Source organism: Pungitius pungitius, chromosome 20 (genome assembly GCF_949316345.1).
Source record: "Pungitius pungitius chromosome 20, fPunPun2.1, whole genome shotgun sequence".
Lineage (NCBI taxonomy): Eukaryota > Metazoa > Chordata > Actinopteri > Perciformes > Gasterosteidae > Pungitius > Pungitius pungitius.
The window spans coordinates 1876731-1943565 of NC_084919.1; the positions used below are offsets into that span (position 1 = coordinate 1876731).

At 50.6% G+C, this 66835-nt stretch overlaps 6 protein-coding genes across 15 annotated transcripts in view; 2 read left to right on the forward strand and 4 right to left on the reverse strand.

Annotated features, from left to right (window-relative positions):
• Nucleotides 1–10767: 10767 nt before the first annotated feature.
• Nucleotides 10768–14061, reverse strand: LOC119194658 (uncharacterized). Its single transcript, XM_037448914.2, has 2 exons — nt 13910–14061; nt 10768–12827 (listed from the first exon to the last, which is right to left on the reverse strand). Exon 2 carries the CDS (start codon nt 12774–12776, stop codon nt 11604–11606), a length of 1173 nt encoding a protein of 390 aa, XP_037304811.2. The 5' UTR covers nt 12777–12827; nt 13910–14061; the 3' UTR covers nt 10768–11603.
• Nucleotides 14062–14699: 638 nt separating this feature from the next.
• phip (pleckstrin homology domain interacting protein) lies at nt 14700–35247 on the reverse strand. The gene is made up of 40 exons (XM_037448913.2): nt 34965–35247; nt 34736–34794; nt 34597–34626; nt 34372–34431; nt 32078–32228; nt 31866–31964; nt 31568–31728; nt 29223–29444; nt 28928–29028; nt 28607–28677; nt 28233–28333; nt 28093–28133; nt 27460–27558; nt 27085–27241; nt 26848–26982; nt 25869–25997; nt 25527–25752; nt 25310–25450; nt 25048–25231; nt 24818–24920; nt 24599–24733; nt 24287–24384; nt 23985–24192; nt 23532–23639; nt 23337–23444; nt 22585–22709; nt 22087–22169; nt 21874–21985; nt 21190–21251; nt 20918–21073; nt 20507–20627; nt 20274–20399; nt 20048–20123; nt 19900–19959; nt 19633–19788; nt 19376–19528; nt 19056–19276; nt 18745–18965; nt 18510–18662; nt 14700–18424 (listed from the first exon to the last, which is right to left on the reverse strand). The coding sequence occupies exons 1-40, from the start codon at nt 35002–35004 to the stop codon at nt 17670–17672; spliced, it is 5547 nt and encodes a 1848-aa protein (XP_037304810.2). The 5' UTR covers nt 35005–35247; the 3' UTR covers nt 14700–17669.
• A 2959-nt stretch (nt 35248–38206) lies between these two features.
• Nucleotides 38207–43073, reverse strand: hmgn3 (high mobility group nucleosomal binding domain 3). 7 transcript variants are annotated; one of them, XM_037449980.2, is made up of 7 exons: nt 42906–43072; nt 41082–41132; nt 40823–40852; nt 39341–39391; nt 38994–39092; nt 38678–38777; nt 38207–38411 (listed from the first exon to the last, which is right to left on the reverse strand). In XM_037449980.2, exons 1-7 carry the CDS (start codon nt 42918–42920, stop codon nt 38404–38406), a joined length of 354 nt encoding a protein of 117 aa, XP_037305877.1. In that variant the 5' UTR covers nt 42921–43072; the 3' UTR covers nt 38207–38403. The 7 variants fall into 7 exon arrangements, with proteins under 7 accessions (XP_037305877.1, XP_037305879.1, XP_037305878.1 ...); XM_037449982.2 differs by lacking the exon at nt 38678–38777 and having other exon boundaries at nt 38994–39089; nt 42906–43073; XM_037449981.2 differs by lacking the exon at nt 38678–38777 and having other exon boundaries at nt 42906–43069.
• Nucleotides 43074–45847: 2774 nt separating this feature from the next.
• Nucleotides 45848–51266, forward strand: enpp5 (ectonucleotide pyrophosphatase/phosphodiesterase 5). Of its 3 annotated transcripts, none has more exons than XM_037449010.2 (4): nt 45848–46124; nt 47066–47970; nt 48132–48308; nt 49008–51266. In XM_037449010.2, the coding sequence occupies exons 2-4, from the start codon at nt 47091–47093 to the stop codon at nt 49415–49417; spliced, it is 1467 nt and encodes a 488-aa protein (XP_037304907.1). In that variant the 5' UTR covers nt 45848–46124; nt 47066–47090; the 3' UTR covers nt 49418–51266. The 3 variants fall into 3 exon arrangements, with proteins under 3 accessions (XP_037304907.1, XP_037304908.1, XP_037304905.1); XM_037449011.2 differs by having other exon boundaries at nt 45848–46048; XM_037449008.2 differs by lacking the exon at nt 45848–46124 and adding an exon at nt 46156–46934.
• A 483-nt stretch (nt 51267–51749) lies between these two features.
• clic5b (chloride intracellular channel 5b) lies at nt 51750–59007 on the forward strand. Of its 2 annotated transcripts, none has more exons than XM_037449012.2 (6): nt 51750–52417; nt 57377–57486; nt 57577–57702; nt 58050–58156; nt 58417–58598; nt 58764–59007. In XM_037449012.2, the coding sequence occupies exons 1-6, from the start codon at nt 51869–51871 to the stop codon at nt 58926–58928; spliced, it is 1239 nt and encodes a 412-aa protein (XP_037304909.2). In that variant the 5' UTR covers nt 51750–51868; the 3' UTR covers nt 58929–59007. The 2 variants fall into 2 exon arrangements, with proteins under 2 accessions (XP_037304909.2, XP_037304910.2); XM_037449013.2 differs by lacking the exon at nt 51750–52417 and adding an exon at nt 55429–55694.
• Nucleotides 59008–66302: 7295 nt separating this feature from the next.
• runx2b (RUNX family transcription factor 2b) overlaps nt 66303–66835 on the reverse strand; it is a 1208-nt gene continuing 675 nt past the window's right edge. The window contains exon 2 of the mRNA XM_062559765.1: nt 66303–66806. Coding sequence (XP_062415749.1) covers nt 66303–66806 — 504 coding nt within the window. The remainder of the gene's footprint in view (nt 66807–66835) is intronic.

The following is a 66835-nucleotide window of genomic DNA, read 5'->3' on the forward strand; positions in this document are numbered from 1 at the left end:
TGTAATATACTGGAGGGATTTAAATGACCTTTGTAGTTGTACATATATTAGGATTTACCGCCCTGCGAGGAAGCTGTCAGTTGTTTAATCTTTGCTTAATCAGGCTGTGTAATTGAGATTAAGATCTGTTCTGTGCACAGAGAATAAGAAACAATAAAGAATGTGTCGATTACAACGTTGTCACATCCCTGTTCTTTAATAACGGTGTTAACTTTGTCTGGAAGTTACAGAAGAAAGTTGCAAAAGTAACGGACAAAACAGGAAACATTTAACCACATAGAGCGAACTTACAGCCAGAACTAATGAATTCAAATCAACAAAATGAGAGGTCAAGAGATTTGATAAGAACTGCAGAATTGTTCATTTTACTTTTAGTGAAGTTCTTCTTTGATTTAAAACCAAAATCAGCCTTAACCATGAAGTGGAATCCATTATTTCCATGTTTTTTCTTTGAGAGCCTCGCTGACCTTCCATGTCGTGTTTTGTGCTCCCCGAACAGAACCAACAGAGGCCGCGTGACCTCGACCCTCGTGTGCCTGCGTGTAAAATAACACCCACGTCCCCCCCCCCCCCCCCCCCCCTCTCTGCGCGCACCTTGTGTCTGTGTTTGGGTTTCAGGAATTCAAATGAATGTTTTATTGAACGTGTGTCAGGTGTGACCTTCACTATTGTCATCAATTTTTTTTTTTTATTTAAAAGCTTTCGGAGAAAAAGCCACCAAAGGTTTCAGAGGCTGTCAGACTGCAACGCCGCCGCCGCCTCCTGCAGGACGCCACCTCGTCGCGCCTCCTTCTTCGCGCCTCCTTCTTCGCATGAAACATTTAGCAGCGCGAACGACCATCGCTCGCGTGCATATTTGAAGAGGCTTTTTTAAAACCCGCTGGCTGCGGCCTGCGGGCCCGGCGCCGAGGCCCGAGAACGGAACCGGGGTGGGAAACGACCACAGCGGACACCGGCAAGGACGGAACCAGAGCCGCGCTGATTGGAGTCCCGACAACGGGCCCCGGTGGAGCTGCACGGGTCGCAGCGTGTCCTCCTTCCGCGGAGAGCGCCTGGATCAACCCTGGGATCAGCACACACCGGCGTCCTCCTGGTGGAACTCTGGAGAAGATCATTGTAGGAACAAGAGGAACAGACCAGCTGCGACGTGCAACTGACGGCTGCTTTGAAGGAGCTGCGCTTCCTGCCGCTGTTTAGTGCGGGTTTTGGTTAGAATATCAGAGATCAAACCCGTCTCCACAGCAGGAAGCTCTTTTGATGTTCACGTTTAATAATGAACAGAGTTCTCCCCCCCCCCCCCACCCCCCCACAGGCGGATCATTATTTCTACCCTACTTTGAACCCCCCCCCCCCCCCCCCCCTGTAACAATGTAACAATGCCACAGTCTGATCTTGGACTGTCATGCATACGTCATACTTCGTCCTCTTTCTTTACATCCCTTTTCAAGAAGGAATCTCATTAAACAGGATGTTGTGCAGCATCCCCCCCCTCCCCCCACCCGGCTGATTCCTAATTGGGCTTTGGGCTACACACACTTGCCCTCGCTCACATTGATTTCACCCTTTGCGGCGTCAGGCTTAAGCACCACATTTTTCACAGCCTACATATTCAATTAATGTCGAGGGGAGGTTCCATTCCCCCCCTCCAAGTTGCCGGTGGTGGAGACGCCTCCTGACGGCTCGGTAATGGGAAGCGTTTAAGCCTTCTGGCTTTTAATTTCATGACGTTCAGGATTGAAATAATTCTGTAATGCGGGACTTTTAGCAACAGCGGTGATGCAACGCAGTGGAAACAAAGGAGCGATTACAGGTGGCGGGTTCATGTCGAATTACAGTGAAACGCAGTATTAGTTATTCAGGAGATTTAATTACTAATAACAGCTTTGATCAAATTCATTAAAAGACCGGTGATCCGATCCGATGCAGCACAACGTCTTTGTTTGGGTTGATTCTTCTTTATTGTCTCTTAGTGGAGCGAGGATTTCACTATCAAACCACACACACACACACACGCACACACACACACACACACACGCACACACACACACACGCACAGAGCAGATGCATCAGTGGAGAGTCAAAGTCAGGTCAGGGGACAAATTGCTCCCTTTGCACTGCGGCTCGAGGCAGATTAATAAATAAAAGAAGAAAAACCCTTTCCATCGCTGATTGTCCACTTAATGAAGTGACGTCATATTCATCTCGCCACTTTTTGATTGATGAGGTGAATCTTCTGCCCATGCAAGGCCTCTGCACACCTTCGTGCTAAAAAAAACAGCAATCCGCCGCCACAGAAGTCAAACAAGGATTCGCATAATGGCTGTGTGTGTGTGTGTGTGTGTGTGTGTGTGTGTGTGTGTGTGTGTGTGTGTGTGTGTCTTAAAAAAAAACGAGCCTCTGGCTGATTAAAACAATCAGTTTGAATATCTGTAGCCTCCTCTGAAGCATTGTGAGCAGAGGGGGGGGGGGGCATTGCTGACAAAAAGGTTGCACGGGGGGACAGACTATTAAACGTGCTCATCAGCGGGGGTCACGTGACGAGTCCTGCCCTCCCATTGGAACGCTGGATTCACTCCCTGCGAGTGGGATTCGAACCTTCTCCAGGGGTCCGTCGCGGTGCTTGATGCTCTGCGCGGTCCGTGGTAATGACGTCACAGGCAGGAAGGGGCACAGCTCGGAATACAAAGCGAGGGGATTCGGGAGGACTCCTTTCATGTTTTAGGTTCCGCTCTTAATCACATGACAAGAAATGAATATCGTGGTTTTAAAAGGGGGGTGGGGGGGGGGGGGGGGACGTACAGACATCCTTTGAGATTCAAGAAGCCCATCTGTCATTTCTTCCTCGTCTCCAACAGTTCTCGCGTGTCCTCCATTGCCTTCATTGACGGGCACATTAACGGCAGCAGGTCTTTTTTTAGAGAGACGTCACACACGGAGGATTTTTCAGCCGAAGCATCTATTTTAAATGAGAACACAAGGATGAGACGCAGCTCTGATCATTAAGGATTATTATACATAATCAAGTTTACACTATAGGGGAATATTGTGGACTAAATATAATTATGAATGCAAACGGGACCAATCAAGGATTTGTAGAAGTGGTCATGAATAAAATAAGGTGAATGTGAAGATTCCTTAATGAAACATGCAGCACATTGACGACGTGTTGAACTTCCTGCAGCACAGTTAGTTCCTGATTGTCGATGTTCCTGATTGTCGATGTAACAAGTCTCCCATTTCCCTCCAAATACAAACGTCTTGTAGCTGCGAGCCCCACTGCTCCCATAAATTACAGTGACTCTTCACTGGGGGGGGGGCTTCTTACCCCGATTAGACGCCATTGATTTACACCTTTGTGGGGGATCGACCTGAATATCAACTCCTTTTTGTTTTCTTTCCTCCACTATATTGTTCAAGAAATCAATACGCGGCTCCCTGGGCGAGGAGGCATTATAGGGAGGAGAGAGGAGCCATGGTTACTGCACCCAGCCCCCCCCCCCACCCCTCTACCTGCCCCTGTGTTCCCGTGCAGTCGTCACACTTCCTGTCACGCCGCGGATTCCCTTCGTGGGAACCGGCCGAGCGAACTGGAATCGCCCTGCGGCCCTCGACCCATCGGCGAGCATGCCGGGGAGGTGGGGGGGGGGGGGGGCAACAAGTTACTGTTCTCCTCGCACCGGCTGCACGACGATCATCATCATTCCAGTGTCGTCCCTCTCTGCAGCAAAGGTCAGCCCGATGAGGACGTGTCCACGCTGCCATGCAGGATGAAGATCGCACCTGTACCGGTGACCCCCAGGGCATGTGTGTGTGTGCGTGTGTGTGTGCGTGTGTGTGTGCGTGTGTGCGTGTGTGTGTGCGTGTGTGTGTGCGTGTGTGTGTGTGTGTTCATATGAGTCTGCTGTTGTCGGGGGAATGGACCCACAGGAGTATCTGAAATGTCAGCCGTTCATACCCCATTTAGAAACTCTTCTTGCTGTGAAACCGCGACACCACAGCAGGGTTCTTTGTAGAACCTCTAATTCTAGGTACATCTCCACATATTTGGGTTCTACGTGGATCCCTCTGAAGGGGTTACAGGAGGAGTTTTCCTATGAGAGAGATGGTGGTTCATTTATTTCTCAGACTTTATGCTGAATAAATCGACATGAGAGGAACACAGAAGAGTGAATGGAAACGGGAGGAGAAAGGGAAGCTTCATGTTAAATATAAAACACGCAGATTCAGATGGAGTTACATAAGGAGGATGCATGGTAACACAAACAAACGCTCAGACGTTTAGTTAGTCCACAAGTTGAAACGTGTCTGTGTGTGTGTGTGTGTGTGTGTGTTGTCGTCTGGTTGCTGTGTAATCAGTGACTTCTGCAGTGTCAGATTGATGCATTATTCAATTCTAATTTCTCCAAAGCGAACGCTGAGAAAGAATTCAGCCTTTTAGATGTGATGTTCATCAACATGACAACGGAAACAGTACACATTCTATAAATAGAAAACACTTTCAAAGGCACTGCTGTGTGTCTGCACACACACACACACACACACATTCATTCTCAGCGGAGGCGGCGAGGAAGAGACGAGGTTCAGGAAAATATTGTCATTGGGGCTAAAATAAATGAGCACTGATGCAAGGGGGGTGTTTGATTCACACACCTCCACTCCACCCTCACTTTGTGTCTTCAGGGTCTTTACCTTTGATGATTAAGGGGACAAAATACATACACACACATGCGCTCTTAATCACGTCACTCTGTTTTAGTTGAGGAAGTCGATCAATTACAGGAGCTTCCATATGTGTCACCGGTTAAACCTTTTCACAACGGAAGCGGTATCTGCAGTCTTTGTGTCTCATTCATAACCTGTGAGTCAACAGCAGCATCATGAGGAAACAGGAAAACACGGCATCACCTGCATCTTGCGAACACGTCTCGTGTACTTTCACCTTTCCGCCTCAGTCGTGTAAAAAGCTCAGCACCAGTCCATGGCCTCGATCTCTGTTCCCTCTGAAATGCTGAAATGAGGTCTGAAACTCACTCGATTAAAAAAACAACTTCCAAGGATGACTACGTCCACCCGTGTGGTTAGACGGACTTCTCACATTAAACAGAACACAGGGACGTCGAACTCTGGGTACAGCGGTTGGCAGACAGTTACAGACATCTTGCACCATTTCCTGCACCACTTCCTGCACCACATCCTGCACCACATCCTGCACCACATCCTGCACCACATCCACCGGTCAACGTGCCAATTCGGACCTTAAAATGGTTCCTTTACGGAACTGAACAGTTCACACAACAGTTTTTTGTGCTCTGACATACAAATCGGAAGTGAAAGTTTGCTTTAAGTCGAGTATGGAAGAGCGACTACCATCGCTCTGCTGAGAGCCCCCCCCTCCCCCTCCCCCCCTTCCCCTGCACCACACTCAAAAGCTTCCTCATTGTGAGTAGTGTACGAGAGCAGCATCCTGTTTCCACACTCTGCGTGCACAAACCCCTGCGTAGGCGACGCGGCTGAGGCTGATGCGCTCAAACACCTCTGCACTCGGAAGTCGGGTTCAAGGACGGAGGCGACGTGGCGTCTCTATAATTTAGTTGCCCCGAGCAAATGTTTGGAGGGCTTAAAAGCCCTTCGGGGGGGGGGGGGGGGGGGGACAGAGAACAAACAGCCTTTATAGTCGGGAGAGGTTTGTTGGTCTCTCAACCAAGACCTGAGCTTTTCTAGAAGATCCAGCTGGGTTCAGCCATCCGTGGGCGGTTTTTTACACGGAAAGCAGTGGCTCGCACCGTGTGGTGGGCGGGCTTCTGTCGGTGTGTTTGGGAGCGCGGCGGCTGTCTATTCAACCGACACACACCTCCACATCTACTATCCACATCGCCGGGGGAAAACGGCCAGAATTAGAGCACCGGTTCTAAATCGTCTCATGTGATTCTACTCGATCCGTCCGATGGCTGCGCCCCAGTGAGCGTCGTGACTCACCCAGTTGGATGGAGTCATCCTTGGCTTTCCCTGGGCATCGTCTCCACGTCAGCATCACATGCTCAGGGAAGTATTCAGAGGACTTCATGCAAATGTGGACGACCTCCTTGTGCACAAAAAAAAACCGTAAGACGGCTCAGCAAAGGCCACGGAGATCGTTTGGTTGACTTTGATGCAAAATGTCAGCAAACGTTCCCCCCGTCATTCAGAAGCCGTAACTCCACAAAGACGCAACGTGCAGGATGTCTACCAGGAAGGCTCCAGGAGGAGATACATCTTCAGTACCTCCTTGTTCTGTCAAAAAAACGGACATTTGCTCAGTGTGCGATGTGACATTCGGGCCCAAATGTTGTGTAGTCTGGGATGTTTGGTTCATTGTAGGATGCTGTCGGGAGACTTTTGGTGAGATGAGAAGCCGGGTGCAGCTGAGAAGTGGTCACGTGACACGGGACAAAGCGGCCATGTTTTCACCGAGCTTCAGTTGTTGGGTTGCATCACACTCGCCACACAATCTCACTCTCCTAACTCAAAGCAGACGAGGTGTTTAAGGTGCACTCGGGGAAGGAAAGCAGGGCTCAGTGATATTACCGAAATGACTCCTCCAGATGATATGAATCACTAGATATTACACTGAGCACCACTTCATACAATTGGAACAAGTGAGAACCCACTTACCAGTAACGTCCCCTCTATCGGGGGCAAAGCTTCGGGTAACTACCAAAGTAATCCCCTTTATAACATTTTAAAATCCCTGGATGCCTTTTGGACCAGAGTTGAGCTTCTTTGATTCACTGAACAATGAGCGCTACCTGAGCACATCCATTAGCCACCTCCAAACCAACACTGCTGATTCCAGAGCCATTAAAGTCATCTTCACTTGGCACAGAGCATTAAGTGCATTAAGTGAACATGTGGAAGTCCGGCTGTTTATTTCATACCTTTCATAAGGATGTTATTGATTGACTGATGGCAACAGAGTTCCTGAGGAATTAATCAGGAAATTGCATTTAAATGCTGGACGACATATGGTTATGTGCAGGGATAACTTGTCAAACTGTCCCATCTGTTCAGTAATACAATATGCGCTGCAGCCAGTCAGCTGTAGAACTCAATGGTTTAGATAAAAAAGAAACGCTGAATCCCTTTAAATACATCAGTAGAGTTTGTGTGTTGCACCCTGCGGTGAAAAGAAGGCCGCTTTATCTCCACTTCATTGCTCTGTAAATGGTGCAAAGTCTTCCTGTGTGTGATCGCTGCTTTACCCAGTGCCGTCTGCAGGGGCCTTCGCTTGGATGGGGTCAACAGCTCCATGGCGGCCATGTGCTTCCAGGGCTTTGGACCCAAAGCTGATAATCCACTCCCATCTTTCACTCTCTTTTTTTTTTTCTGGCTCCATTTTTGTGTCCCTGAGGCTCCTTCGACGTGACCCCGCAGATGTCCTCCAGTTTGCTCTGCACCCCCTGTGTGTGGATCATGTTAGAACCATGAGCCCATGAACACAGGCAGAGTTAGCAGAGTGATTCAGGCTGATATCCGATGGCTTCGATTCGTCTTTCCGAGGTGAAGAGAAAAGTGGTGGCTGCAGTGGGGCGACCCATCTTCTTACACAGCACCTGAGGTAACGTGAAGGGCTGTGCCCTTTGTTGTTGTCATGCTGGCCAGTACTTATGATTGTGACATATGGAAAATGTTCTGTAGGAAGAAGGCTGTGAGATTTACCAATTGGCCCTGTAATTAAAAAAGGGATTCTAAGCCAGAAAGCATATGGCTGCACAGAGTGGCCCGAGGTGATGAACGCAAACCGCCCTTAAGATCAAAGGTGTAAAGGTGTCTCGTGGGTCACATGCCATCTAAATTGATCAGTAATGTTCCATAATACACTGAAATGAATCTAGCAGGAAGAAAACTCCTCAGCTGACAAATTACTATTCAATTCAAATGATTTTCATTGTACTCCTATGCGACAAAAGGAATTAGACGGTTCTTTTTAATCCACCTGTAACTCCACCTGTGTCTCCTAGATATAATAAATATATGTATGATTATAAGAACCAAGTCATATATTGGTGACTGAAAATAAATTTCGCCTCATTTGTGAACACAAATATTTACACAAATCTCCAAAGGAGTTGATTTCCGAGAACAGGGGGACATTTAATGAGGCAAGAAGCGCACCCGGCATCTGAAATCCCTTTGGCTATATTCTAAAGAATAAACAAACCAAACATCCCGCTGGCTTGTGTGCTACATATGTGGGATATCTGAGGCAAACGATGCCAGTAGATGTCGGCCCGGACTCGGCTCTAATGAGACCCGGGGAGCGAGCGAGTGCAGATGTGGTCACATGTCCCGTGCCCCGGAGCGAGGCCGCGGGCGGCACTCACCGCGGGCCAGCTGCAGCCGCGGAGAGCGCATCACCGTCCCTGGCTAAAGCCGCGCGGCTGAAAACCAGAGGGCAGGGGTCCTCGCTGTCCCTCGGGTCCCCGTGCTGGCAGCAACTCAGTCGGCTCTGGTCCCTCAGTCTCTCAGTCCCCCACCTGCTAGTGATACCAGACATGCTAACAGGCCGCTAGTGATCTCTAACATGCTAACAGGCGACAAGTGATTCTGACATGCTAACAGGCCGCTTGTGATTCTGAGATGCTAACAGGCCGCTAGTGATCTCTGACATGCTAACAGGCCGCTAGTAATTCTGACATGCTAACAGGCCGCTTGTGATTCTGACATGCTAACAGACCTCTCGTGATTCTGACATGCTAACAGGCCTCTAGTGATCTCTGACATGCTAACAGGCCTCTAGTGATCTCTGACATGCTAACAGGCCGCTAGTGATCTCTGACATGCTAACAGGCCGCTAGTAATTCTGACATGCTAACAGGCCGCTTGTGATTCTGACATGCTAACAGACCTCTAGTGATTCTGACATGCTAACAGGCCTCTAGTGATCTCTGACATGCTAACAGGCCGCTAGTGATCTCTGACATGCTAACAGGCCGCTAGTGATCTCTGACATGCTAACAGGCCGCTTGTGATTCTGACATGCTAACAGACCTCTAGTGATTCTGACATGCTAACAGGCCTCTAGTGATCTCTGACATGCTAACAGGCCTCTAGTGATCTCTGACATGCTAACAGGCTGCTAGTGATCTCTGACATGCTAACAGGCCGCTAGTGATCTCTGACATGCTAACTGGCCGTTAGTAATCCTGACATGCTAATAGGCCGCTTGTGATTCTGACATGCTAACAAACCTCTAGTGATTCTGACATGCTAACAGGCCTCTAGTGATCTCTGACATGCTAACAGGCCGCTTGTGATTCTGACATGCTAACAGGCTGCTAGTGATCTCTGACATGCTAACAGGCCGCTCGTGATCTCTGACATGCTAACAGGCCGCTCGTGATCTCTGACATGCTAACAGGCCGCTAGTGATCTCTGACATGCTAACAGGCCGCTAGTGATCTCTGACATGATACGAAGAGATACATCATTGCAGGTTATATTCCTCCTGTTCACGGATGACTATTCAGAGGCACAGAAACAAAACACCCTGTGCAGTCATTACCCTGTGTGCCTGTATTTACAGTTATTTCCTTACTATGTTGCTCAAAGTATGAGTGTACAGATGCCTCATTGAAATACATCAAAAATTCACTCATTAACTCGGGACGCACAACGTAGCCGGTCCAACCTTTTGGCGTGTTGGCAAAAAAACAAGTTTAAAGGGGGTTTATTTTTAGAAGATATGCATGTATTCAGCTTTTAGGTTCCTTTAACAGACTGTATATTACAAATATGTGTTAATATTCATCTCCTCCTGCTTCCTTTTAATCTCAGCGTACCGCTCGATCTTTGCCAGTGAAAATATCCACGCTTATTCAGCCTGCGTGTGTGGTGTGTGCAGTGAACCGTTTTGACTGATTTCATCGTGACGTGCATCAAGAATAACATCACAGAAATAATCATCCTTCTCGTCTGGTTTGCTTACGTACTTCTTTAGAGGTAGCAGTATCAAATTGACACTGTGGTATCTATTTGTGCATGATGCACCAAGAAGAAGGACATTTCCTTTGCTCTTCAGTACCAAACTGGGCATCTTCCACCATCAGAAAGGGAGGGGGGGTAGGAACTGAGGCTGCAGTCCCACATGGCCGGTCCAGTGCTGGCCCAACCGTTAACTTTGCCTCGGCTAATGAAGGATGGACAAATCTGTCTAAAATGTTTTACATTAACACACAGCGTAATAAATGGTGGTTTGGGTTGGGGGGGGGGGGTGTTATTGGAGTACGAGGGCCTGCAGAGAACAGCTTGTGCGTGGTCGAGCTGAGCAGACGGAGAGGAGTGAGAAGCTGGCAGATGAGAGGAGGATGACGGAGTAACAGCTCTGAGATGAAGAGCTACATTGTGTTCCGTGAACTTTACAACCCCACAAGGAACACTGCAACAACAACATTAAGGATTTTTCAGTACCCTTTCAAATTTACCAAAACCCACCCAGCAGCACCTCCAGGGCTCACTAACACATTTCATTTAGCTTGTTTAACCTGTAAACGGACTGAAACGTGAGAATTAAAAGTACACGATGTAACTATTCTCAGTGACTTCCTGCAGCTGGTTGTCACGATGATTTTAGTTTTAATAGACTTCCTGTGTCAAATGACATGTGATTATGTTTATGTCACGTGATGCACTGTGTTCTGATGTACCTTCACAATGGATAACAAAATGATGCAGAATGTGTTCTGTCCGACTCTGGAGTGGTGAAATAATTCAAAATTTATGTTTCAATAAAATCAGCTTTTATTTCATTAAAAAGACTCCAAAACAAAACCCAGTACAGGCACAGTGCGAATAACAAATATAATATTCAATCACCTAATGAAACAGTTTGCTTGTTGAGTTCCCAGAGGTCTGACCATCCCAAGAAGCTCTATGGCATACATCCGGCTCCTTTGCCTCTCCGGCCTGGCTCCTCCTTACATCCGCAAGCCACGCCCCTTACCTGATATTCAACCACATGACCGTGATGACCTTATATGGACTTTTAACAGTCAGCTTCCTCCGCGCTCAGCTGTTGCGCAACACACGTAATGACTGAAAAGAAAAGCAATTTACGGCTCTTTGGAACGCTGTTACGATTCAATACTCTATTTATAGTGAGTACTAGTAGTAGAATAGGGTAAACTAAACAGGTAGCTAAACTGTAAAATCAACAATATATCACTGTAAGAGACGTGTGTACGATCACAAAGACTAAAAAAGATACAAAATTTTTGAATAAAACCGTAAAAAAATACAAAAGGTAAAAAACAAATAAATCAAAACAACAAGTAAACAAGTGGACTGGTATAAAAAGGGCAGACTGATTCAAGTCTTCCTTCCATGACTATTCCCGTCTCTTGCACATGTGCATCTTTGTCTATCACTTTTTGTTTGCACCGTCACGACAAAACAAATGTCCTCTATGTGCAACATATTTAGCATTAAATTGTTCTGAAAGAAACAAAATTACCCTTAAAAGGGAAAAGAAAATACTAATAAAAATTTCAAAAGATGATTTCCCCTGAATTATTCAACCGGTTGTGGTATAATTGTTGATCTTGTTGGTCAGGACGGATTCCTCCTCCTCATCTTCTGGGGCAGGTTCTGGACCAGTGTCCTTTCTGGCCGCATGTGTAGCAGTTCTCTCTGCTTCCTGGGTCATGTGATGGCCCGTACCCCCATTGGTAGCGAAACTCTGGCTGGGCGGGGGCCACTGGGTAAGGCTGATACGGGTCTGCAGGTGCTCCTGGCTGGGTGTTTGGGGCCTGTTGTGGCGCTTTGGCCTCTGTTGCTCTCTTCTGCATTTTGGCCTCTTGTTTCTTTTCATTGGCTTGGGCTACCTGCAATCTCAGCAGTTGTAGTGTCAGCATCCTTATTTCTTCTTCGCTGCTTGCTTTCTTCGCCCAGTGTCTTTGGTCATGATGAACGAGGTGCGCTCTCCACATGGCATCCTCCATGTCGCCCAGTCCCACCACTTCCTTTAGAGCGGCCTGCACCGGTTGCGGCAAACCTTCTTGCACCCTGCGACGCCAGAGCCAAGTGGTGCCTTCATCGCGGTCGTGTCTCCCTCCCGTGTGTTCGTGCCAGCCTTCCTCTGCTCTTTGCAGGTACAGATACATTTCCTCCCCCGCTTTTTTCTCCATCCCGATGAGGGCGGACGTGTCTAGTTTAGTAGGCCAGATGTCTCGTAGGGCCTGCCAGAACCTTCCTCGGTGGGAATTAAAAGAATCTGCGTCGGCTCTGTGGGCGGTGTCGGCCATGGCTTCTACTTGGGCGAGCTTAGCCGTCCCTTCGGCGCGGACCAGCAAGGCGCGCACTTCTCCGAGCGACAGTCGGTCGTTCGCCGTGAGCTCTTCCATCCGTCGAACCCAGAGGTTCGCACCCCTCTTAAGGGGTGGTAAAGAAGCTACCAGGGTCTCCAAGTCCCGGTGTCCCCATGGTACATAGCCTGTTTGGCCCGTGTTTCTCACCAGCAGGGGGGGATGCTGGTGAACAGAGCCCCTCTGACGGGAGGGGCTGTGTTCCCTGTACGACTGAGGGAGGGGGAGCTGTTGCGGGTGGCCATTGTTGGTTGTCATTGTTGGATCCACCGACGCAGAGACGGCGGCGTCTGGGTTTTGAGACGGGGTGTTCAGGTGGGCCGTGGGTCGTACCTCTGCTGACGTGACGGTTTTGGGGTCCTGCGCTTTCCAAAAATTGAGCACACGCTTTTTGTCCGCTTCCTCTTTGGAGGCTTTTGTTCTGCTTTGTGTGGACATCCCTCTCGCTCCCAGGAGGTCAGCTTCGGTCTGTCCCTTGTGTAAAGGTGGCTACTGAAGGGAAGAAAACAGTTATTTCCCATCCCTTTTCCTTCTTTCTCTGGCTTTGTCTGCTCATACATTAGGATCATTGCTCTAGCCATCACAAATGAATTAAACCAATTAAATACAATATCATTACCACTTTTCCTGTTTACTTTATTGAATATGTATATTATAGGTATAGTTAATTACCAGATGTTCCTTTTTTCTGGTTTATTTGTTGTTTCTTACTGGTTCAATGCAAGAATCCAACAAGCCTGACAAACCATGTTGGCGGCCAAAGAAGTCCAACGTCCGCAGGTGGCGGCCATCTTGGTAAGGGCAGCTCTCTCACTCATAACATTGTGTTGGTAGTGATACGTGTACTTTTTAAATTACCATAACTTGCTCAAGAGTAGTTATGAGACTGTATACATACTATGAATAATTATAACCATGGGTTTTAATACAAAAATGACATTAAACACAACATTACCCATACGTATGTAGTGTCATAACTACATTTCTGACGTTTATAACAAACCAGTTTAAAAATCGGTTGAAAATTATGAAAAGTTATTAAAAGTACATATACCACTACCAACACAATGTTATGGGTGAGCGAGCTGCCCGTAGCAAGATGGCCGTCATGTTTGGACGTTCTATACTCCGCCGTAAGACATCTATCCTTTATATATGTATATACAGTATATATCTGTGGCTTCTCCCTCGACTACGTCACGTTCAATCTGCACTTCCGCAGTAATACCTTCTTTGACCACACGCGCGCTATTAGTCTAACTTCCGGTCGGCTAAACATATTTACGACACCCCTCCCCCTCTTTGCCCTCCTCCCCCCGCCCCTCCCCCAACACCTGGCCTCGCTGGCCGTTGTTTGTAATGTTTTGGAGACAAAAACGCTAACAAGAAGCCACTTTTTATTTATGCCGTTCACGGTATTAATTGTATCCAATTAACAACTTTTATTCCGCTCCGTCACAGTTTGATTCTACACACTCGCGCCATTAACTTCACAGACGCGCACTTTATCACTTCCCGAGTAGCGGTTTTCTTTTCCGCGTATCGCCGGTAACGCCGTGTTGCACACTTACCGGATAAACGCGCGCAGCGGTTCCGCTTCTGGAGATGATGAGAAGCACCGGAGTCTCTCCCCTTTGCGTCCTCGGTTCGACCCGAGCGTAGCAGAAAGGAACCCGAAGGGTCCCGGTGAGAGGAGGCGCTTTCCTCTGTGCGCAGTGGCAGCCTGCAGCGCCCCCCGCTGGGGACTGTCGGGACTGTTTTGACACTATTAAGACTTTAACTTTAATCATTAAGACTTGGCTCTTTGACCCAGTACTTCATTTTTTCAACATATTGTTTATAACATATAAAGTAAAATACGTTTTCAGCGCACCACGCTGCTCCATGGGCCATCATCTCCCCTTCCTACCTCCTCTTACCTACTTTATTGTGACTTTTTCAGATTTATTTCAGAATATATTATAAACTTTTATATGCATTTTTTTAGATACTATATGATGACTTATTTTTAGACTTATTGTTATTTTGATTTTCAACAAACTACAGACTTTTTTTTTTTACATCCTTTTTTTTAACATACTGTGACTTCATGGCTAATTGTAATAAAGTATCCTATACTAATTACATATCGTTTTTTTTTATAGCTGGGATTTATATTAATAATAATTAATTTGGCCAACATAGTCTCCTATAAATAAATATCACCACGTACTATTTAATTGCTTTTTTGAAAAACTTTACTGTACTTTATTTGAAATGTGCTGCTGTGATGAGTCAGGGTTATAATCACTGTATCTGGGTCTTTTTGGGAGGAGGAAATAAGAACTACACCAACATGAGGAATTCAAACAGACAAGAAAAGTGGTTATGGAAACACAACTGTTTATTTACTTAAAATATCGGTATGAACTAACAGGACAGCAGAACTCCTCTACACATACATTCTAGCTTTATGCTTCTGTTTTGCAATAATTCCTTTATTTATAAAAAGTATCCAAACTAACAAAGACCTCTTCGATTCACGTGAAACACGCGCCCCTCCCTCGTCCTCAAAACGCCCCAAAAAGCTTCCTGACGGCTCTCACTCTCTTTCTCACACTCTCTCACACACACACACACACGCACGCACTCTCACACACACACGCACAGTGACCTTTAACCTCCAAACGGCACCACTCATACATACGCATGGACCCAAGCTAAATGTGTGTGTACGTGAAGCGCAGAGAGGGCTGATCTGAACTTCTCAATAAAGCTGCACCCCAGTTATGACCCCGTGACCCCCCCCCATAGCGACACACCAGTTCACGCTGATAAACATTTAAGGCCCCTTTTGAAACGAGGTTGCTCTTCTACCCGGAGGATTTGCTGAATAAAAAGGTATAAACGTCCGCAATGTTTATTAATAATTCAAAATGTGAACATCCAAACCGTTTTGGAACTTTACCGGTTTTCTGGTAAACATTGTTTGAGCTCATTTGTCGGGTTTCAGAAGGCCGAGTTTAAAACGTTGTGATAATCTGTGCAGATGGATTCATGATTATTTATCAGGCAAAAAAAAAACAAAAAACAATCCGTTATGTGCCCACAAAGAGTTTGTCAGCCCATAAAATACATCCTTAGCTTCCTTAATCTTTAACACAAAGCCCAACCACAGCATTTATTCTCATGCCAGCAGTCATTCGTGGGGGAGGACGGCGTCAGTGTGTTATGTTAATCTGGAATAAAACTCTTCATATACACAATATAAACAGATGTTTCTGTGAGGCAAAAGCCCGGCTTCCGTCGGCCCGGTCGAGTGAAGAAAAAAAAGAAAAGTATTAATCGTCTCCCGCGACGCAGTTTAAAACCACGTGGTCGCCAAAAGCCCGACCTGTCCGTCACACGAGGGAGAGCACACACACGCGCACACGCACGCACACACACACACACACACACACACACACACACACACACACACACAGGAGACGAAAAACAAACACATTCAAAAGCCATGTTCTACATCTTCAGTGCCCACAGACAGAATTTGGTATTGACATAAGGAAACGCAACAATAAAACACATGATATATGTATATGTTCAATAGTATGTGATAAGAAAGAAGCAACACCAGCAGGGGGTCAGATACACATATAAAGGTATAATATGTCTCATTTAAAAGGTCAGGCGTCATGAGTGATGCTTTCTGATTGAGTCGATCCTTCGTATTTGAGGAAAATGTTGCATGTTATACCTTTAAACTGCAGCCGCCCCTCATAAACCATTACAGGGAGAGTCAGATTGTGAATGTTTCAGTCTCGTCTTGGTTATAAAAAAAAAGGCGTAAAAGTCCAGTTCTCTGAAGCCAGAGATCAGCACAAGCAGCTGGTCCAAAAACAAGATTAAAAAGGCCCCAGAAATAGAAACCAAGGATTAAATATGCCGGAGAAGCCAAGGCACACAATGAGAAAGATGAATATGAGACACCCCATCCAGTTTGATCTGGCTCCGCCCCCTTTTCCCCCAGGCTCCACAAAGTGCTTGAACATGCGAGACGGAAATGTGTCTGGATGTGTGCGCTTATACGTGTGTGTGTGTGTGTGTGGTCACCATAGATACACATCAACATTTTAAAAGTCCATTTTCATAGTTAACAAATGTAAGATGCACTAACCGAGGGAGCAGACCTGTGTATCTCAAAGCTCCACGGCGTGTATAAACCGACGACAGGTTGGTTATAGGATAATATATCAACATGAATAATGGTTTTACAACAACAGTAAACACTTTTTTTCTTTTTTTAAACGCTATAAATACATTTCTTTGAGAGTCTTCACAACGATCAAACTGTATGCCACTGTTTGCACGCTGAAAGTGAGTGACACACTCACACACACACACACACACACACACACACACACACACACACTCACACACACACACACATAAAGGCACAAGGTATTGCTAATGTTGAGGACGCATCGAACTACGATCCATCGAGACGTAAATGAGCCGTTCTCTCCTCACAGTAATGACAAGCTTCGAAATCAGAACAAAGAGATGCTTTTTCCTTCCAATGAACATGCAAAAAGAGCGCACGCACGCACACACACACGCCCACACACACGCACGCCCACACACACACACGCCCCCGCACAGTAAACAAAACCTACAGATCTACCGTACCGACAGAGGTACACCATTTGGTATTTTAGACTTCCATAAACAGAGAGCCGATCATCACGTACAAATCTTAGAAAATTGGAGGCGAGCCGAGTGGAGGTGGGTTCTATAAAAAAAGAGCGGGATCATGAAGAGGTGTGTGTGGGGGGGGTGGAGGGGGTGGGCGCGGGGGGGCACAGACCGCCCCGGCCAAGGGAGATAAGACACATCCAGCTCTCCTCGCCAAGTTCACCAAACACTTCGACTGCTTTCTGCTCTTTTTGCTCCGTCAGCGTCGGGGGCGGGTGGTGGTGGTGGTGACGGTGGGGGGGGGGGGAGTGGTCTCACACAGCAGGGAATCACGGCACCACCAGCAAAGGAGTCCGTGAATTCCCGGGGGAGGGGGGCGGGTGGCTGGATGGGCGGGGGGTCCAACATGGACCAATAGGGCCGGAGGAGGTGGGACGGTTGAGCGTGCGTCGTTGCCGTAGCGACTGCCGGACCGAGAGGGAGGGAGGGGGTAGCCTTCGAGCATCTCTCCGTCGCCAGCGGCTCTGAAGAGCAGCGCGCAGATGGGCGCCGCCCCCCCCCCCCACACTACTTCCAACACGTAAGGGAGAAGAGAAACCTCATCCGGACTGCTTCTCCGTCGTCGTCGTCCTCCTCCTCGCGTCTGTCCCGTTGCCTTGGTTACCAGCCTATCAGGTTGGCTTTGGCCTTTTCCGTCAGCTTACGGACGCGTCCCTTGGACGAGGTGCCGAACGTGATCGACGAGTCCTCGAACAGCAGCTGCCTCTGCTCCTCCTCGGAGTCCTCCTCCACGTACCAGGCGGACCGTCGCCCCTGGTTACGCGTGCGCATCGACCCCCCCGCCTCGTCTCCTGCCTCCTCCCCATCCTCATCCTCCTCCTCCTCTTCCTCCTCCTCCGCAGACTCCCTCCGATTGGATCGCCCGGGAGCGGTCGGCGGAGGGGGCGTGACCTCCTCGGCAGCTCTCCTGCTGCTCCTCCTCCTCAGCGGCGGCGGCGAGGGCTCGGGCGACTCGGCGGGAGGCGGGGCTTCGATGGCCCTAACCGCTCGGGGCCGCCCGCGGCGCCGAGGCGTCGACGCCGCGCCAGAGTCCGACTGCACGGACGTTTCCTGCGCAGACGAAGTCCCGCCCTCGTCGCCCGTCGATTGGTCGAGCTCTTCGTCGGGGGTGGAGCTCCTGCGGGTGGCGCTCCCTCTCCTTGCCTCCTCCCGCTCCTGGTTGCTCTTCCTGCCTCTCTTCTTGCCGGCGGGGCGGCCTCGCGGTCTGGACGGGCTCCCCGGGGTCGCGGCCTCTGGAGGACTCACCGGCAGCTCCGCCCTGGATCTACGGCCCCTCCTCCCCACTCCCAGGGTCAGGTGACTACCGTGGCCATTCAGGTGCACTGTGCTCTGAGAGGGGGGGCTGGCAGGCGAGCCTGAAGGGGGAGGACAAAAGAAAAGTAAGAATACATATATGAAAGCAGGCGGGTGACATTTAAACATGCATCTCAGAATGCGTACCTGGTGTGAGTCGCACGGGGGTCCGGAGTTTCCTCCGGGTGCTTCCGCCGCCGCCGCTGCCCTCTGCGGCGGCGGGAGAGGGCGTCGCCTTCTCGGGGCCCGGCGTCGATGAGGCCGCCACGGCGTTGTGAGCCCTCAGGGAGCGAGTGGACTCTGAAGATGACGCACGGAGGCGTTAACGCTCCACACGCCGCATTACGCTCAAATAAAAAAAAACAACAACAACAAATCTCACCCGCCGGGGCCTGGTGCGAGGAGGAGGACGGCGAGTGGGTGGAGTGGCGGGCGGCGCTGCGCGTGCGGCCGGCGGTCGGCGCGTCGGCCTTTCCGTTGAGCAGCTGAGGGGGCGTTTTGACCGGAACGCTCTGCCTCAGGGAGGAGGTCCGGGAGGGCGGCGCCGGCGATGCCTCCCTTTTCCCGCTCACCCGGGAGGAGACGCGCCTCTTTCTCTCTGGACTGAAAAAAAAAAAAAAGAGGTGGAGGGAATTCCAAAAGGTCACACACCTAACACAAAGAATACGAGCCCCGGATAAAACGGTCTCTTACCTGGAGGCGGTGCTGCTCGCGGGGGATTCGCTGCTCCTCCTCCTCCTCCTCTTCATGGCGTGCCGCGTCTGCCTGTCGGCGGCGGCGGCGTGGCGCGCCTGCCTGTCCGTCCCCTGCCGGGTCAGCTTCTCCGTCAGGCCGTGGATGGCCTTGTAGTCGGACAGGATGGAGCCCACGTGCTCCTCGAACAGGGCGGAGAGCCGCAGACTCATGCTGTAGATCTAAAGGGGGGGGGGGGGGATTAGGGGGTTAGGGGAGGTCCGTGAACTCAATGCACCGTGGTTTTACAGAGTGTGTGTGTGTGTGTGTGTGTATCTCACCCGGGACTTCTTACTGGGCGTGTAAGCTTTGGAGTTGCTGAAGATGAGTCGGACGTCCCTGCACAGCGGGATGGGAGACTGGTACTTCCCGTCCTCGAGCGCCTTGAGGACGGTGCCGAAGTCCATCGGCGAGTCGACTATCTGCAGGTAGTCCTGAGAGGGGGTGGGGGGGGCACAGGGAGGTTCGGGCTACGTCAGGTACAGCTTTCAGAAGACGGGGGGGGGAGTGACCCGAGTCTCGGATGAGGTCAGCTCACCGGGTATTCCTGTAGGTCCACGGGCTCTCTGAAGGGCTCCGAGTCTTCGCACTGGAAGATGAGGTCCAGCAGATCCTTGCAGCGCCCCCGCCAGGCATGAGGGTCGTACGACGGGGGGCGGGTCCGCAGCTGCCGGCGCCGCGCGGGTCGCCGCCCCTGTGGCAAAAAAAAAAAAAAAAACAAAGTCGCGCCGTCGCGTCACGTCCTCGGGTCTCACAGCCCGAGACGCGTCTGATGCTCGAGGGGGGGGGGGGGGGCGTCTCCTACCTTGTGGTTTCGCGTGGACGTTCCGGGGGTGTTAGTGTCTTCGTCGTCCTCCTCCTCGTCCTCCACGAGAGAGCAAAAGGGTACGTTATACTAAAAAAAGTCATGTAAAAGAACTTCAGGCAGTAAAGAGAGAAATATGCAAACGCACCTCATCTTCAGAGTCAGAGAAGGTGGCCTTCTTCATGGTCTTATAGAGCGGCATGAGGTCCGTCATGTTTTGGTCCCTAGGAGAGAAAAAAGGAAGGAGAAATTTAAAATGGAAATGAAGTTATTGATAACTTTATCGTGGTGTCGCTTTGACATTTTGCTGAACACACACTCTCTCTCCCTTTTAATTCGTGCCGCACGGCGACACGCGGGCGCCCGGGACTCACTTGATGAACTGCAGCATGAGGTCAGACACAAACTTGGCGGTGGTGACGATGAAGGCTCCCGGCTCGTTGAACGCTTGGGCGTTGTGCTCCAGGTAGCGAAGCTCCCACATCAGAGAGGACAGGCGCCTGCGAAACAAAAGGCCCACGAGTCCAGTGTTTACTGAGGCCTGGTCGCACACACACACACAGACTCTGTCTCTCTTTGAGCTGGGGGGGGGGGGGCGGGGGCGTACCTGTAGAAGCGGTTCACCAGCCTCTCGCGGATGGTGCTGAGGTCAGTGACGTAGGCCACCACCGTGCAGTAGGTGGGGTAAGCCTGGAGGTCCACTGGAAAGGCGAACGGCGCCGCCACATCTGATGGGTGGATTAACAGAGGCGAGGGTTATTTCACTGTTGTTCACCCAGACCGCCGCTAGAGGGAGCCCCCGGGCCAGCTTCCTCCTCCCCCCCCCCCCCCTCCCCGGGCTGCAGCGAAACACTGTTCGCCCACGTGACATTACGTCACTTAAGGGGAATTGGAGCGTAAGCGGCTCGCTCCTTCCACTCAGCGCTGACTCGGGTAGCGAGGAGAAATGCGTCCTCGCCGCTTCGCCCTCCCACCCCCTGCGTTTTTTTTTTCCTCCCTCCGACAGATGACGCCGTACCGAGTGTGCACAGCTGGTCGATGGCCTTGATGATGCGCTCGCACTCGTCTGAGCGCGTGCGGCAGCCCCACTCCCCGTCCAGCGGGACGTACAGCAGCTCCTTCTGCTCCTCCTCCACCAGCGGGACGCTCGTGCCCAACTCGTCGGGGAACGTGGCTGCAAGGAAAAAAAATAAAAATACAAAACGACATCAGGAATGTTAGCAAATGTTGGGACGACGGCGTTTGAATCGGTTGAGACGCGGCCTGCGGCGTGCATCCAGAGGGGCCTACCGTCGTCAGGGATGGGCTCCATGTCCCAGGGGCTCATCTTCTCCGTGTCTCCATTATCCCAGCTGAAAATGGGAAACAAGGTTTAGAGGATGAGCCTCTTTGGATTTGATTTAAAAAAGGGACAACATGCTTATTAACGTCGCCCCAGTCGACGAGAGCCGAGCGACGCCAAAACAAAAAGGGCTGGCTTTCTAAATGTCAGATTTAAACCGTGGTCCGCGCTGCGCTTTCGTCAGGTTTCTCCTGAGCCTCGAGGTGTCTGAGCAGCTAAAGAGCTGCTGTGAGAGGAGGCGTTAGCGCAGGCTGCTATTTGGAGACAAAATCCTGTAAACACGCAAACCTTTTTAACAAAGGTCCGGTTGGAAAGTTCAGATCGCGGGATTCACTGAAAGGGACCAGAGAGCAAAGCTCGGGGAAGTAATTCCCTCAGAATATCCCAAAAAGACGCATGGGACAAGTATCACGATGTAATGTGGTAAATCAGTGTTGAAATCTTCATTAACATCCTCGATTATGAATCATTTCGGTGTTGTTTGTGTTCCGTTTCACACACACGTCACACTGCAGAGCACGGCTTGCTGCACGAGGTCACGCAGACGTATTGAGATGCGATCAAGAACTCATTGGACCACCATCACTAAAGCAAGCGCAGTGGCTTCATGGCGTGGAAGCGAGATCGCGTACCAGACGTTGTAGCACTGGAACAGGCTGTCGGGATACTGCGGCTGGAAGGGCTCCTGGCTCTCGATGGTCCCAAACCACCAGGCGTCATCGATGACCGACCGGAACCGGTCACCTACACACACACACACACACACACACACATCACGGTCACACACATCAGAGCTTCACACTTGACAGAGGGCCCTCTGCAGCAGCAGGAAAGAGCTCTCTGACCTATGCTCCACTGCCTCTTTCTGGCGTTGTCGAACTGCTGGCGCAGGACCAGGAAGTCGATGACGTCGGGCATGTCGTGGTACCTGCAGGAGGAGACGGGAACGAGCACACGTTAGCGAGACAGCGACGCTTAATCTGTTTAAAAGTGCATACAACACGTCGCAGCTGGAGGGGCAACATTCCTTACTTCATAATGCCTGCCAGGATGATGTTTTAATTCCTTTAGGCCGGTCTTTTGTCAGAATGAGATTTCATTTGGAACAGAAATGTTACCTTCCGTCTTAGAAGAAGAACCAAAAGGCTCTTTTGGGCCCTTTTTATCGCTTCATGGCGTTCATTGAAACATGTAATTAAAATAATTCAGGGGAGGAACATTTAACTAAGAGCCCCTGTTTCCACAGTCAATCATTCGTGGAGTGTTGGTGTTGTTTTCACTCAAAAATGCATCTTATTTCATCTTAATAGGTGCGCATGTGGGAGGCGGCGTGAAGCGCTTACTTCATGGAGAAGGATCCTCCGGTCAGCTTGCCGGTGTCGGGGTCCAGGAAGGAAAGCTTCAGGCAGCACAGCGTGGGCAAGCCCACCTCGTACTTGATGCCAACGATCTTCATCAGCTCCTGCTCCTGAGACGGCGCAAAACGCACGAGGACACGCGTGAGAGGGAAAAGTCACCTCGGTGGGCTCTATTAATAGATTCCCTCTCCAGTGAGAAGGCTGAGAGAGCTGCAGTCAAGTTCCTCCGGGCGGCTGAAGGGAAACCCCAGAGGCTTTCGCTCAGGTGTTTGTTCAGATCGCAAAAAGTACAAAAGACACGCGCCCTGAGCGATACGTGAATACAACGATGCAAGGTGCATTCAAGGCAATGTATCCCCCATAAGCTGTTACTTTGTAGCGTGGAAGTGTGTTGTGTTTGTCTTTATGTTTCATACACTGAGAATGAAATCGGCAGACATTCATACAGGAGGAAAATGGGATTTAAGTTCACGTGTGAAAGTGAAACCAGAAAGGTGGCGTCTGTATGTGTGTGTGTGTTGAATTCAACAGTGAAAGATGACATCATCGTAATCCTTGGACCTGTATTCACACGACGCGACACTTTGTGAGCCCTACCGCTCCGATCTCGTTACCCCTCCCTAGCAAACACCATTAAAAGAGAAATGATTGATTGAGAATTGATGCGTGGTTATTCATTCCTCGGGGGGGGGGGGGGGGGGGATCTGAGGAGCGTCCTAAAGGCGGCTTTGTCTCACCCGGAGCTCCATCTTGTGCCAGGGCTGCTTCTTGGGATTGATGCTGTAAATCTTCTTCTGTTTGGCCATCTCCACGTAGGCTTCATGGCCCTGTCTGAAGTAGTAGAGCTGCACACACACACACACTTTAATATCTTCATTAAGTGTATTTCTGACGAGAGTGTCGCCCATGGAGGGGGGGGGGGGGGGGGGTACCTCGTCTCCCATCTGTGGAATGTAAGGACACCTGCGGGGGACGGTGTCTGTGATCCAGGCGGCAGGAAGCCACTCCTCCAGAGTCATCCCTTGCTCCTGGAACTCTGCCTGTGAAGGATGGAGCAGGAGAGAAATATTCACCGACACACCTTTCATGTGATGGAGGTTGTGTACTATGTTGCATTTATTATCTTCTTTAAAATACATTTTAAAAAAAACAATGCACTCATGTACATTGGAAGCCTCGTTTTGTCTGAACATCTTATTAAAATAAACTACTGTAAAAAATGATTGCTTTAGTAGAGTAAAGCTCCAGTTTAATCTGGATATTAAATGGCTGATAATAACTGGTAATAACTTCAAACCACAGTAGCATCCCGCCTGAGGCCACGAGGAGGAGAAAATAATTAAATATAATTATATATATTTAATTTTATATAACTAAAGACAAACCTTCCTCTTCTCCTTTGGCTGCTTCTTCTTTGGTAACGCCTCGTCTTTGTCCGCCTTGTCCTTCTTCCTCTCCTTCTTCCCGTCCCTCTTCTTCTCCCCGTCTTCCTCCGAGCCGCTGCTCTTCTTCTTCACCCTCACACTCTTCTTGGGCGGCTCGAGGTTGATGCCGGCGTCCGCCGTCCAGTCGGAGTAGTCGCTGGAGTAGTCGCTGCGCGGGGGAGACGGGGGGGGAGAGGGTCTAGCGTCCGCTCGTGTTTCTCTTTGCTCGTTGTTGTTGTTGTTGTTGTTTTTGCCCGTCTTACCTCGAACTACTGTGGTCATCCGGCCAGGCCTCCTTTGGCCCCTCCTCCTTCTCCTCCTCCGAGGAATGACCGTTGATTTGCCGCACCTCCGCCTCCCCCTGGGGAACACACGTCGTTTCATGGTTAGCACCATGTAGAAACGCAGCGAATCAGTGGTGGTGGGGAATAGCTCCTCCCCTTTTACCCTTTTTTTCCCCCCCCTCAAGTTTACCAAGGTCACCAGTCATTGGATTTTGACAAAGATTTTAAAACCCCAACAGGGATCTCTGAGATGAGACAAAGTCCCACAACACATTCCAGACTCGTGTCCACCTCGGAGGTTTCCTCTTCGTCGTCGGCGGCCTCGGCGCTCTGGCGGCTCGTCTCCTCCATGGCGGCTCGCGTGTGGTAGCCGTGGTTACCCTGGCTCCGCCTCCCTTCGTCGACCGCCTCGGGCGTCGGGTGACCCTGGATGTCAAGTCTCTCGTTAAAACAAAGTCACGCTGAGGCGTCGGAGGCTTTCGAGAAACCAGAAAGTGTTCGTTCACTCACCCTGCTCTCCTTGGGGAGGGAGTGGATGGTACGTCGCCTCCTCTCTGACTGATAAATATTGATCTCCTCCTCCCCTTTAGCCTCGCGCCAGGTGATCTGTCTCCTACACACATACACACACACACACACACACACACACACAGTCCGTCCTGCGTTAATGCCCGTCTCCCCCGGTAACCAGAAAGCTTCCCCCCCCCCTCCCCCCCCCCCCCTCTCTCTCTCTGCGTTACCTGACGGAGGCGTCCTCCAGCTCGGGGACCAGCACCCTGCGGCTCCAGGCCACCAGGTCCCCCTCCGTGGCCATCTGGCTCAGCGGGGCGTTGCTGTGCATCTGGCGGACCCCCTCGATCTGCCCGCTGCGCCGCAGGCCCACGTTGGGCGGAGAGTGCACCTCGGTGGGGGAACCCACGGATCCTGATGGGAGGGGGGGGGAGGTAGGTTGGTAACGTCGCCCACAGCTCGGCGGTAGGGGACCTGCCGTCGAGGCCTTACCTCTGTTGGACCTGGCGTTTGCAGGAGCAGAAGGGTCGTTGGTTCCCCGTCGTTGGTCCTGCTCCTGCTGCAGCCTCTGAATCATCGTGTCCAGGGGACTGGAGCCGTCCACCGCCTGCTCGCTCACCACCTGGTTTAGGCCTGAGAGACACGTCGCATTTTAAAAAGCTTGAATCCAGTAAAGTCACGACTACATCATAACTGGAACATGTCATGCCTGAGGAAGTGACCCCCATCTGCGGGATGAGCTGCTCGTCCCTGCAGCCCTCCCTGCCGGGCACCAGCCGCTGGTATCTGGGCGGGTGGGGGTTCCCGTCCACGTCCACCAGGAAGGGGGGGGGCATCAGGTGCGGCGCCTGCTGGGTCTGCTCGTCCAGCACGTAGTTGTTGGCGTCTCGGATCAGCGGCCGGTAGTCGGTGTGGAAGAACATCTGGTCCGCTATCTGGAGCGACAAAGTACGTCCGTCAGTGATGGCAGAAGGGGGGGGGGGGGGGGGGGTTGACAGGTCTGTGTGTGAATATGTGAATATATATATATTTTTTTTAAAGATGCCGTCACCTTGTCATATTTGCTGCTGGAGCCGAAGCCGAAGATGAGCAGGTGTCCGTGGGAGTCGGTGGCGGCGAAATGCTGCCCGTCTGGACTGCACTTACAGTCAAACAGCGCCCCGTGGCCTTGGCCCTCGATCTGTTCCCACAGAGGTGGGGGGCGGGGGCGGGGAAAGAGATAAGTGCACACTGTAAATCACAGGCATAAGACACACTACAAGGAAAGTACAAGTCCTGAGCTACAACATGTCAGCTGATTAGCAGCCTGCTTCCTTTAGCGCTTCCGGGGGGTCTTCCTTTGTCCATCGATCACAAGGTTAACGCCATGAATTTCAGTTATCTTCCACAAAAGGTGTGTTTGATCTATGCCAGCTCGAGGTCGGCTGGCCCTGAAAGGCTGTTGAATTGGGCCGTTAAAAAGTGAGAGAAGGGCCGCCGTAGGAGCATCGCCGATGAAACGGCGTCGAAAAGAGGATCCGGCAAAGCAAGAATGAGCAGAGCGCGACGCAGCGCGCAGGACGCGTCACGACACGGTTACAGGTCACACGTGAAACCAGCTTGAACCGGTTTCAACACTTAATGTGGACATCAAACAGAAAAGTAAACACATGCTTCCTCCTCAACAAATTCATTGTTTAAAAGACACGTAACCGAGCGGTTTCCTTCGTCCTCTTAAAACAACAACATCGAGGCATCCGGCACCACCACTCGCTCCGTGTTATCAAACAACACCCCGAGGCCGGGTGACTCGCCCGTTTCTGAGAATGCGATCAACGCCGCTCCGCCGGTAACCATGGAGACACCAGCGGGAAATACAACGTGCGTCAAAACCGCCACATTGCAGGCACGTCAAATGGCAAAAAGGAGCGAATAGATAGTGAGAGAGCAGCGAGTGGGAGGGCTGCCTCTCTGGCGGCGGTCCCACTGGAGCCCGTGAAATGAGCGAGTGAAAAGGCCCAAATGGGCCCAACGGGGCCAACGGGGCTCACCATGTTGAAATAGGAGCGGATCTTGACTCCTCTGTGCAGGTCCCACACGATGCAGTTGCCGTCGTGCCCCGCCGAGAACAGGATCCTGGGGTCAAAGGGGTGTGGCTCCAGGACAAACACCTCGTCCTCGTGGCCCTGTCGTCAGCAAGATGAAATAAAAACATCAGCGTAAAGTGATTATAACAAATCATTACACTCCCTTAGTCAGTAATAGATAGAAAGTGTTTCCTCACGCACCATCAGGACGTGCACCAGGCCGCCGGTGGTGGAGTTCCACACCTTCAGCGTCAGGTTGTTGGCCGCAGTGATCACCGTGCCGTCGTGGCGGTCCCACGCTACCATGGTGACCTTCAGCTTGGTGACCTTGTCCTCCAGCGGAGGGGGGTTGTACTTCCTGAGAGAGCGGGAGATCAAGGTCGGCTTTTGTTGAATGTTGTGTGTAACCGCGTCGTTTCGTGCGCTGGTTCAGGTGATACGACTCACACGGTGTCGTCTCCACACACACACACACACACACAATAGGTCTCGGATTTCGTGGCCAACACGATGGATTTTTGTCAAATTTAGATCGACATCATCTCAACACAAGACTGAGCTCTGTGGAGCACATACCCGGGTAGTTTGGTCTGCATGTCCAGCAGAATGCTCCTCCAGCCCTGAGGCTGCAGCTGCCAGATGCGCGCTGTACCATCCCTGCTGCCGCTTACGAACCTACAACACACACACACACAGACACAAACGCACACACACACAGAAACAGGTTTGTCAACACGTGTTTATGAGCAGTTCATCTGTAAATATAACAATTGGTTCTATTTCAGCTCTCTGCACTACAATGGACTCTTTTGTCTCTCTGCACAGCTTGATAAGCTAATTGCGTGTGTGTGTGTGTGTGTGTGTGTGTGTGTCCCATCTCCTCCACCCTTCCTTCTTGCATAGACAGTCTACCTCCCTCACTGCTAAGATTACAGCAACCCAGGGGAATTACAGCTGAGCTTGTTTTTCTGCAAACTCCACATAGACACGCACACTTCCACACTCTGTGACTGCATGATCTGTGTGTCTGTGTGTGTGTCCCTGTGTGTGTGTGTGTGTTTTAGAGCAAGTATCAGAGAGTAAGTAAAAGGTCTGCTGACACAACCAAGTGGCATCACAATACTCAGACCTTACGTACAAACAAACAGCGCTGCGCACACAAAATTAACTTCACTTGTATGTAGCACACACACACACACACAGGCCTACCTGTCACTGCAATGGGAGAACTGGATGCTGTCAACTTTGTCCTAGGTGAGAAAAATGCAAGAGGAGAGTCAAAACCAAGCCCACGAGAAACACAACAAACAACAACGACAAAGCAATAAAAGAGCAGCGTGCGGACTCACCGTGTGGGACTCGAGTTCAGAGATCTTCTCCGGTTGGCCGGACCCAAAGTAGTACACCCTGATGATGTGATCCGTGCTTCCTGTGGCCAGGAACATACCGCCTGGACACACACACACACACACACACACACACACGTAAACATGAACCATCTAAACATGAATCATGTGCCATGTCGAAATATCTCTGAGCAAGACACCAAACCCCTAATTGCTCTAACCCATCGTTTTAACCCATAATGTATAACGTATGGGTTAAAATGTAATGTAAGTCGCTTTGGATAAAAGCGTCAGTTAAATGACAAGTAATGTAAATGTACACAGAGTAGAGAAATGCCGCAAAGTTCATCTTTGTGTGAAAGTGAAGACGAGCTCACCGGCGCTGAAGGAGGAGCAGATCATCTGGACACCGGGTCTGGAGCGCTCTGTGAATTTACTGGGCCTCTGACTGGACACACACACACACACACACACACACACACGTGTCTCGTTTAATGATAACGTTTAACAGGTTTCACAGGCGGGCGTGGCCATTGAAAGAACACGTAAAAACCAACGAAACCCTAAATCCTCAACGTCGCATAAGAATGTTCTCAAGAAAACACCCCTCGGTAAACAAAACCCAGCAAGCAGCCTGTGAAAACACAGAATCAGTGTCAGAGCGAAGGCGTGAGCCCCGCGGCGTCTGTGTTCCTCACCAGAACTTGAGCGTGCGCGCGTCCCACTGCCAGAAGCAGATGGTGCCGTCCGCCCCGGTGGAGGACAGGTAGCGCTTCGAGCCGCAGCAGAGGGGCGAGAACTGCAAAGAGCGACCAGGTAAGAGGTCACGGAGGAGTGTAAAAAAAAAAGTAGTGAACAAAAGGGGAACATTTCAAGAACATTCTGACCTCCGTCTGATGAAAATATGCAACGCGTAGCTTTGTAACACTGTAGTTTGATCGGAATGTTTCCCACTCAACCCGCTGCCTCATATAAAAGCCCCCCCCCCCCCACCTGCAGCGAGGTGATGGAGGCCGCGTGCCCCTCCAGGACGGCCAGGGGGGCGCAGGTCTGCAGGCACCACACCCGGATGGTCTTGTCGCAGGAGCCGGCGGCGATCATGGTGTTCTCGTAGCTCACGGTCATGTCGGATATCTCGGCGGCGTGTCCGCGCAGCGTGGCGAGCAGGCGCCCGTCGTCCGTCCCCCAGATCTTCACCAGGCAGTCGTCTGAGCCCTGGGGGGGGGGGGGGGGGGGGGGAGAACAAGGCAGACGCTGCTGTCAAGATTTTGTGAGGGGCCTTCGTGAGGAGATGAATGAACCTGTGAAGGTCCAATCGATACACAGACGCTACTAGTGACGCTTCCCATTGGGTGAACTAGCTTCTGTTACTGATGAAGCCATGTCCCGGTTTCTGTTAATCCACCATCGCGGGGTCCCGGTTTGGGGGTCGACTTGCGGGATGCGAAGGAGGACAAGACGGATCAGAACGTGATCACGTCGCTGTGAGAGGCAGGAGAACTGAACCGTTGTGAGAGAACATTCATTATGAGTATATCATTAAAACCTTTCCAGGCTAAGAAAGAAGCACAAAAGTAAGGCTTAAAAAAAAGTATAATAATGAATAATCCATTGAGTGAAGCCTAAAAGAAACATGGTGGCAGCTGCTTTACAGTCCTTCAGTCCGGACTGAAATCAGGACTTGGACACAGTCTGCGAGGAGCCACGATCCACCGATCCCTCAAAAACATTTTGGAAGTAGGAATTCCTCGAGTGACCTGGGGGCCAAAGGGCAACGAGGAGATGGAAGCTTCGGGGTGTAAGTACATTTACAAAATGGGGCGTCAGCATATTCCTCGCCTAATTGTCAAGTTGGGAAGTCATGCCGACGCTTCCTGTGAGACTGGAGTCTGGAAAGCATTTTACACGACATGCCACTCTGTAGATTTTGGAGGAAATGTGAGATGAAAAACATCACCCCCCCCCCCTCCCCTCCCCTTTTTTGAATAAATCATAATCAGTCTCTCCGTCGTCTGACATGATGCCGTTGCTTTGTGTGCACTGATGAAAACAGCGAGCGTTCCCTCGGTGGTTCGGGGGGGGGGGAAAGAAAAGCTCAAGGACGAATCGCAGCTTTGGCAGCGAGGAGCAGGAATGTGCAGCAGACGAGCGGCCGCATGGAGCCGCATGGAGCCGCATGGAGCCGCATGAAGCCGCAGCCCCGACGCTCAAGTTCCCCGCCGGCCGTCGTCACGGCGACGAGCAGCAAAGTCCAATCCGTCCGCAGCTTGTAATCGCGGCCGCGCAGTTTGCGCAGCCGTGTTTCACGAATCAATGCGACGCGCAACCCAGCCGATCCCAGAGTGACCCCCAGCGAGCTATCAGGGTGAACAAGACTAGTCCGTCCGTCCGTCTCCCGCTGCGAAGGAGTTGGTGGGGGGGGGGGGGGGGGATACAAACAAACAAAACCACAAGAGATACAAAAATATATAAATAAAAATGATCTTGTGATGAAAGGAGACAGCGGGCGAACGAGAGAGAGAGAGAGAGTAGAAAGTGAGAGAGACCAAGAACGAATTTTAATTCTGGCACTTAGCCAGCGCCTCAGAGGAAATATTCCCCCCGTTATGATGAGAAATGGCAATGTTGGGAGGGGGGGGGGGGGTTGGGGGGGGGCAGGAGAGAGGGATGGGGAGAAAAGAACAAAGGACGGGCGGCACAGGATGAGGGAGAAAAAGAAGGAGCGAGAGAGAAGGGAGAGTGAAAACTGTGGGACGAGATAACAGGATAACAGAAAAGAAAAAAAGAGGCGGGGGAGTCTTACCCCCCCTCCCCCTCACACACACCCCTCCTCCCCCCCTCCCTCTACTCAGCAGCCAGCCATTTTTAGAGATTTATTAAGAAGTGAAAGCTGAAAATGGTGTACAGCAGCGCGAGGACGGCGACATCAGACCAACAGAGACCCATCTTTCCGTCTCCGTGGCGACCGGCGGCGCGGAGAAAGGGAAGCCAACGCAGCACGTGTACACAAAGGGGCATTCAGAGGGCAAAGGTCAACGGCCTCCTCTCAAGAGACTGGGAAAAGGGGAGGGGGGAGGGGGGAATTCCTCGTCCACCCTGTGTGATAAAGGCGTGAGAGTCTCTGCTACAAGCGTGAGTCAGTCGGTAAAAAGTCAACACGCAGGAAGGTAAACAATAATTATCTCCCCACCACAACAACAACAACAACATGGGAACACGCACCCTCGACCACGAGGCCGCTTTGGAACGACCACACACCCTGCAGTGAACGCTGGAGGCACCTCGAGGGGGAGGGAGGAGGGGGGGGGGGGGGGGGGGGGGGGGGCTTAAAACCTCACCGTGAAGATGCGCCGGCCCGTCCGGTCGAAGGTGACGCAGTACACGGAGGACAGGTGTCCCAGGATCCTCTTGTGCATCTTCATGTGCAGGTACACCACGGTGGGCACCAGCTGCCGGAGGCGGTACGAGCCGTTCAGCCGGCGGCCGAAGTTCGTCTCGACTGGAAGAAGAAGAAGAAGAAGAAGAAGAGAGGGAAAAAAGAGGCAGGGACGGAGCGGTGAGGACGGGCGGGGGCGACGCGGCGTGGTACGCAACATTTGACCCGTGCACGGGATAGCGCTGAGTGCGAGTCCTCACCGATGCTGGGGGGGCTCCCGTAGATGACCGGCGGCTCCGGGGGGCGCCCGCAGTGCAGCGCGGCGAGCGCCGAGCCCTTCCACACCACATGCTTGCAGCCTGGAGAGAGACGGGCACAGATGAAGACGCACTAGGGAGGACGCCACACGGGTTGTGTGCGCGCCGTGAGGGGATAAGGGGAGGGAGGGGGGGGGGGGGGGGGTGGTACGCACTCTTGCTGGTGCGGAGGAGGTTCTGCCGGCCCGCCCCCAACAGGCTGTTGAGTCCAGGGACGCTGGCGGGGACATCGGTCTCCAGCAGGGGACAAACTCTGGAGCAGACCTGCAGCAGGTGGTCTGGACGGATGTGGCGGTACAGCTTCACCTGAAAAACACACACACACACGGGACGGACACACGGGACGAGGAAAAACACACACACACACGGGACGGACACACGGGACGAGGAAAAACACACACACACACTTAATTCTATCATCTGTACATTTTCTTGAAGACATCAAAATCTAATCATACAGAAAAATATTGGCAGCAGGTCTGATTATATAAAAAAAGAAAACTGTAACATGAAAATTGGAATAATTAGTAAGACAACTAATGAACTTTTGATATAAATAAACAGAGTAATGATAATGGGGTCATAATCAATAAAAGTATTATCTTTTTTAATTGAACGCAAGTCAAAATAAATGTTTATCTCCATACAGTTCAGATCCAGTTCAGTAGGCTCAAGGTTCAAACAGCCGGGGGGGAGGGGGGGGGGGGGGGGGGGGGCGTTGTTATAAACACAGTGTGTCTCCGGGGGGGTGACACACCGAAAAGGATGAGCGATATAAACGAGTGACATGCAGGATTGTTTTAGAAAATGATCTTAAAGGCAGTTGTTTAAAATGAATAGTAAAATAATCTTTATTTCATCGCACACTCCCCCTAGAAAGCACGTGGCCCCCCCATGACTGCAGATTCTCACATATCAATACAACCTTAAATAGAAATCAATAAAACGTCAATCCTGTTATTCTCTTCTAAATATATAGCTTGTATAGTTAAAAAAGAGGACTGCTTAATACACTCAACATTTAAGGACAAAATATAAATTATGTAAAAAAATATATTTTAAGGATTTTAAAACTGTTAAAATGATAAATAACAGGCATCATATTTGTGAGACGGTTTTCCTGATCAATTCAAAATGGAAAATTGTAATAATTAAACATCTAATTAATTCTCCCTAATTATCAAAATTAATATTAATAACTCTAATGTCATTGAAGTCTACGGTAAATCGTCGCGTTGTTGACCCCCCCCTCCTCTCTCTCTCTTTCCTTCGTGTTCCAACAGACATCAACCTCCACCGACCCCCCCCCTCCCCCCCCTCCACACAGCCGCTTTCTATTCGGTCAAATAATTAAAACCTATCCGCAGTCATCTTTTTTTCTTCTCCTAAATAGAGGAAATTATGCAGAACAGTCGAAAAGGAGGCTGGGCGGCTGGAAGGAGGGGGGGGGGGAGCATGAAGAGAGAGAGAGAAAAAAAAACACAACGCAGGCAGGCTGAGGGACGCCGTTAATCATTTCTTAAAATGTACCAAAATAAATAAATATACACGTCCGGTTGAATGTGCACATCACGCGACCTCGTCCCGTGTGTCCGTGCGTGCGGACGGACCCGCAAACCGGGGCTGCGCGCGGAATAAAATAGGCCCCATTAGGTAATTATTTATATATGCAAAACGATAATAAAATAGTGGATGGAGTGGGAGAGGGAGGGGGGGGGGGTCGCACGTTCGACACACAGGCAAAATGGGAAATAAATATGTACGCGATGATAGATTCTCTCCACGCCCCCATGCGTACCCCCCCCCACCCCCTCCCCCTTCTGTTTACATGACAATTACTGCGTCGATTGTAAAACATCAACGTTACCTCTCGTCTCCACACAATCTGATCTCATCTGCTTTATATCACAGCTCCCTGCACCAACCCCCCCCCCCCCCCCCCCATCCCAAGTTACAAAAACTACTCTCCTAGATCCCCCCCCCCCTTCAAATGTGCCTCTAAAAGCTTTGATGAATACACTGTTTATATTCTCCTCCAAACCTAAATACCCCCCCATGCGTGTTTTCAACACAAATTATGGTTCTCGCAGGTCTCGAGCGCCTCCATCTCTGGCTCGTGGCGCAAGGAGTCCCTCCCCCGGATCCTGGCGCTCCTACACCACAACACTCATGACGTATCACCCCCCCCCCCCCCGACCCCCCTCTCCAACAACTATTAAAACCCTTTTCTGACATGCATGGCACCAAACTCTCTCGCACCACACAGGGACCCTAAAGCCATCGGTGCCCCCCCCCCCTCACCCAACAAAAAAAAAGATCCCCAACTTGAAAACCTGCAAAGTCTTGTTTTTTGTTTTGTTTCTTTGCCACCTGATTTAAAAATTGCGGGAAATTCAATTTTTGATTTGGCCGTGTAAAAACTTTTCCCTCAGTCACACGGCTCCCTCACCAGATCCTCGTAGGTCCCGGGGTGCTCCTGCCCGGTCCAGTCCAGGCGTATGGGCAGCAGCTGAGATGGGTGGTGGTGGTGGTGGTGGGTTGGGGGGGGGGAGGAAGAACAGAAAATAAAAGAGCCGCCTGAGACCGAGTCATAAATGTAGCGATATTTAACAGTCAAAAGGAGGAGAAAAACGTTACAAAGTACAGCGAGGAAGCATCTCTGTGGCGCGCTTACCTCCTTCTCCTCCACCTCCCTTATCAGGGTCTGAAATCCGGATAAAAATAGAAAATTACACCCCGTGACCATCCCGGACGCATTGTGCATTATCCCCCCCCTCCACCACCCCCCTCAAAAAAAAAACAAGAAGACCCACCTGGGCTGCTTTCTGACACGGTCCGGCTTCTAGGAACCGGGCTATTAGGAAGTAGAGCTCTGGTGCGGTCGGAGGGGGGAGAGAAGAGGACGGGAGCTGCGTTAGAAGAGGGCACCGAAGGAAACTGAGCGAGGAAAGGGTGGAGGAGGGTGGCGGGGGAGGTTATTAAAACAACCCGTGGCACATTTGTTCGTATCTCCCCCCCTCTTTCTTTTTTTTCGTTACTCACCAGAAGTCAACTGCGCGATGAGTGTACTGTCTGAAGCCATGTCGGCGGTGTTTTTTGGGGGCTCTGAGAGGCTGCCCTGTAGCTGTCACTGTTTATCCACCAGGAAGAGGCTGCCTCCATTCAGCTCCGCGCGCACGGAGTCCCGGCTGCGTCTGGGTATCCGTCCGCCGAGCGGAGAACTAGTGCGACGTTTTTTTGTTTTTTTTAAATAAATAAACCGTGTTTATTTAGCAAAAGAAAACAGCGGTTGAAATACCCCACCTCCCTCCCGCGCCGAGGAATTCTGTCGCTTGTTTGTATGACCCTCTCCCCCCCCTCTCTTTACTTCAAAAGCGCAAGCCCTTCCGCGGAGGAATACGAGCGGGGTGCTGCGTCTCACGCATGTAGAGGAGAGGTAGAAATGGCAGCCTGCTGTAGAGGAGGACACATTGCTGCAGAATGGCCGTTACCTTCGTGGCTACACCGACGTTTCTCACGTTTTAGTAATTACAGGCATATACGTCTCACAGATGAGAATTTGTAGCGGAGGGTTCGCAACGCAGTTCCCGTCCTATTTTCTGCAACGTATTCGCAAGCTTGCGGATGTAGAACATGGCTGCCGTGTTTGAAGGGGATTTACGGCCGGTCCAACCGTTTTTAGCGAGACTTTTGATTAAATAACACACCTTTAACTGTCCTCATTGTGCTGTGTTATCTGTCGGACGGGCTCTGTCGCTGTTGTGTAACCAGATGTCTGGCTAACACACCCACACCGGCTGCGTTCAGAGCCGCTCGGTGGGGAAGTCGTCCATTTCTCTTCCTAATACTGGCAGGCAGCAAAATGGGGGAAGGGTTGAAGAAGAAGAAGAAGAAGAAGAAGAAGAAGGGGGATGCAGCTTAATTAATGAAACCTGAGGAATTACACAGACTTCAATGGCAATGAGACATTGATGCGAATACAAGGAAGAAACACGGAAAGAAATGCATCACACGGCTCCCTAGAAAGTTGTGAGAGAACACCGCTCGTGTCCCACGTCAAATAACACGCTAACGTTCATGTAAGCGGTGTATTTCAAATATTAATTACATGCGTGTATTGGTAGCGGTTCCCCGTGGAGGCACAATTTTGTCGCTGACCTTTTGAACTTTGCACCCTTGCGTTCATTCTCGGTGAGGCATTGATGGAGGCAGACACACACTCTCCACCAGCCGCTCTCTGGCATCGCCACGTTCTGCCTGAAAAAGACTTCAGACCACTTCAGACCATCAAATGCAAAACAAACCATTCCTCCGTAAGGCCGATCCAGCATACAATCCAGTCAGAGACATTTCCACGAATACTGGGTTATTATTTCTTTCCCTCGCTGCATAATAACCCCTGTGTGAACCGTGCTTCTGTTGTGTAATTACCTAAATAATGAATCCCTCGTACTTCACCATTGAATGTGTTTTGTTTGATCCAACGCGCTTGAAAAGCCACCACTTTCCTATTTACAGAGAGATTGTCTGACTTAAATTCCCCCGCAGAGAGTCCCGGGAGTGGAGAAAATGAGCCACAAACAGCCGCTGTTATTGGCTCACAGTGTTCTTTTCGGGGGTTAAAAAGTGTCTGTCATACCTCTTTACTCTATTTAAATAAAATAACAGAGTTTCTTGACAAAAGGTGAATGATTAAATCAATATTGAGCATTTGCGAATAGATAGCAGTGCTGTAGCACTTTGTGTCTTTGTATCAGGACTCGTTTTGGTCCAGTTTTTGTAGCTTTTACTCGGTCTTGTCTCGGCCTCAGACTCAAGAGAACTCTGGGCTTTATTTTTGCGACCACAGCTGCGGGAAACTCACTGCGTGATGCATTTGTTTACATCACCACGGATGGGTCCGCTGCGGTGGCAGGCTGAGCCACACAGCGGTAAACTCCAAGGCCCAATGATAATAAGGCCGTGCTTGATTACCGACTGTTCACGCAGACCCCCACCTCCATGACCCCCCCCCCCTTCCCCCCGGCCCAAGATGGACCCGTGAAACACGCTTGTGGGTCACGCCGTCGCCCTGAAACCCCGAAGAGGTGCCGTTGCTGACGTGGCCACAAGGAGGCAACCTCATTCTGCAGCAGGAAGTAGTGCAGGGGGGGTGTGTGGGGTGGGTGGGTGGGGGGGCATAATGGGTTGCACCACTTCTTTAACTCTCAGTCTCAGTTGACTATCAGGTGTGTTTGTTGGCTGAGCCCCACACATTTTCTGTTCCCGTGCAGCTTCACTCTCTGGATTCTCTGGTTTGGGTCAAAAGGTCAGATCGTCTGGTGGATTTTCCATTTGGAAAAACAAACCTGTCAAAATGAAATGTGTACGTATTCAACGTGTTGTCGAACCAAGGCTGCTACGGGTACATTTTTAAAATTGGCCTCCCCAGAATCTGTGGTGTTCAGACAAGAGAAAATAAGGAAACTCGTCCACATCGTCTGTCAGGGAGCGAAAGCCTGTCACTAAATGAGGTGACCGTAGCCGCTGTCGACAAATGCTGACCTTTCACTTCCTGACACAGCAGTTGTATTTAACACTGCAACGAGCCCCCCAGGCGACCAGTCACACACACACACACACACACAGATATACAGGACACACAGCGCCGGCTTTGTGTTGGTTAAAAAAACTCATTCTAAACATGAACAAAGTGAAAAGGATCCCCCCCGACCAGCTGAACACACCCCACAGGCTACCCGAGGTCACCCAGGTGTCAACAAAAGAACAACGCACGTTATTTATAATCCTGCAATAGTTTTATACATAAATGAGAGAAGCGACTGATTTGAAAAAAAACACCACAAAAAAAACCAATCACGTGACATCAACTTTTTTTTTTATTTTGAAATATTCTTCAACAAGATGAAACTCCAGAGAAGCCCAGAGGGTCCAAGCTGATAGAGGCGTCTAGAACAGAAGCACCACTCATTATTGCTATGTCACTGCAGGACAAGGCTGTCAGGAGGGGAGGGAAATAAAAACATAAGTGTGAGGGGGGGGGGGGGGGGGGGGGGTGGGGAGTCAAACACAGACGATGATGATCCTTCACACGAGGAGAGCTGGTCTGGAGACCTCCCACAGTTCACGGACCCCTTCGGCCGAGATGATGGACGTCTGGTCCCGAGTTTTGGGGGTTTCCTCGGCGTGGCGAATGGAGGCGGAGCAGGAAGTACACTGCGGGCTGAATGGAGCGTGCGCACGAGGGATGGGTGGGGGGGGGGGGGGGGGGGGGGGGGGGGGGGGGGGGGGGGGGGTTGGGATTGTCCGTTCTCTTACTATCACAAGTCTAAAAAAAATTCAGCATGGTATAAAAATCGTCAGTAAAAAAAGGATGCTTCTGCTGCCGCGGTGTCAGGGAGGGGGGGGGGGGGGGGGGGGGCGATGTCAGAGGTACGTGCCCCCCCCCCGTCGTCTTCACGCCTTCTCCGCGGCCGCCTCCTCAGTTACCTGGAAGGAGAGGACGGAGGAATGAGCGCCGCGGCGAGGCGGCCGTTTCCCATCACTCGCCCACAGACGGCGAAAAAAAAAAGGTGCATTTCACTGCACACAGAGAGACGTCACCCTGTCTCACTCTCTCTCTCTCTCACTCACTCTCTCTCTCTCTCTCTCACTCTCTCTCTCTGCCACAGCACTCCACGGCACGCTGTCGGTGTGAAAGGGGGTTAGTGGCCAAACACGCACTGTGGAGACGGAGTAGAGACACTCGAGCGTACCCTTAACTCGGACCGTCTCGCTCTGCCCTCTCACTGACATCAAGGAGGGAGCCGAGCTTCTGATGGAGGACACACTGACAGACGGACGAGACACGTAGATCTGTGTGTGTGTGTGTGTGTGTGTGTGTGTGTGTGTGTGTGTGTGTGTGTGTGTGTGTGTATCACGGTGGTTATGCAGTGGAGGATCAGTGAAGGGTAGGTCATATTTTTACACAAATAGACAAAATAAGGAAATAAAAGTTATTTTCTCGTCTGTCCACAAAGGACATTTTTTTTTATTTCCCCCCTTTATTCCCCCCCCCCCCCCCCGTCGTACCTCTTTGGTCTTGGTCTGTCCGTTCTGAGTGTGGCCGTCGTCCTTCTTACCCTTGGCCACGCTTTTCTTCGCCTTTGCGCCCTTATCATCCACCACCTTCTGCACCGGTAGAATAAGACAAGAAGGAAAAAAGACAAGAAACACAGATAAGGAACATATCTTCATCCTCGCTAAATATATCCAGCATGATCTTAAAGTATTTTACAGTATATACCTTACTGCTTAAATCAACTGAGCCCTGCATACTGCAGGTGTGGCTGCAAACTATTCTCACACTGTAACAAATCCATGGGAAAATGAATAAATCATGTGTGTGTGTGTGTGTGTGTGTGTGTGTGTGTGTGCACCTTGGCGATGGCCTTCTTGGGCTTGGTCTCAGCTTTTGGTGGAGCAGGTTTCTGCAAATTAGCACAAGGCAGTTAGGACCAACTGAACAGTGGATAGATATTGAATTTATAATATCCATGTGTTATCTATGTTATTAGCATTACCATTTAGGTGTGTCTTTGACCCCCCCCACCCCCCCACTTCTCTATAGAGCCGCCCCTCTCCAATATAATTTATAAATATTAAACATGTGAGCGCCATGTCCCGTGAAGCAGTGTGATCTATAAACTACGTGGTTTCAAACATGTGCTTCTTCTCGAAGGGGGCCGAGCCGAGCCGACAGCAGAATGTCTGCATGGGACGGAGTTCACATTCAGGCCGCTCGGCGCGTGCAGGTTTGCTGCAGAGCTTTTCCAGGCCGCTGCGCGTGGAAGCTGCCCTGATGCTCAGAATGGCTCGGTTCTTCTTTAGTGACTTCTCACACTGGGAAGGGGGGGGGGGGGGGGCGTAACAGCTACATGTAGGAAACTCCAGAGCGTGTTGAAGACACTGGAAGGACGACATGTCTGTGACGGATAGCAACCGGTGCACAACATGCTAGTTTACTGCATTTCAATAAATAAGCTGCTGCATTGGGCCCAGTCAAAGACAGGAAATACCAGATGAGAAAACATGCACATTTGGAAAAGTCAAAAGTAGTTTGATAATTTGGGAAATACACTTTTCCATCTCCTTACCCTCATGTCTGCTAAACGCTAGCCACGAGACGTTTAGCTTAGCTTAGCTTAGCATAAGCGATGGATACAGCTGGCACCCAAGAAAATAGTCCCCCCAACCAAACAGTAGCTGGTTGGTTTTTGCACACATTCAAAAAAAAAATTGATATAATGTGTTATTATGTGCTATTTGTGAGCTTTAGAGTTAAATGTAAACTTTGACACACTGGCTGTTTCCAGTCTTTAATGCCCAGCTACTTCGGTGCAAGCTGCATCATAAGCATATTTCCCATAGTGTCAAACAATCTCTTATAAGTGCACATGCAAATGTACAAACACAAGCCTCGATACGGATTGGTTCACCATGTAAAGTTCAGCACAGATAAAAAAAATTGTTGACTTTTATGGTAGAGCTGCATGATCACGTTGCTGGATAATTTCATAGCCATCACTCGGTCAGACTTGTGGAACGATTTGCGCGTTTTGAATGCATTTTACCGTTGGATCATGCAGCCCCAAACATCAACAAGCACCAGACGAGACAGAGACGGACAGAGACAACAGAGAAAAAAAGACATGCGTACCAAGGCAGATGCTCAGGGAGCACGTTTATGGAATTGCCTCGATCGAATCCATAAAACTGGGTGAGGACTTTGCTCTGGGCCTTGGTAGTAAGACACCTCCTATCCCACAAGACTAAGGCGGGAGGTGGGGTGAGGAAGAAGGGAGGTGAGGACAGGAAGAGGAGAGGGGGGGGGGGGGGGTGGGGGGGAGAACGAAACTTACCGCTAACAACCTCTCTGACCTTCTGGGGGTCTATCGGAGCAAGGGATGATCAATGAGAGACAGCGACAGAGAGAGACAGATATCAGTTGTACCTTTGCAGGCTGATCTTCAGTGCCGGGTGACTAGTGTCCTAATCATTAACCTGTCATGTGTCTATTCTCACACACACACACACACAAAATACACACACACAAAATACACAGCACGCAAATGCACGCACACACACACACACACACAGCACACACCGGTCAACATTTACCTCTTGCTTTGTGACTTTGGAGGCCTCCTTGCCCTCAGGACCCTCTGGAGACTGAACAAGGAACGGACAGACTGTTACTAGAGAGCCACAGAGTCAGATCTGGAGAGCACCACCCCACATGTGGTGGTGCACATCATCTGAAAGCTGGAAACCTGAGGATTCCTTTGAGATAAACCTCAGAAGTCTGTGTCAAGTTTTTCTGGTCATCAATCAGACTCATTAACTCAGTTAGCTCAGCTACCCCCCCCCCCCAGATTGTCAATAAGAGGGGCATCATTCATCCTCTGGAGGTCCTCGGTCTCTGGTGGTAACGTTTAATCAGGCCCTGCTTGTCCTAAAGGTCACAGCAGGTCAATTAATACAGTAAAGTCGACTTATAAAATCTGCATATTTAAAATGACTGGGGTTTTGCCTCCATCCTCTCTGGGGAGGGAGTGGCCACATTATTCAAATCACTAAGCAGTACATCGAGGCCAAAAGGTCACAAATCTACTAAGATACGCTGTTGTTCTTGAAAAGAAATCAAACTGTTGTAATGTGTGTCGATTAAACAGATAAATCATCTGCAACACTTCTAAAAAAAATCTAGTGATTGGGGGGAAAAAAAACACTAAAGTGTGTCTGTAAATATGTTCTAGAGTTCTTCTTTTTTATTGATCGTTAATTGGAAATGTGGGTTTGGGACAGGTTGAATAAAAAGAAAAACTAATTTTGTAATTCATACAACTTGGTTGCTCATCAGACGATCGTACAAATGATGATTTTCCAGAATCGTAAACGAATGCATGTTGTATTTAACTTGAAACTGACGTTATAATCAACCAAATCAGCACGCGCTTGAAGCCGTCTGTTTTTTTTTAGGACATCTGACAGTGATCATTGGCGATCTCCCTGGGGATGCACATTTGAACGGGTTGATCTTGCCAAGACCTGAGCTCCCAATAATCCATAAGGGAGTGTGAACATGCGGGGTCTCGATCACCCCCAACACGCACACTGTGGGACACGCATGTGGGCCTGCGGGCAGGTGAGGAGCGCGTCCCCGCCATGAGAAGAAAATAGAATGCTATAGTTAAGGCCAGCAGGTTCGCAATCGCATCATTTGCATGTGGGCGACTTCCGCCCCTAGAGCCCCCCCCCCCCCCGTTCTCTGTCCTCAAAGGTGGATCCGCGCAGACAATGGCATGTTTTCAGATGGAAGAAAAGCCCATTTCCATGTACGCGCCGGTCGAGCCCCGCTGTTTTTAGAGCAGCCACGGCCTCTTCTAGAATGCCCCCCCCCCCCCCCGATCCTCTCTCGGTATTTTCCGTCCTCTCCACGGAAACTTGGGGTTGGTTCTGTCGGTTCTGTTTTTTTTGTATATGTGTTATTACGCGTTACTAAGAATCAATAAGGCGCGCCTCGGAGAGTCATTACCAAGCACGTCTCCGGTGAGATTTACGCATCTCTCCATCCGGCGGGTCCCGCCTGACATTCACCAGAGCGCACAGTGGACAGGGAAGTGGCGTATAAAACGACTTCAAGAACGGCCATTGAGATGAACGCGGGCCACATTCAGCGCGTAAAAGGATACACGTGTGCGTAAATAAATAAGATATGTCGTATAGGAGAAACGGATTTTTTTTAAAAAAATTAATAAATCCAAAAGATTGCGACTAAAAAAAATGCGCTTCCTCAAACTTTGGCATCCCGTCACCTGCCGCGGCGTCGCCACAGAAATCGCGCAGCGCAATTTTCCTCGAATGCAAAGAGCAGGAAAGAAAAACTAAAAAAAAAAAAAAAAACTACAGAGAAGTGAGCCGGACGCCACTGACGACACTCACCTTTCTCTTCGGCATCTTACGCGGGAATTATTCTCCACCAAGCTCGGACGAACTGAGGTCAAACCCGTAGGTCCAGGAAAAAGGGGGATTTGAACTAACCTCGGAACACGGGATCAATATCTAGGCACCTTCGATAATATGTTGATTATATGCACTCCCCCCAAAACTCTACAGGCCCGCCTCCGGCAGCCATTGGGCACAAGGCTCCGAATCCTCTCCTGTGCTGACTCCCGATTGGCTCCCAATGAGTGAATGTAAATGAGCGGCTCGCAGTGATTGGCCGGGGTTGATCAGGGGGTGTCTGTGATTGGCTGCGCGCCCTCCGTGCGCAGATTCCACCAGTCGGCCGTGGCTGAGAGGGAAAGTGGAGCCGGGGCCAATGAGAGCAGGGGGCCAAGTCCAGGTGGATCTGGGTAATGTAGGATGCGAGAGAGAAGAAAAGGACTCGGAGGAGCTCCAGAACATCTGGGAGGGGGGGGGGGGGGCGGCATTGTGTCTTGTGGGGTTTCCACTGCTGTAAAGAACTAGAGCAGCATACAGCTGATATGGCAGAACAAATCGAACATCACTGCAGAGGTCCCTGCAGGCCCCCTCTTTAATACTAGTAAAACTACACATGGAACCATATAAGTGCACCATCGCAGACACCTGAGGGGACCCAATCATCACAAGGACACCTCTTTTTTTAATGTGTGATGTGTGATGTTTCAGGTGTATATAAGGGTTAAAGTTCAAACTAGACATTGAATATGCAATAGTGTTTCATTCGTGTTCATTCGGAATGAAATGGACCTGACGTGTCATGGGGTTAATAATGACACATAAATAGCTTCTCTGGTTGGGTCAGAGAATATTTAGCGTCATCGATAAGTCTTTTAACGAAGGTACATTTTCAGACTGAAGCTGAACTCTAAATCAAAGACTGTACAGTATTGGAGTATAAAAAGTGTATAAAAGTATAGAGTATAAAGTATATATAAGACGCTGTAGTCATCAGCCACAGGTTTGTGTACTTGGTTGTCAGTATTCTTTTTTTTGTTGCAGCCAAGTACAACATCGCTAAAGGATATTTAGAGGTTGAGACCATAAATGTTTACAATCTTTACTGAGGGAATAAATCAAGAGAAGTAGAGTCATGTTCTCATAGACTCACCAGACTTCTTTTTGCAACTAGGGGCCACTCTCTCACAGGCCGCTCTTTTCTATCCGCGAAAGGCGTTTTAATGTTAAATTTAATGCTAAATTAGATGCTCTAAGTACCCGTTGGGATACTAAAGCCATCCTTCTTCATATCTAACACTTTACAATGTTCTGTCTGGCTTCTGCTAGACGTACCTTTAGCACAACATTTCAAACACAGGAGGCCAAAAAACGTTCTACAAAGAAATCAACATTAGCAGCCTCGACATTCTTGTATAGCATCACAATAGACACACACACACACACACACAGAAGCTCACAGGGACAAATGTCACAATAGACAGAGCTTTCCTGGCAAAAGCAACAAAACCCTTCATGTTAGAACCCAGAACACACAGGAGCAGGTAGCTCGATGGCCGCTCCACTGTTCCCTCGCACATTCACACAGTCAGCTAAACGGCAGCGACAACACAATGAGGAACATGTACACACACATAAAGGGAAGACACAAAAGGAGTCCACGCTGAAAAGGAATCCTCCCCGGAATGTGGGTTTAAATGTTTTTATTACCATGTCCTTTTTTTATAAATACGCAACACAAAGTTTTACGGTTACACAAAACACGCACAACAGATCAATCATGGCTTGGACATTTTGGTGGTTTGATCCTCACACAATGCATGAAAAAAAAAGACTTATATTTAAGATATCTAAAAACCATGAATGTAGACACTTTTGAAAACATGTGCTCCAAAATACTAGATTCATTGACTATAATCTGCTGTATGCTAAATGCTAGCTGCTGACAATGCTACATGCGGATGTTTAGCATGTGTGATGGTTAGCTAGTTAGCATGCTAACATGGTCAGAGTACCAGTGGACACATGTCCAGCTGAAAGAGATAAGAATTAGACCAAAACATGGGGCAATTAGAGGAAAATGTCCATCCCCAAAGTGCGTTACTATCAAACATGCTCTATAATTTGGTGAGTGACCCGAAGCATCACGACCTGTGAACTGAACGTGAGACTAAAAGTCTCATAAGGTTCTCAACTCTTTTAACGGCTCATTGCAAGATAATGAAAACACAATCATGTCGATGTAGGGGTTTCATACACTGAACCTGAACAGAGGCTCCAGAGGCCTCATGGGAGCTTTGGTGGGTTGGACCTCATCAGATGTATGACTTGAGTTTTGACAGCGAAGGACACTCTGAGACGTTCAGTGACACCTCACCTCCATTTATCCAGTTCATTCGTTAAATCATTCACCCGCCTGTGCTTTGGAAATAAACCCATGAGCGCTGCCACACTTCTGGTTTGGAGATTCAAAGTTGATTCCAAACCCGGAAATTATGAAAAAGGGGGACAATGAGCAGCGAATTGAAATGTGGTGTTAGAGCACCGAGCCTCTTGCTTCTCTGAACATCTCTATTCTCAAACGGACACACACCTCAGTCAGGCGGGACTTGAGTGACACCTCGTGGATGCAGATTGTCATTATTGTTGCACGGCGGCCATTGCATCGCACGTTCAGCATTGTCATCACCGGGGGAAGAGAGTGGTGTTGGTGTGTGTGTGTGTGTGTGTAGGGGGGCAAACACTTTTTACATGCATTTACACAAAGGAACGCCCTTCACATTTGATATACCTCAATACAATGTATTGTACATTTTATATGTTTCATTTTAATAAAAGGAAATTAAAAAAACTGTCCCCAATATGTCTATTAATGATACTGAATCTCCCCGCCCTGCATTACGTCATCGGTACCGGTGCATTCGCAGTTTTTTTTTTTTTTTTTTTTTGCATCCCTCCGTGTAGAGGAGCATGCACCTGCAGCAAACACCGGGCAGCGATTCTGTCTCCGAAACGATCCGGCTGTGCTTTTGACGTCTTTAAATAAATGCGACAGGCCGGTTAAGGAGGCGGAACTTCCGTCCGGCTGCTCGTCCCCGTGTGCGCGCAGCCTGCAGGAGTCCCGTGCACGGTCACGTAACGAGGTGAGCTTGTTGACAACACAAATATACATATTTTTTTTTGTCGCTTCTTCGGCTCCGATCCCAGGCCGTCGCCCAGGTACGTGCGCGTCTCTCTCTCTCTCTGTTGCACGCGCAGCGGCGCCTTTTAGCCGTTAGCTCCGAAGCTGAAATGCTGTAAGAATTATAATAAACATTTAAAATAACAAGGAGCTCGTTTTCCTCAGGCCCCGACAGAAAGACAGTCATTTCGACATTTGTGGGTTCTCAAAGATGCATTTCAGTCGTGTGTGTATGTTTGTAACTATATATATATACATATATAATCATTAATGTGCCAAAATGTCCTATGACATCATCATTGTTCCTCCTGAGATGAGCTTCCTCTATGTTGATGAGAACATAATTTGAATATAGACCTGTTATTGCTTGGAATATCACGTTAGAGCTCTATTAGCTGAACTAACTTCACACACCACGGGACTGCTGATGATCGTTTTTCTTTTTTTTGGCCATTGTGTCATCTTTAAATTGTAGACAGCTTAGACCCTGAATACATTCAATGTGCAATGTAGGTACACCGCTAGTCTTCCTATTTTAGAAGCTGGAACCAGCCAATTTCTTGCAATTTGCTCAGCTAAAATAGTAATTGATCATAAATCAGGGGACATACATTTTTTACAGCGCAATCACTAAATTATTTGTCATAATCCAAAAATATCCTTTGGTTGCAAATGGCTCCATGTTGGTTTTTATCATTGCCAAGATCTCTCCGTTTGGCACAGTCTGTCGACGAGTGAGTAAAGGAAACAAGAGGTGTGTGGGAAACAAACAAAGTAGGTCAACTGCCAAATGTTACGCCCATCCAGGAACGTTGATCGTCTTAAGACAATCTGGCTTCAATGGAAAGGTACGGTTTGGATGCTGTGAGGCAGAAGCCTCCTCTAGAACATCACTAGCGGAGCTGGAAGGGTGCAGCGGGCCATTCGAGAGCGGGCCAACCGCTCGCGCCTCCGTGACTCCTCCCTTTTTGGTTCGCAGGTTGTCCCCGCCACACGCCGCCGCCATGCTGGGCTGTTTGCTGCGACGAGGCTGCGTCCCCCTGGTCCTCCTGTGGGGCCTGATGCTGCCTCTGGTCTCCCCGCGCCGCTTGAACCAACACGGGGGCCGCAGCCCGGGCCCGAGGGACCGGCCCAAGCTGCTGCTCCTGTCCTTCGACGGCTTCCGCTGGGACTACATCGACCGCGTCCCGACGCCCAACTTCCGAAACCTCATCGACAACGGCGTGATGGTGGAGCAGGTGGAGAACATCTACATCACCAAGACCTTCCCCAACCACTACAGCCTGGTGACCGGGCTGTACGCCGAGACGCACGGCATCGTGGCCAACGAGATGTACGACCCGGCCGCCAACCGCTCCTTCTCCATGGAGACGGACAGCATTTACGAGTCCTGGTGGTGGGAGGAGGCGGTGCCTCTCTGGGTGACCATCCAGAAAGCCGGAGGGCGCAGCGGGGCGGCGATGTGGCCGGGGTCCGACGTGAAGATCCGCGGCGCGTTCCCCAACCGCTACATGCCGTACAACGCCTCGGTCTCCTTCGAGGCCAGGGTCGGGCGGATCGTCGAGTGGTTCTCCGCCCCCAAGGAGGAGGCGGTGGACTTCGGGGTTCTCTACTGGGAGGAGCCGGACGAGAGCGGGCACCTCCTCGGGCCGGAGAATTCCCTCATGGACCCGGTCATCATCGACATCGACGCCAAGCTGGGCTACCTCATCAACGAGCTGAAGAAGGCGGGGCTGTACGAGAGGGTGAACCTGATCGTGACCAGCGACCACGGCATGGCGCAGCTTTCCCCCGACAAGATCATAGAACTGGACGAGTACGTGAGCAGGGACCTGTACACCTGGGTGGACAAGAGTCCCGTGGTGGGAATACTGCCCATGGAAGGTACCCCTCTAAAAGCACCTCGTCACATCCAGAGCAAAAAATTCATCGATGTTCAACGTAGCTTCTAGGCTACTAGCTAGCCTGGGTCTGGCCTAAGATAGGGTTAGGGTCTAAAAACACGATTTAATGTGTTGTGCACTTTCTTCTCCTCCGTCTATCAGGGAAGAACGATGAGGTGTACAGCAAGCTGGTGGACGCAAACCCCAACATGGTGGTGTACAAGAAGGAGGACCTCCCCGAGCGCTTCCACTACCAACACAACATCAGGATCATGCCCATCCTCATCGAGTCCAAGGAGGGCTGGACCATCATGCAGAACAGGACCGGGCCCTTCATGCGTACGTATTCCAAAAAAACACCATCTGCTGCTCTGTGACTGTGAGCCTATTCAACTGTGGTCTATTTCTCCCGTTGTTTCAAGCTCCAGTCTCCTCTATTAATAGCTTCACAAGGGCTCATGTATTACCAGCTGTAGAAAGACGTGTGTGTGTGTGTGTGTGTGTGTGTGTGTGTCTCTCTGGGTTTGGTTGTTTTTCTCGCGCCACCAGTGAAGTCTTCATACAATTTTTAAAAAAAAACTCCTCAGATTAGACATCTTAAGCTGCGTGTTCCCACCCTGCTGTTGGAGTCTTGTTAATCAGTAAGCTGACACGGCTGCTCAGCTGGATGACGCGATGCCGTGGAGCCGCCTGAGTTATGAGCGATCGATAGGCCCGGGCCGTAAAACGATAGCGGTTACTGTCTGCTTCTCAGCGATGGCACTGGTGCATGTCGGTGCGCAGGCCCCCCCGGGGTGTGCACGAGTCGCTCCTTCACACGCTCCTGCACTTCCTGTTTGCCGAATTGTTTCCTGTGTTGCGGTCACCTCACATCCGGCGTCTTTGCAAGGAGGTTTACAAAAAGATGCTCCGTTGTTTGAAGCCACGTGAACGCGCTTCGCTGCCCTTTTCGATCCGGGGGACGTAGCGAACCGCAGGTCCGTCGGGGCAACCGTCAAATGAAATGACGCCGGTGTATTTCCTGTCTTCTCCCTGCAGTCGGGAACCACGGCTTCGACAACACCCTGCGCAGCATGCAGCCCGTGTTCGTGGCCCGCGGGCCGGCCTTCCGCCAGAACTACATCAAGGACTCCATGCGCGCCGTTGACCTCTACCCCCTCATGTGCCACGTCCTGTCCGTCCCCGCCCTGCCCAACAACGGCTCCCTCCGAAACGTGCAGGACCTGCTGTCCCGGGAGCCGGCCCGGACCACGCCCAGCGCCCCGCCCCCCCCCCGGGTCCACGCGCACTCCTACGCCCCCGTGGTGGGCTCCCTGCTCGGCGTGGTGATGGTGCTGGGCTTCCTGGCGGTCTACGTGAAACAAGTGACCCTCAGGCAGCTGCCCTCGCTGAAGCACAGGAGCCGGGAGATGTCGCAGCCGCTGCTGCAGGAGGACTTGCACCTGTAGCCGAGGAGAGAGAGAGGGAGGGAGGGAGGGAGACGCAAGAAGATGAAGAAGAAGAGGAGGAGGTGGTATCGCTCCCCCAAGGTAGTGCTCTCTGTTCAGAAGAACCCCCCCCACACACACACACACACACACATCCCCCCCCCACATCCCTCATGCCACTAAATCTCATTGTGCTGCTTAAAGGGAATCCAATCTACTAGAGATGTGCATCTGGCCTTCTTGTGTGTGAGGGAGACGTTTGGGCTTCTGGTTCAAGCTTCATCAAGATAATAAACCTCTACGTGGGCTTTAGTGGATTTGCTTTGGTTGTGAATTTTTACCCATTTCCTCGTTGTCGTGTAATAATAACGGGATTGTCTCCTGTGATTCTAGGAAGTACGAACCTTTGTTGGCCAGAGAGTTGGAAAACACACCGGTGTCAGTGTGCTCGAAACAAACTTGTCTGAATTAGTCTTTAATTCTCTAAGCATCCTATGATTCATCATATAAACTGACCAGATTTGTTTCAATCGTTTAAAAATACAACCTTATTTCATGAGTGAAAAAAAAAAAAATGAGTCCAGAGCGATTACATTTTTGGGACGTGACTATGATCTGGCGCGTTGCGGCTCAACGGGGGAGATCTTTATCGGTCAATACTGATCATCAATGATCAGCAATTCGTATCGGCCACAACAAATCCATCGGGAATTTCTAATGGTTGTATTTGCTCCCTTTTTTTTTTTTTTTAACTCGTTTCCATCCCATCCGCAGAAAGGGATTAAAGCTGAAGAGCATCACACCCGCTGCGAGGCCATTGTTCCTCGATGCATCGTTGTTCTTGACGGTAGAAGTAAAACGAGGCGGATCCAGGTGTAAACGGCACCTTTTCAAACCGACGTTAAAGTGCCTGACCGATGCTCCACGTCGTTACAGACAGTTCGAAGCACACTGACACCAACCAAGCTCCGCTCTGACGTAGGATGTTAGTTTAGTGCCGGCAGGTCGAGTGGGGTTTGTTCATTTTTTTTTGAATGTTACCTGGAAGTAGATGTTCCTCTAAAGACTCGGCGCAGGTAATCCCAATCTGCCCGATGACATCACCACCTTTGCTCTTCAGTAGTGAGTAACCATTTGCCTTTTAACTTTAACGGAGAACGCGTCTCCGAGGTGTGCAATCGTTAGTGCGTCAAAGTCCGTTGTGTCCTTTTTTTTTTTTTTTTGTGTGTTTGCGGTTCAGCCCTCCGGCTCGTACCTCATTATCGTTTGTTGGTGAACTGTAAAGTCGGTCAGTATTTCGTCAAAGGGATTTTGTTGCTGTTTTGTTGAGGAGACCCTTTCCACTTTGACTCCCCTGATTTGCACTATGGGCCCGAGACGGGACGGGTCAAAGGGTCAAAGGGGCGGAGGGACGGAGGACGGATGCTTTTGGGTCATTTATAGTTTGCACTTCTCGTTGTTAGTGGCCATCTGGAAATGGTGAAAAAAAAGAAAAGAAAATAGGTGCCTCTTGCCAAAGTTTTTCAGCTTTTTCTTAGTTCTTTTAAATGCATTGAGTAATACATGTGCCCCCCCCCCCCCCCCCTAGAAAAAAAATAAATCAATGACAGATATCACTGTGATACTTAAAAAAATGTAAATTCAAAAAAATGAAAGCATTTTTATTGAAATTGTTAATTTTGTGATAATTGTCTGCTTGTTTTCCCTGGCTTACATCCACACTTTACTTTAATAATTCATTTGAATTCGTTAGAAAAGAACCAATGTATTAGATCAGCTTAATCTGTTAATTATCAACTTGTTTTCAAAAAGAATAGGATTTCCAAACTCTTTGCCATGTTGATGGAATTAAAGACCTGTGTGAAACCGAGCCGTGTGTGTGTTTGATAAGATCCTACTACACACAGCGCAGACCTTTAACCCACCCACAGTCCAAAAGATCTGATTTTAAAGGGGGAGTAAAAATAGTAGAAATGAAAATGTATGAATAATAATCACAAGTTGCATCCCTTGTTTGGCCCTTCTCAGCATTTTCTAAATTAGGAGGAATTTCGATAATTATTTAAGATAATGCTTTATATAACAAGCAGTTTTAGTTCTCCATCGTACCACTTTAATTTTTTTTTTTTTAAATATTATCAGTGTTTAAAATTGAAGTTGTTCCAACAAACCAACCGAATGTCTTGCTTCTACTCAGCTACTCCTTCCAAATCTCACATAAAGTCAGTCCAAAAGGAAAAAAACAACAACTGCGAGGTGTTGCATTCGAGCCGACCTGCCCTTGAAGGCCTCGACCTGCGCATAAATTACCTGCTAACTTGCAGGGTCAAAGGTCTCCTCCGAGTTATCGCTGGAATTTGCCCGCTCGCTCAGTCAGTCCGAGGCAGGCACGACGGTTCCACCTCAACAGCTCCGCTCCTGCGCCTCCACAAGGACACATCCTAACACTTTAAAAACCCAAAGACAACAAGCATGGACCACGTCGGTGACGCGGCGGGGGAGGGGGGGTCACACGGAGCGGACGGCCCCGGGGAGAACCGGGCTGCGGGGGGGAAGGAGCGGCTGTACGGCGACGTGCAGGTCCACGTCCCCGCGGACGGAGCGCGCGGCTCCCCGGACTACATGGACACGAGGGACGAGGACAAGCGCAGCGGCTCGTCCTCTTCGTCCAGCGACGACGACGAGAAGGAGAAGGGTCCCAGAGCCGAGGAAGCGGCGCAGGTGGAGGTGAGCGCGGAGGACGGCCACGCATCCCGGCGCTCCTCGGCCTCCTCCGAGTCCCACGGAGACCCGTGCGACGACCCGCCGCTGCGGCCGGCGGCCCTGGAAGAAGCCGAAGCCGCCGCCGCCGCCGCGGGGGGGGATGACGGGATGCTGATGTGCTTCACCCACCCGGGCGACGACCCCGCGCCGCGGGAGTCCGTGGACTACAGCCTGAAGACCCTGGAGGAGACCCGGCCGGATGAGAGCAGCGCGGCGCCGCCCGACCCGGACGAGCCGGACATCTCCCTGTTCGTCAAGGTGAGACGTGTCGGTGCTGCGGGGGTCCACCCGCGTCACGGGGACATGTTGACATGAGTTGTGCGTTCAGAGGATGAGACGTGACTCTAAAGATGTCCCTCTGATGTCTGCAGAAGGTGCTGCTCCTTTTAATTAGTTTACAAGCTGCTCTGGGGATCACCAAAGTATTATCTTGACCTATAAAAACCTAATCGTAATTGATTTATTATTCTATTTATTGATTGGTTTTATTATCAACAAACTATTAATTCAAATGTAGGGGAGTAAAAAAAAGAAAAAAATCCCTCAGACTAGTTCACACGTGACACCATCTGAAGATTCTGAGCCATAGACGTGACCCACGACCCCTCCGGGGTCACAAATTGATCCTGATCATATCAAATGAAAATATGAATAGTTTACACTTCTTCATAACCAATGTATGACCGCGGTTTAAATAGAAAGGGTGACCTCCAGTTGGGTCTGCATTCTCTCCACCGGCCACCAGGGGGCGACTCCTCTGGGTGCAAAAAGAAATCACATTTTATTGTCTGAGAAAATCACTCTACATCTGACTTTAATTTATTACCTGAGAAAACACAAGTTCAAGAGTTAATTCCCCAAATTCTGTTGCTATTTAGAGTGACCCGGGCCATATGCAGGCTCTATTGTGTGTGTATATATTACAAAAAACGGCTTCAGAAGGTAAAATGTCGTCGATCTCTTGAACCTGGAGGCCGGGCCCGTGTAATCATTAACTCATTTACTGTACGGCCATAGAAACCGGGGGCTGAACTCCATGCCTGAGCAAATCCCACTGTGTGCTTTTTTTGCTGCTTTTTCCGATAGGGCCGGTCTGCGAGGGTGGGGGCCACTATCAGCTCAGCCAGGGGTCACTTTGCTGATTGGGCAACAGAGATTGAGAGTCATGTGGGTCGGGCTCTGTGTGAGAGCTGCCTTTTTTTCATCTGTGATTATGTCTGATCTCATTGGGGTGTGTCCACGCCACGCAAACACGAGTCATCGCTCCAATCCGACCCGGGTGGCCCGAAAGCGATCCAAACCCCCCCCCCCCCCCCCCAACCCCCATGTCATTTTCAGCTGTTGTCTTGAGAAAACATTGCTGGGATTTGGGATTAGAGAAAAGTGTCCTGGATGTTGTTTTTAATGTCACTTCTGTCAAGGGACCATAGTTCTCCACGGAGGTGACAACCCCCCCCCCCCCCCCCCCCACCCACCCCCTTTTCTGCGCGTACCACCCCACCCTCTGCCTTATCCAACTCGTGGGTGGATTTGCCAACAGTTGGGCCATAAACCAGACCTATAAAGGTGGGGAGGGAGCGATGATGCTGGAAGCCTCCTCTGCTGCTGTCTGAGATAACGCAGGTGGCTGCAGACTATCACCCCCCCCACCCCCCCCTCACCCCCTGTGAGCGTCTTTTAATCCCCATGTTGGTGCGATAACAACTCCATTCACCATAACACAAATGTTGTTGGAAATTGCGCATGAAATACAATCATATCAGCTCTCGCAATTAAGACAAAGGAGAGTTGACCCCCCCCCCTCAGCGTCGGTTAGTGTTTGATGTTCAGGTGAATGATTATCTCAAAGAGAGGGGATCGGGCTTCCTGTTCTCGGAAGCCTTTTCATGGTCTTGTGACCATCGTGGTTAACCTCACTGTCTAATCTGCATGGTAAGTGTAGAGCTACGACTAGCCACCAGTTAGCTTAGCATGAAGACTGCAAACGGGGGAAATTGTTGATATAAGTTAACAAAACTTCCCCAAAGCGCCTCAAAGCTCAATAATTAACTCGTAGTCTTTTATTTAAGGGTGAGCGATCTTCTCCTCAAACTAACCGCAAGAAAGCAAAATACATGAGTTCGCTATGTCAAACCACCACTTTTGTGTAGAGCTACGACTAGCGTGTAGAGCTACGACTAGCCACCAGTTAGCTTAGCATGAAGACTGCAAACGGGGGAAATTGTTGATATAAGTTAACAAAACTTCCCCAAAGCGCCTCAAAGCTCAATAATTAACTCGTAGTCTTTTATTTAAGGGTGAGCGATCTTCTCCTCAAACTAACCGCAAGAAAGCAAAATACATGAGTTCGCTATGTCAAACCACCACTTTAATGTTTACACGTGCCATTTTCAGCGGAAATAAATTTCCCCTTTTTTAAAATTTCAAATATTTATTGCATTTTTGTTAGATCTTACCATTAATTCTGCAGAGAGATATTAATAATAACTTCACATTACTAATAACCTGATATAAGAAATGTGGAACCAAAGTTGCAGATTTACAAGAAGTTCCAGGCTTTCTCGCTTTTTGGACGGAGCCAGTTTAGCTGCTACCCCCCCCCCCCCCCCTTCTTAATGCTAGGCTAACTTCAGCTAAACCAAGCTAACCATCAGCTGCTAGCTTTAGCATTTAAAACGCCATCAGGGGTGTAAATGCTTTAAAATGCTAACACATGCAGGTTTCTATTAATTGATGCGAAATTAGAAAAACAAGTTGTTTTCACGCTGCTGTGATTAGGACCCGTACAGATAAGACATTCAGTAAGCCCCTCAACGCGCCTCCTCATCAACACTGATAATCCTCCTGGAGGTCTGTGCTGCACGTTGGCACGTCGGCCAGCAGAGGGCGCTGCTCCATAAACAGAATCCACACCTTCCCACAGCGAGGCCCCCTTCCATTTATACATTTAAACAAACGAATATTCTCGCTCTAAACCAAATCATTTCATATTTTCCAAACGCCAAGTGATCAATTGTGACCTGCATTAATCTTTTAACGTTATACTTACTTACTTACTTATACTTATTTTGCGGCTTTAACCTGACTGACCTGAAAAAGACCCTGATGAGACGGACAGGAGAGCGGTGGTTGCAGAGTGTGTGTTTGTGTGTGTGTGTGTGTGTGTTAGAGGGGAGTTTGGTTGTGGGAAGAGAGCGATGGGGCCCCGCCCCCCCGGGTTATAGACGGACACCTGTTCTCCGCTCGGTGTCAGTGAGCGCTGGCTGTGCTCTCCATCTGTGCTGTAAATCAGAGCTCCACCTGCCACCTGGACGGGCCTTCTTGGGACCAGAAGGCGGAGGACGTCATCAAATCGGGGACCGGAAAACAAACACAGCCCCTCGTCTGTTTTTTCTTCTTCTGGAGAATGTAGATCTCTCGGGGACCAGCAAAGGACTTCAGTTACAACAAAAGATTCAAAGAATCAAGGTGACCAGGCATCATGACGACAAACAGCCAGACAGACAGAGACCCTGATATCGAGCTTTTTGTCAAGGTAAGACAGAGACTCAGCCGCGGCTCCGGTGCATTTAAGCTGACGATGGGGGACAAATAATGCGCCAGCGTGTTGTGGAGAGCTCGTGTAACTCAATAGCAGAGGTCGAGTTACGGTGGCACCGCTCGGTTGACCCCGGATCGCCGTGACGGCGACACCGAAGCCGCCCCGCCGATGGAGGGGCGTTACTCCCGAGAGGAAACGCAGGGCCTCACGCCACGTGTCATCAGGTGAAACCAGACGCCCCGCTACTCTGCGCACGAGGTGCACCCGAGGCTCTGTGGGAAACGTTAACAGGTAGAACACCTGAGGCAGGGGGGGCGGAGGGAGGGAAGCGGGCTATTATTCGTCTCCGGGGGGGGGAGACCCGTCGGCCCGGTAACGGGAAGTCAACCGGCACTCGCTTCGGTGCATCAAGCACGTGTTGCCGGCACCTTTGCCACAATGTATCCGTGTGACCCAAAGGACGGAGATTGGTTGGTTACGATGCTCCCTCATCTATTATTTCCACCCTGCAACCCCAGTGTCCTTCTTCAGAAGATCCGAGCAACCTAACCCAGCTCCAGCACCGTGTGTGTGTGTGTGTGTGTGTGTGTACGCATTGGATCACGCGGATCCCCGTTTCCCCCCCCACCTCCCTCCCTCAGCGCCTGCATCCACCTGCCCTCCTGCCCTCGGGTCCCCGGTTGTGTGTGACAGCCTTTGTTCCCCCCCGCCCAGGGTTCTAGATGTTTGATTGGCCTATTATCAGCGGGCGTGTATTGTGTTTCCGCTGAGCCCGGCCGCAACAATGCCCGCGCGCTGCGGCGGGCTCCGGTGGCTGGCGCGCATTCAGTTGGCTCGGGCGCTTTCAGGCTGAGCGGCGCTCCGCGTGTTCTGGGGCCTGCGAGGTCGCTGATCTTTTATCACGGGCGCCGCTCTTCCGCTGAATGCCGTTCGTGCGCCCGGAGTCACCTCAAATGTATGAAGTGAGCCCCCCCCCCCCCCCGGCAGGTGCATGAACTCCTCCACTCCAACGAAGTCTGTGTTGACCTCGGGGGGGTGGGGGGGGGGGGGGTCACTGCACTTACTCTGCTGCGTGTTGTGGACGTCACTGTGACTGCAGACCCTGCGGGGCCCCCGAACCAGGTGGAGGGATCCCTGCATGTATAATTCAGCCCGGCGATGAGGGGGGGTCAGGTGTCAGTGCCGCCGCACACGCCAGAGCTGACTGCAGGGGCAGGGGGGGGGGGGGGGGGGGGGGGGGAAGGCGATGAGACAGATGTCCGAGACCAAGGCTTTGAGGGGTTGAGACCAATGAAACACGCGTCATAGTTCACGTGGTGAGACGTCCCCTTTGTCTCGTGTTTGCGTGTTTTCCACGATCGACCTCGCTGGTCAAATAAGGGTCAAAGATAAAGAGTCAGCCAACATCAATATGTATTTAATTGTGAGCAAAGGTTGAACCAGGGACTGAAAGCCGCTCATTAACGCTTCATTGGAAAATTCTTTATTGGGGATTTAAATCAAGAAACCAGACAGATTGGACTCGTTTTGTTCCACCAACATGACTCTGCTTCTCCGAGTCTCCACCGGGCCGACGCGGCTCTGATGTCAGAGGTGCGCCGACTCCCCTCTGAAGCTCCGCCCCCCCCCCCCCCCCCGCGGCGTCTCACCTTCTCTTTTTTTTTCTCGTCTCGCAGGCCGGCAACGACGGGGAAAGCATCGGCAACTGTCCCTTCTCCCAGCGCCTCTTCATGATCCTCTGGCTCAAAGGAGTCGTGTTCAACGTCACCACCGTCGACCTCAAAAGGTCAGCGGGGGGGGGGCGGGTCAGGCTGCGTCCAGCGCACGACAAAACACACACACACACACACACACACCTGCGTGTTTCTGTCCGCAGGAAGCCGGCAGATCTGCACAACCTGGCTCCGGGGACGCACCCTCCGTTCCTGACCTTCAACGGAGACGTGAAGACCGACATCAATAAGATCGAGGAGTTCCTGGAGGAAACGCTGGGCCCCCCAAAGTAAGGGTTCAAGGAAGCGCTTCGAAGCCCCAACGAGGGCCGACCTGTGGCGCTCGGGGGTCAGATATTTGTTGTGTGTGCAAACTGTGACCACATAAAGGTGTATTATTCTTTCTTTATTATACACATTCAGGGGAAAACGTCACATCAACTCCGCCCTCCTTTTAGTGGCTGCAGAGCTTTTCTGCAGCACTAAACGGAGCTTAGTGGGAGAGCGCTTTGAGGGGCGCGAGCGTAACACGCAGCCTGAGCTCCGGTCCAGGTGTTAAAGCTATCCAGATGTTTTCGCTCTGCTTGCGCCTCTGACTGCCCCCCCCCCCCTCCCCTCCCCTCCCTCTTCTGCTCAGGTATCCCAAACTAGCCGCCAAGCAGAGAGAGTCCAACACGGCTGGAAACGACATCTTCGCCAAGTTCTCGGCCTACATCAAGAACACCCGACCGGAGGCTAACGCCGGTGGGCCGCTCGCTTTGTTTCCCCCCCCCCCCCCCCCCTCCCCTCTCTCCCCCCAGCTCACAGTCACGTGCAGCAGGCACAGAGGCACATGTGTGACGGGGCTGGTGTTAAATCCACCCACTAGGTCGTAGCAGAGCTCAGTGCACCAGGCTTGCTTCAGTTCTGCTATGCTGCCACCTAGTGGGATCAACCCCCCCCCCCCCTACACACACACACACACACTCTCTCTCTAACCCGCGTGTGTGACCCGTGTCCCTCAGCCCTGGAGAAAGGCCTGACCAAGGCCCTGAAGAAGCTGGACGACTACCTGAACAGCAGCCTGCCGGACGAGATCGACGCCGACAGCCTGGAGGAGGAGAAGAGCTCCGAGCGAAGCTTCCTGGACGGCAGCGAGCTCACGCTGGCAGACTGCAACCTGCTGCCCAAACTGCACATAGTCAAGGTGAAGAGGAGGGGGGGGGGGCAGGGAGGGGGGGGCGGCGCTGGGCGAAACATAAACAGCTAATTTTATGTATGTCTCGAATGATTCATGTTAATATTTTACTCTATTTCTGCCAATAACTCTTGCCTCTGCTGCGCCTCCTCCTCCTCCTCCTCCCCCCCCCAGGTGGTGGCCAAGAAGTACCGCAACTACGACATCCCCTCCGACATGTCGGGGGTGTGGCGCTACCTGAAGAGCGCGTACGAGCGCGACGAGTTCACCAACACCTGCGCCGCCGACTCCGAGATCGAGACGGCCTACGTGGATGTGGCGAGGAGGCTGGCCAAGTGACCTCGGACAGCGACCCCAGCCGAAAGCAGAAAAAAACTCAGATAAAAACATAACACTAAAAAAAAAACTAAAAAAAGAAGAAGAAGAAGAAGAGGCTTCAGGGCTTTACCGCTCGACGCCGTGGAAACAAACGGTAAAACGGACACATTTAGAGCAATCACAGGTTTTTAGGGTGCTTTCTCCGACACGTCGGTCGGTTATTTATTTCCTCTCAACACACACACATAAACACACACCTCCATCCATTGATGATTGCAGCCCATTGGGGTTTTTTTTGTGCTGAATGCGCATGTTTGGATCCGTAGATCAGATTTTTTTGACGTCACTTTTGTTTCTTTAATCATCTCGAAATTCATTGATTTTAAACGCAAGCTTGATTTTGAATGATTTTAAAGACTAAATGCCCGATGACTTCTCTAACAAGGACATTGATGGCTTCTCATTTGTTTGCATGAATTTTGTTTTTAAAATTGTAAAAGTAAAACGAAAAAGACCCTCAACAACTCATGTGCCTTTATTTGGAATAATGAGACGACGCCACCATTGGTTCATTGATTGAGTGTAAAGTTACACATTGTGTAGCGGAGAGAGTGTTTATTAAGGCCATCGCGTTGAGCCGTCGGCGCCGGGGCTGCGACTACGGCGAGACTTCCTCTTCGAAACCTCGTGTGGTTTGGACCAAACACACACAGTGAAATCGCAGCTCGCCGCCTGGAAGGCCCCCCTCGCCGCCTGGAAGGCCTCGCCTCCCCTCGCTCGCCTCCCCTCGCTCGCCTCCCCTCGCCGCCTGGAAGGCCTCGCTCACCTCCCCTCGCCGCCTGGAAGGCCTCGCCTCCCCTCGCTCGCCTCCCCTCGCCGCCTGGAAGGCCTCGCTCACCTCCCCTCGCCGCCTGGAAGGCCTCGCTCGCCTCGAAGCTCCTCAAATAAAACAATATTTTCACAAATCCGCTTCTGCCTTTTCTTCCTCGCGCTGCCGGTCAGGTGATCCATCATCGTCCTGAAAAGGGTTAAAGTGTGCCTGACTTGAGTTGATCAAATCCAGCGGTGCAGGAGAGAGAGAGAGAGAGAGAAGGGGGGGGGGGGGGGGGGCGAGAGAGGGAGAGAGTGATGACCGTTGACAGGCTTAAATAGAGGCTTCCATGCCAGGGATCAAACGCCCTCCCTCTTCTCCACTCTCTCATTAAGATGGAAAACCCGAACGCCGCCGCCATCCGATCCGTCTCCGTTTTTCCCCTCAAAGGAGTCTGACTTGAAAAGATCCGCGCGCCTGTCGGATTTACAATGGCGGGGGCCCCCGCGCCCCGGTGTTTACCCGAGACGCGGCCCTGCCAGAAACAACAAGGAGGAGGAGAAGAAGAAAAAATAAATGGAGCCCGCGCCGTGTTTTCCACAGGAGTCGGGGAAACGCGGAGCGCGCCTCGCCGCTTGGTGATTAGCGAGCCAAACGTCCCCCGTCCTCGCGTCCAGCCGAGTGATCTACAGCGGGGCGTCGGGTCTATGCACGCCACATCAATCTGCTATCGCGCCCCCCCTCTGCCCCCCCTCCCCCCCCCCCCCCCCCGAATGGCGGGCGACTGGTGGGTCTCCCAGGGGGGGCGGCGGTGGGGGTGGGGGGGGGGGAGTTTTACTGCCAGGTTTAGGAAACCTTCTCAGCTCAGGCATAAATTGTCAAAAATCCTCGCTTTTTGAGGGACCCGAAGGTGATTAAAACAAAGTGGTGCGCGAGGGCCCACCAGGAACCGGGCCTGTGATCCAATTAAGGGCCTCGCAGCGGAGTCAAAGGAGCACGGTGTTGCGTTATTGCTCCCAGGAGACGGACACATGACCCCGGGGGGGGGGGGGGGAGGCCTCAGTTTTATCATTACCTTCAACATCTGTTCTTCTCCTGTTGAAGCATTTCCCCAACCTCCGATCATGTGGACGAATTAATGTTATGTGCATTATGTGTAACAGAAACTAAGATGGTGGGACCGATAATTAATACATTTTCTTTTTCTACTTTTTCATCGGCTGCAGTTTGGCTTTCTATTATTTTCCATTTTCATAAAAACGTTCCTATTTTTCTTGGGTGGTTTGAAACCCGTTTGAATGGAGCTTTCTGGCTACCTGAATGTTATGTCAATAAATCAGAGGCGCAGACGAACCAAAGCGGAGATTCGACTGACGTGTGACATCGAGGAGAAGGTGACGGCCGACGTCCTGCAGGCCCACAAGGGGGGGGGGGGGGAGCGTCCAATCAGAGGGGCCGTGTCATAACAGGAGATGGAGTTCGGGAGCAGACGTGGCTCAGGAGGAGTCCTCGCGTCTTCCACCCGCAGACAGACACACACACACGCGCGCCCGGAGGTTTGAGTGACTTGCGGCGAGGCGTGGGGGGGGGGGGGTTATTGATCCGCTCGGCGCACGCCTGCGGTCCGGGGCGCGAGGCTGACGAGCTCAGCAGAGCCACCGGGAGGCCTCGGTCAGGTGATGGAGGAGACACTCCTCCTCCCCATGTGGGCAGAAGATGAGAATAAACACATCTGAGGGGCTTCTTTGGAGCGGAGCAACCACGTCGGCAGACAGGGGGGGGGGGGGATAAGTGGGGGGGGGGGGTTGGTTACGCTGTAGCCTAGATTTACTGGTTGGGGGTTTGGGTTCCAGTTGCTGGACCACATGAAGTAGCCCGTGGTCACTGGAGAAGGATGTGGACGCCGTGCTAATTATGTGACGATGACGATGCCAGGTATCAATACCTACGAGTGAGCCAGAACGTCCCCCCACCCCCCCCCCACCTCCCCGCCTCCTGCCGACCACACTCGCATCCACATGTCGGACGTGTCTGGGTCCTCGGTTGGCGCTCGCTTCATGGCTCGTGGCTGTAAATCAGCGTTTGGTTTTTTTTTTCTTTCTTTCCAGCCGCAAAACCGTGAAACCCGCCTCGAAACGTGAGTTATGATCCTTGGAGAGGGAGGGGAGGGGGGGGGGGGGGGGCAGACGCGACGGCGGGCATCCCTCACCCCCCCCCCCCCCCCTCCCATCCCAACCCAACCCAACCCAAGATGGCTGCGGCTGGGTGGCAGTTCCTGAGCAGGGCTCATGAGACGCTCCCACTGCTCTGAACCACCAGCCCAATACGATCCGATCCGATTCACTTTAAAAAAAAGCCCGTCTGGCTGTTTTGAGGCGAATGTTTCCGGCGCCGAGCGGAGGTTTCATGGACGGTTTGGTAGTTTGGATCGGCGACGTGAAGCCGCGGCCTCGGACAAAAGGGGCCTTCTGTTGGTGTCGTTGGTCGCTGTCCGTGGTCCTGACCTTCGCTGTGACCCCCTTCTTGTTTTCTTATGGTCTGACCTCGCAGAACGTTCGTCTCTTTACGGTTTCAGAATAAATCGAATGTTTGTGCGTTGAACGGATCCGGGCTGCTGGGCCTCCACTCAGCTGTAGTGCCACTCGCTAGTTTGGCTGCCTTTGGCAGTGTGGGTGGGCCCCTGGGCCCCTCCCTCGGTGCCTAAGGTTAAATAAAAAAATACAGGAAAAACCACTAGAGAGCGCCAAAGTACACAGTTATTGTTGACTCGGTTTCAAATGATCCGGAGCTGGAGAGGGGGGTGGGGGGGGGGGGGGCTCAATTACAATCACATCAAATTAGGATCAATTCTTTCAGTGTGGCCCGTTGCCGTCGGGTTGCGATCAGATGACATCAGATTGAGAAGGTTCAGGGAGGTCAACGCTTCCCGCTGAGTCAACGGGCCCGAGGGCCCCCTCCTCGCCCCCCCCAGTGAGAAATCAAGACGCAGCGATTCCTGCGAAATAGTTGCGCACACACACACACACACACACGCACACACACAGAGGCATGAGCTGTGAGTGCTACGGGGCCCTCGAGGATCACCCCCCCCCCCCCCCCCCGGTAGAGGTCAAGTGTGTATATGAGCCATCAGCTGTGTGTGTGTGTGTGTGTTCTCTGTTGTTGCCTAAGTAAGAGAGTGCAGCCTCCCTTACATCACAACCTGGTATCAGGGATCAGGCGCAGCATCATCAACACAAGGCTCCACGCCCCCCCCCCCCTCCTGTCTGGGCTCTGCTTTCCCTGCAGGACATGGTGCTGATGCCTCTGCGTCCCGTCCCTCGTCCTCGGCTCATTGTCATAATCACCAGACGCTGAATGCGAACCCGACACCAGGCGGGAGCTTTTTTCCGCGCAATCTACATTGAGGGAAATGCACGAGAATGTTCCCCATGTGAACCTTAAAAAAACACATTTTTCAGCATGTGTGTGTGTGTGTGTCTGTGTGTGTGTGTGTGTGTGTGTATGCGCGCTTAGATTGGCTCTATTATGTCTCGGAATAATGCTAAACAGCCTCCCCGTGTCTCCGTGTCTCCCGTCCTGTCTCCATCGCTCTGGTTTCCCAGAGAACCTTTGAAATGAAGCCATGGCAGCGGCGGTGGCAGAATGAGCCTGACTGAGCGCATTACCACCCCCCCCCCTCCCCCCCACACACCACCAGCCCCACCCCCGACCCGGTCCAAAGACAATGTTGGTGCAGACGGAGTGGCGGAACCAGAGAAGGAGACCCGTTTGTGCTCATCTTCAGGTTTGTTCGTTCCGTTAAAGGCAGCAATACATGTTTTAAATCAATGCATCATCTGATTGATCTGCACAAGGAGCAAAGGTCGCAATCAAAGGTCAAGTTTTAAAACACACTTCTGCATCACTATTTGAGTAACAATCCACCCGTACTATGACTATTGTTTGTTTATATGAATAATAAAAGGTGTTGAGTTTTAGTCAGCAGAGAAACATCAGAGCGCAAGAACATGTGACCACGTTTTGGGGCTTTTTTTTTTTAATGCGTTCATTCATTTAAACTTTCTTCAGGAAGTCGCACTTATTATAAGATGCTTTTAGAGCCACGTCTAAAAATGATCTTGTAATAAAAGTTTTTATAGCAACGGATTGTGTTCACAGACAAGACCGAGACGTATTTAACAGTTTACTGCAGTTTCAATGATCTCTTTTTCTAATGAAACAAAGGTCTTCAGTGGAACTCCAGCAGATGATGAAATGTAAATACTCGTCTGTTATTTCAGTGGAATGAGGAGATCGAGGAGAAGAGTTAAGTTACAAAAATTCCTATTTTATTCTTAAAATAAACAAAATGTACAATCACAATGCCAATTTCACTCACTGTTGTCAGGTCTGTTTGTCCCTTTAAAAAAAAAAAAAAAAAAAACCCTCACTTGATGTTTATGAAACGTACCAGCAACATCTAACGGACCTCCATTAGTTTCAGGTTCCTGACAGTTAAATGAGAGAAGAAGCACAACAAAAGACACAACAAGTCAACTTTACATGAGAGCAGAGTACGCTATGGTTCCTGGATATCATACATGATCATTAAATAATGCAACCTTTAACCCAAAGGAAAGAACCAACACAAGATGAACTTTGTTTACTGAAGAGAAAGAAAAAAAAACACACACAAACAAAAGCAGATGAGGACGAGCGAGATGTCAGTGCTGCGTTGATGTGTAAACACTTCTCCAAAGACCATTTCCTGTTCATAGTTTGGAAGAAGAAGAAGAAAAAAAAAGGATTAAATAAATTCCAACAGATGTGCACAGACGCACTGGATGGGGGAGAATCTGCTTCCTCGCGACGTGTTCCACTCCGTCAGGAGGACGTCGGGGGGGGGGGGGGGGGGGGGACGTCCTGTCTCAGCTTCTCCGAATGGAGTTATTTACGTTACCTTCATGCGGCGAACATGGCAGCGCATGAACGGGAGGGCGAGACGCTCCTCTCTCACACAAACCGCCTCGCGAGATCAGATTCGAATCCGTGTGCGAGAGCGGCTTGTGTTATCCGCGCGCGCGTGTGTGTGTGTGTGTGTGTGTGTGTGTGTGTGTGTGTGTGTGTGTGTGTGTGTGTGTGTGTGTGTGTGTGTGTGTGTGTGTGAGGACCAAAAACCACGAGCCCTGCTGGCAGCCGGCCGCAAGTGCTGCTAGAAATAAAACAAGAAATAAGTGCTTTGCGAAACAAACATACACAACGTCTCCCACATCTTTTTGGTCACCAGTTTGCTGCCAGCAGCTGCATCCAATCGCCTTCCTTTAACTTCGGGCTTTAAAGAAAAAGAAAGAAAAAGAAAGAAAGGAACTTGGACATATCAGACCCTCCCCCCCCCCCCTTTGTAGGTTACGAAAGGAGAAGCGCCAGAGGAAGAAGGTCAAATAAATAATAGTCAGGAGGAATGTCGGCGTCTCTTTGGCCTGGGGGAGAGGAGGACGCACCCCGTGTGTCACACACACCGAGACAACACTTTCTCAAAGCCGTCTCTTGCATCGTATTGCGTGTTTTCTCCCCCCCCCCCTCCCCCCGATGACCGCATTTGGATACGAAAAAAAAGAAAAGAAATCTGTTTGAGCTGATCCCGGTCCTGAGGAGTTAGTGCAGCGTGACCTCTGACCTCACGGGGGCTGCATGTCAGTTCTTCATTTGGACATTTAGAGTACGTTTGGATCCGTGTGCACATCAGAGGGTGCTCAATAAATACCAGGAGTCCGGTTGGGTTCTGAGGAACGACGCCTCGCGGGAGAAACACGTTGGAAACTCTTTGGAAATCCATTTCATATTCGGAACGATTTTTAATCTTTGGGTTCTACAAAAAAAAAAAAATGAACCTCTCACTCTCTTAAATTACCAATCAAAAAGAAAAAAAATAATATTTTTTTTAACTTAGTTGTATAGATGCATTAAAAATATTCAGATTACACTTCTTTGACTCAAGTTTCAAATACAATACATAATTTATGGCTTTATAAGTTAAAACTAAGAAAACGCTTGAATCTACATCAACGTTTCACCCACAATACACAAGTTAAATTAATTGGTTGAAAGCAGGTTTCCTGCTGAAGGTCACACGCGTGTGACCCTCATCACTTGCTACTCAGTGCCTAACTTGCATCTTGATGTTGTCGTAGTACAAAAACATGCTCTGCAAAAAAGCCTTATTGGAATACAAACACTATACAAAAAGAGGCAGTTTTTTTTTTTGTTGCAAATATAGTTTGAAGCATCCCTTAGCTTGTGGATTATAATAGAACAGAAATGACCTCCCATCCATCACGGGCCTAGTAAAGCGAAAACGTCTCAGGTTCTTGGTGTCGGTGATGACTCCCTTTGTGTCGCGCTTTGTCCAAACACATTCCAGGAAGGCAAGTCCACGCCGGCCGCCTTTGCTTTTTATCTCAACCTTAATTTCCAGAGATGAGAGGCTCAAAAATCCCCTTTTCAAAAAAAAAAAAAAAAAAAGCTTTTGTGCTTTCGAACCACGACATCATCTGACCTCCGGCCCCCCCCCCCTCTCTCTCTCTCTCTCTCTTATTTTTCTTTCAATACGGCCTCCAGACGGCCTCGTCCATGCGGCCCCCGGGGTTGAGGACGGTGGGGGAGTTGCTGTGGCTCCCGTCGCCCTCCACCCCCCCCTCCGTCTGACTGGGCAGGTTGGGGTTCACCAGGGAGGTGCCCGTGGAGGCGCTAGTGCAAGGCGGGATCATCCGGGAGGGCGAGCGGTCCCCCCCGGGGACCATGGAGAACTGGTAGGAGCCGGACGAGGCGCCGTAGTAGAGGTACGGCGTGCTGCTGGTCTGGAAGGGTCCGCTCTGGCTCTGGGTGGAGCCCGGGTAGGGGGGGGGAAGGTAGGTGTGGTAGTGGGCGCTGCCCAGCGACATGGCGGAGGTGACCGGCGGCGTGTAGGTGAAGGTGGCCGGGTAGTGCATCCGCGGGCTGGAGAAGCGGGTCTCGGCCAGGGGGGGCAGGCCGGGGAACTGGCGCTCGAACTGGCCCGGGAACGGGCTCAGGTCGGAGGAACCTGGGGACGAGGGAACACCGCATGTCTGTCAAAGGTCCTGGGAAAGCATGCGGC

Excerpts from the sequence above, each read along its gene's own strand:
- LOC119194658 (XM_037448914.2), bottom strand. The coding sequence starts at position 12,776 with ATGTCCACACAAAGCAGAACAAAAGCCTCCAAAGAGGAAGCGGACAAA.
- phip (XM_037448913.2), bottom strand. The coding sequence starts at position 35,004 with ATGGCTTCAGACAGTACACTCATCGCGCAGTTGACTTCTG. Across the intron at positions 34,627-34,735 it reads CGTGTCAGAAAGCAGCCCAG|ACCCTGATAAGGGAGGTGGA; the intron begins GTGGGTCTTCTT and ends TCCGGATTTCAG. Across the intron at positions 24,734-24,817 it reads CCCTCCCCAAGGAGAGCAGG|GGTCACCCGACGCCCGAGGC; the intron begins GTGAGTGAACGA and ends CTTGACATCCAG.
- hmgn3 (XM_037449976.2), bottom strand. Across the intron at positions 39,392-40,822 it reads GGTCAGAGAGGTTGTTAGCG|AAACCTGCTCCACCAAAAGC; the intron begins GTAAGTTTCGTT and ends GCTAATTTGCAG. Across the intron at positions 38,778-38,993 it reads GACAGACCAAGACCAAAGAG|ATCTACGTGTCTCGTCCGTC; the intron begins GTACGACGGGGG and ends ACACACACACAG.
- enpp5 (XM_037449008.2), top strand. Across the intron at positions 47,971-48,131 it reads GGGAATACTGCCCATGGAAG|GGAAGAACGATGAGGTGTAC; the intron begins GTACCCCTCTAA and ends TCCGTCTATCAG. Across the intron at positions 48,309-49,007 it reads CAGGACCGGGCCCTTCATGC|TCGGGAACCACGGCTTCGAC; the intron begins GTACGTATTCCA and ends TTCTCCCTGCAG.
- clic5b (XM_037449012.2), top strand. The coding sequence starts at position 51,869 with ATGGACCACGTCGGTGACGCGGCGGGGGAGGGGGGGTCACACGGAGCG. Across the intron at positions 52,418-57,376 it reads ACATCTCCCTGTTCGTCAAG|GCCGGCAACGACGGGGAAAG; the intron begins GTGAGACGTGTC and ends CTCGTCTCGCAG. Across the intron at positions 58,599-58,763 it reads CCAAACTGCACATAGTCAAG|GTGGTGGCCAAGAAGTACCG; the intron begins GTGAAGAGGAGG and ends TCCCCCCCCCAG.